We start from the raw sequence: 72089 nt of genomic DNA, 5'->3' as shown, positions 1-72089 counted from the left end.
AGTGGTACATTAGCAAGAAATGTTGACAGTGCGGTGGGAAAAATGCCATCTATTGCCTGTGTACATAATGTACACAGGCAATAGATGGCAACTGAACTATGTGTGTACTCTGCTGTTGTTGTCTTGTGATGTTGCTGTCAATTTAATGATGTCATGATTCAGCGGTCAATGTAAACCTCGAACCTCCATACCAGGGATAACCCAAACAAAGTGTTTGTTTGGATGAAATTCATTAATTAGAGTGATGAAAAAAGCATTCCTCTGAAAAAAGTCACTGTTTTCATTCATTTTTAGGGCCAAGCAGGCACCATGTATGATTACCGTATTTTTCTGATGATAAATCACAGTTTTTTTCATAGTTTGGCCGGGGGTGCGACTTATACTCTGGCGCGATTTATGTGTGAAATTATTAACACATTACCATTATATTATTTATCTAATTCACACAAGAGACTAGGTGTATATCAGCAATCGTCATACACACACGTCAATCAATAAAAATTTGGCGGAGGTGGGTCATGGCAGAAGTGCATTGTGGAAAAAAAAGATGCTACCTGCTACTACTTCCATACCTATGAAAATTGATCATTTCACCGTTGGCGCTAACTTAGAAAAACTGAGAAGGGCTCTAAGGCAGTCCTGCGCAACGTGTGGGAGCAGTGGATGGAGAGCACAGCTTCCCGGCAACCGGTAGAATGTGCCATGCAACTTTTCTGGATGTCATTAGATGGATCGACACAGCATGAGCTTCAGTGACAACCGAAAACCATCCTGTCCGGATTCAGAAAGGCTGGAATAATTGGAACTGCAACTAACGATGACTCTGACGTAAGCAACGTACCGATAGACGAGGAAGCGGCGCATTGTCTACCTTTGGAGTTGGCAGAGTTGTTTAGAAACAACACAGAAGAAGAAGATTTTATCTGATTTAGTGATTAGGAGTGACAGATTGTTTGGTAAACGTATAACATGTTCTATATGTTATGGTTATTTGAATGACTCTTACCGTAATATGTTAAGTTAACGTATTCAGTTGGTTATTTATGCGTCATATAACGTACACTTATTCAGCCTACTGTTCACTAGTCTTTATTTATTTAAAATTGCCTTACATATGTCTATTCTTGGTGTTGGATTTTATCAAATACATTTCCCCAAAAAATGTGACTTATACTCGAGTGCGACTTATATATGTTTTTTTCCCTTCTTTATTATGCATTTTTGGCTAGTGGGACCTATACTGCGGAGCGATTTATAACCGAAAAATATGGTAGTCTTTTTTGTTTTTGTTTTTTGCAAAGAAACGTTTACAGTTATGTGACTTTGCTGCAAAATTGTTACAAAATTATCAAAATTATATTTTTGTAATAAATATGCATTTTCAAATTAGAACTATATTTTGGGTGTAGGAAACTATTTAATTGCAACCCACATCGACAGGATGACTGTTGCATGAAAAGCTCCACCAAAAATATTGATTTACTCAAATCAAGGAAAATGAAATACTGCTTTTGTCCATGAACTCTTCAAATATTTCATCCATGTCCCTACCGTTTAATCCAAAATTTTCTGGATTTAGGCGGAACTTAAAAATCCCTAAAAACGGATACCAATAGGTAAGACATGTTTGTTTTGCTTAATTTAGATTAAGAGTACAGTACGTGAAAATTTATTAATGTGGGCCAGCCAGAGTAGCTTGTGCCAGGTGTGCGTTCGTAAACTTCACTCCATGACAACTTCAAAGAGTGTGTTGGACTTTTAGCTTAGTGGCTGGCATTCATACCTATCAATCAGCCGCTTTGCTGTTAGCAGTGGCATTATTAGTCCATGAGCCAAAACCCAAAAATTGGCCTCCCGCAGTCAAACAAGAGGGCAATTTCTTGTTTGTTTTTCTGAGTTGGTAGATATCTCTGGTGAACAGTTTGACATGATAACCGTTGCAAACAAGTAGCTTGGTGGTGCTTTTTACGTGTTGAACAGTTGGGCCGGCAGAGTGGAAACTTCCAAAACTGTGTACAGTTCTTGTTCAGTATTTTGTTGTTTATTGAAGACTAAGGGTGCCTAAAGGGTGCCTTTTCTCTTTTATCAAGACCCTATTGTAATAATTATAATACACTCACCTCAGGAATATGTGAATAAAAATGTGATAAAATGAAAACATTCACATGAAAAACATTTTTAGAATGTTTTACTTTTCATGCAACAACAGCAACAAACAATAACAACAAATTATGTTTAACACAATTAAAATGAACAAAAGAGTTGCTTGTTCTGTATATTAAGTGTTACAGGTTGAGACAAACATCAGACCTCCATTTCAGTCCTCATGGAGTATCAGAACCAGTCAGGTCTGCATCTGGCATCATGTTGTGATCATCCTCTTCGGGTTGATTGTCACATGTCTGCAACTTGCAGAGGGTTGTACCTTTCAATCCATCTTCATGCACTGACATTCCGGGGGTTTGCGTCTACGGCTGCAGTTGAAGGACAGCAGTTGCGGCACTGCCTTAGGGGCTGGAGATTCCATTTTACAGTGAGCTGACCTTTGTCATTTCTGGCCCAGCCATGTTCAAGTGGGCTTGGGACATGCGGATGTTGCTGGAGACTGGCTCTCCAGATGCAAGCCTGTTAGTTGACACGCATGCAGTGGCAGTCCTCACATGGTGGAAGTTGTCTCAATTCAAGCTCTCTATGTTCCATGCAGAAAAGCTGGGGGGTTTATTGGGTTATTGTCCTCTGTATTTTTGAAGTCTGTCTATGCCACCAGCTTCATGAATAGGTCCATGGATATTTCCCAGGACTGTCCCAACTCAATAAACACTTTTTGAAAAATCCTTGATCTCAAGATAAGCTTCAAGGCTCTGTGTATGTGTGCATGCCAATCAGAGCATTAAAAACAACGTCTACCAGGCCCTGGTGTAGCTGTATGATGATAAAGCACCTAACCCGGACTCCACATCTGCGGTCCCCTCCAAGGCTTCTCATTGTATCCCAGTGGGTTAAGTTTTTTCATGGCCTGATGTGGGATCTGAGCCGAGCATGTTGTTGTGGCTTGTGCAGCTCTTTGAGACACTTGTGATTAAGGGCTATATAAATAAAATCTGATTGATTGAGTGTCCTCAATTGCGACTACAGTAGCACTGTAGCCTTATTCTACAGCATGAGTTGCATACCAAATGATTATTGTGTCTGCCTCTTCTTGCTTTTATTGCAGATACCAAACCTCTGCCCACTGATCCTTGGTGATGTGCAAGCAGTATTATTCACTGGTGACTTAAACTGCTTGTCTTTCAGTTTTTCTCTCGGCTTAGGTATTTTCATGGTAGCCACCAGAAGGCTTGCCTTTTTGGCCGAGTAGGTGGGAAACTTTCTCCATTTCTGGATTTGGTGACCTGGTGCAACTTTTTGGAACTGTATTCCTGTGGGGCACTCCCTGTTTGCTCTCTCTGCATTTTTGATTGAATCCTCCCGATACACATCGAAAACTGAGTCAATTGTCTGGCTTCTGGCTCCTTCATGTAGGATTTAAGTCAGGGCTAAGTCTGCAAAGTTAGAGAAGGTCTGGTCAATACCCTCAAAGGGGAACATTATCACCAAACCTATGCAAGCATCAATATATACCTTGATGTTGCAGAAAAAAGACCATCTATTTTTTTAACCGATTTCCGAACTCTAAATGGGTGTATTTTGGCAAATTAAACGCCTTTTTGTTTATCGGTCTTTTAGCGATGACGTCACGTGACGTCACCGAGGTAACACACCCGCCATTTTCATTTTCACATTACAAACATCAGGCCTCAGCTCTGTTATTTTCCGTTTTTTTGACTATTTTTTGGAACTTTGGAGACATCACGCCTCGTCGGTGTGTTGTCGGAGGGTGTAACAACACTAACAGGGAGGGATTCAAGTTGCACCACCAGCAAGAAATTTGCCACCAGACCCCCATTGAATTTGCCAGAGTGTCTGCACATTTTACCGGCGATGCTAAGACAGACATGGCACAGAGATGTATGGATAACCTGCAGATGCATTTGCAATGATTAAGTAGACGAAATCACAAAGGTGAGTTTTGTTGATGTTGTTGACTTATGTGCTAATCAGACATATTTGGTCACGGCATGACTGCCAGCTAATCGATGCTAACATGCTAAGCTAATTGATGCTAACATGCTATTTACGCTAGCTGTATGTACATTCGAAACTAGATACCCACATTTAATGCGAAACAAACACTTACCAATCGACGGATTTAAGTTGCTCCAGTGTCACAAGATGCGAAAGTCCTGATCGTTTGGTCTGCACATTTTACCGGCGATGCTAATAAGGCAGCCATGCTATGGGCCACTTCATTAGGTACACCCATGCTATGGCCGAATAGTGTCAATAGCTATTCGCTCAATAGCTTCAATTTCTTTTTTAATTTCGTTTTCGCTATCTGCCGCCATACTCCGACCATCTGTTTCAATACATGCGTAATCTTTTGAATCGCTTAAGCCACTAAAATCCGAGTCTGAATCCGAGCTAATGTCGCTATATCTTGCTGTGGTAACCGCCATGTTGTTTGTATTGGCAGCCCTGTATGACGTTACAGGGAAATGGACAGTCGCATCGCAAATAGTGAAAATCAAGAACTTTAAAGCTTTTTTTAAGGATATTCCGGGAGGTGTAAAATTTTGAAAAAAACTTGGAAAAATAAAACAAGCCACTGGGAACTGATTTTTATTATTTTTAACCCTTTTGAAATTGTGATAATGTTCCCCTTTAATCTTCATAACCAGGCTCATCCTATAACTGATGGTAGCAGATGGCTTGGGGTGGTTTCTGCTGGTATAACCTGCTTCTCCAGCTCTCCAGCGCTCTGTCTCAGTATATACATTTCTTCTCAAGAACCCTTGAGCTGGTTAGTGTAACTCGTGCTGCTCTGGCTGAAGTCCCTTGAGCTTGTATCTTTGGTACCTGCGCATCCAACAGTTTCTTCATGGTGCAAGATACTCTTGCATTTTCTGTGATAATAAACCTGAGGCCAACCCCTTTCTGGTATTCTTCTTGGTACGTCCATGAGGCCTACGTGATTTCTAAACTCTCTGCAGCCTTGACCAATGGTTTCCAGGAGTCCAGATCACTGGGTGACACCGCTTGGAGGTGTCATTAGTACAGTGGATAACACATTCCGTAGAATTTTTGGTCAAATTCTCGCTGGTTTGAGCAATCATATCTCAAGCAGTGATTTCAGTAGGTACAGTTAATTATCTGCAAAATTATTAGGCAAATCATACAAATAAATCCGAAAATAATTTTTTTGCAGATTACTAGAGTTTATTAATGTTTGCCAACATCGATTTAATCATGTTCTTAATCCGTCTGTTTGCCCAATGAGTTGATTTGAAACAATAACAAATGTTTATTTTTTTTATTTTGCTGTCATTATAATAGTTACGTCTGTTACAATATTTTGTTAGGTCAGCAGCAGCGCTGTAATTTCAATGTCATCTTTAGTCATTACATCTTAGCCTTCTTAACCTTGGATGTGTATACAAAACATTTAAAAATTGTACCTATATAAATTTGATCCACAAAAGACCTCTGCTTTCATAGGAGTATTAAAGCCGATATTCCTACTTGCTCGCTCATACACCCAGAGAAATTGGCGCCAAGTCGTGGTGTTAACAAATATTATTTGCAGAGCCTTTCTGGAACTGCAAAGTTGACATAAATCATTAGTAGTGGCACAAAAATGATGAACTGGGCAACATCAGCCCTTTGAGACACTAGTGATTTAGGGCTATATAAGTAAACATTGATTGATTGATTGATCAGTGAATGGCCACTATTGGTGTATAGCAGGGGTCCCCAAACTACGGCCCTCGGGCCAACGTCCAAAATGCGGCCCGTGGGGAGTCCCAAGTTAAAAAATGAAATAAATAAAATAAAAAATTATATATATATATATATATATATATATATATATATATATATATATATATATATATATATATATATATATATATATATATTAAAACATTTAAATATATATATTTTTTAAATCTGTCCTTTCTAATCCACTATCTACCGCTTGTTACTCTCAGTGTCTCCTAGCCACTCAGGCAAACCACATTGTGTAAAAATGCATTTTCCTATCGATAACGTGACATCATCGCGATTAGAATATATACAAATATATACAAAGCCCGGACCCCGACCACATTTTTTTAACTCAATGCGGCCCCCGACTCAAAAATTTTGGGGACCCCTGGTGTATAGCATTAGTATGGGCAAAATAGTGAATGCATGATAAATATTGTTAGACTATTATTCTGAAAAAGTTATCATACCAATTAATAATCGGGCCATATATAGGAATGATACAACAGCAACAATAATTTTCCCACCCTTTTGATTGCGATTGGTGGTCTTGCTCATGGAATATATGGGAAGATCGATACACAACACATGTAATGATGCCGTGACCAGGATGAGAGTGGCTGGCTGCCGTTACAGTTACCCATTGTTGCAGCTCTGCGTTGTGTATCGATTTTCCCTAACTGCCACCACTCTGAAAGGGGCACAAACCTACGTTGCCCGGTTGAGAGGGTAGCTGCTAGCCACTATGGCATAAGCCTGAGCTGCTAACCTAGCAGTCAGCACAGTCTTTGAAGTTGTCAGGGAGTGAAGTTTACGAACGCACACCTGGCGCAGCCACCCTGGCTTAACCTGAATCTCGCCAGATCCTTGTAGTTCGCTGAGCTCCACACAAGGATCTGGGACTTCTCAATAGTACTTGTATTTCAGAAGGCGGGGCCTTGTAAAAAAATCATAGTATGTGATTGGATAAAGCACTTCTCCGTTATCTTAAATGACGTGCTAGTTCAACCACTCACATCGAAATCAACCCGTGACGCTGATGAGAGCGACGCTGGGAAATCCAAAACAGACCAACCGACATATTGGATAACGACAGAGCGAAAAACACTTGTCCCATTTCTTTCACCGCCAGTGGAGCGATTTGGTGAATCAAGCTCTTGCCAAACCCGGTCGGAAGAAGAGGCAAAATTGTTGTGTACTGAGAAGGGAAGGAGGTGACAACCCAGGCAGAACTGCAGTTTACGAGGTTTATTTAAACCTTTGATGAGTACGTTGGGTGTGTAAGCTACTCTGAGTGAATGGATGTCGACGATGTGTGGAATTAATTGTGCAAGAGTTACCAGGGGTTGTTGTCTGTGAGTGTTGGATGTATCCTTTGTCAAATCAAGGGGGCAAGGCAAAGACGCAGTCCATATACATGCAAAGGGTTGAAGGTAGGAGCGAGGCAGCGTAGTCCATGTCCGAGCAGGGGTCGAGGATCGAGGAAGGCAGTCAGAGATCCGGATGGATGTCAAAAGGCAAAACACGATTATGGATGACGGAAAAGACAATGCGGCAGACACGAGGGACATGAACGACGGAGACAAGGAGAAAGCACAGAGAAGGCGAGCAAAGCACAAGGGAGGAAATGCCAGACGTGATGCTTACGGGGAAGATGAGCGACGTTCTGGCAATGGTTCCTCGGGTCCGCTGGTCTTTATGCCGCTCCCTCCCATGAGGTGCAGGTGCGTTGATTTGTGATTGTCTGCAGGTTTTGTGTGGGCGTGTTGCGCTCAGCGCGAGCAGGGGCATGTCTGAGTAGGCTGTCAGCGAAGGTGCCAGCAACACCAGCTGCAGAGGAAAAGCGGGTTCGAGCCCAGTGTTGGGTTGATTACTGAAAACCAGTAACTATTTAAAGATACTAGTTACTTTATTTCAAAAGTAACTCAGTTATTAACTCAGTTACTTACACCAAAAAGTAAAGCGTTACTGTGAAAAGTAATTATTTAGTTACTTTTTTTTTTTTTTTTTAAGGCTTACATTAATGCCCTTTTAGCCTTCATTTCAGTACTGTTATTGCACTGGAAAATAATTGAATCTGTTGATCAACTTGACATGCATTTGCATCACTGAACTCTGCTAAGCAATGTGGTCTACATACAACACACAAAGACAAAGGTATGTTTAAAAGGGCCAATTTCTTTCAGGCCAGAACAAATTGACAAAACTATTTTAAATTGCTGCAACATAACATACATAAGTAAGAAACCGCATAACATCAACATGTGACAACATACCTGTAAACCTGGCTTCACCCAAGGAAGGAAAACATGGAATGATTAAATGTCATGTCGCTATATACAGCACACATACTGCTTTACACACGCCTAACCAGGCCTTTTTTTTCTCTCTTAAGGAATTGTGAAATAAAATCATGTCTTCAGTAAAGCCCAGAACACATGGCGCATTTCCCCAGTTTTAGTTTAGAGGAAAAGAAAGATTGGCCTGGCCCACTAGGATCCCTGTTTATGTCTGTGAACGTTATGGTATATACATTTATAGTGATGTGATAGTCAAACACTCTAGAAGTCTACAATGAAAAAATATATAAGAGAATTGACAGAGTGTGTGTACCTTTGGTGCTGAATGATGAGCAGAGGCAGAGTTTGGAGTGTCTTCTTTAGCTCGCTTTCCATGTTTATGTCCTCACTGTTCACTGTGTCCAGGAACTTGGAAAATGTTTTCCGTGCCATTTGCCGTTTGACGCCCGCTATCATCAATCAATCAATCAATCAATCAATCAATCAATCAATCAATCAATCAATCAATCAATCAATCAATCAATCAATGTTTATTTATATAGCCCTAAATCACAAGTGTCTCAAAGGGCTGCACAAACCACAATGACATCCTCAGTAGAGCCCACATAAGGGCAAGGAAAAACTCACCTCAGTGGGACGTTGGTGACAGTGACAATGATGACTATAAGAAACCTTGGAGAGGACCGCACATGTGGTCCCGACTTTGGACAGCCAGTACTTCATCCATGGCCACCAGACCGGACCCCTTCCACAAGGGAGAGGGGGACAGAGGAGGAAAAGAAAAGAAATGGCAGATCAACTGGTCTAAAAAGGAGTCAATTTAAAGGCTAGAGTATACAAATGAGTTTTAAGATGAGACTTAAATGCTTCTACTAAAGTGGCATCTCAACTGTTACGGGGAGGGCATTCCAGAGTACTGGAGCCCGAATGGAAAACGCTCTATAGCCCGCAGACTTTTTTTTGGGCTCTGGGAATCACTAATAAGCCGGAGTCCTTTGAACGCAGATTTCTTGCCGGGACATATGGTACAATACAATCGGCAAGATAGCCTGGAGCTAGACCGTGTAGTATTTTATACGTAAGTAGTAAAACCTTAAAGTCACATCTTAAGTGCACAGGAAGCCAGTGCAGGTGAGCCAGTACAGGCGTAATATGATCAAACTTTCTTGTTCTTGTCAAAAGTCTAGCAGCCGCATTTTGTACCAACTGTAATCTTTTAATGCTAGACATGGGGAGACCCGAAAATAATACGTTACAGTAATCGAGACGAGATGTAACAAACGCATGGATAATGATCTCAGCGTCGTTAGTGGACAAAATGGAGCGAATTTTAGCGATATTACAGAAATGAAAGAAGGCCGTTTTAGTAACGCTTTTAATGTATGACTCAAATGAGAGAGTTGGGTCAAAGATAATATCCAGATTCTTTACCGAGTCGCCTTGTTTAATTGTTTGGTTGTCAAATGTTAAAGTTGTATTATTAAATAGAGGTTGGTATCTAGCAGGACCGATAATCATCATTTCCGTTTTTTTGGCGTTGATTTGCAAAAAGTTAGCAGACATCCATTGTTTAATTTCATTAAGACACGCCTCCAGCTGACTACAATCCGGCGTGTTGGTCAGCTTTAGGGGCGTGTAGAGTTGGGTGTCATCTGCATAACAGTGAATGCTAACACCGTATTTGCGTATGATGTCACCTAGCGGCAGCATGTAGATGCTGAAGAGTGCAGGGTCAAGGACCGAACCCTGGGGAACTCCACACGTTACCTTAACATAGTCCGAGGTCACATTGTTATGGGAGACGCACTGCATCCTTGTCACGTGGGGGTCGCATTTTAATGCGGGATCGTTCCTCCAACGCAAACATAGACACTCTGGACAACAACTAAAAGGTAAGAATGATTTAATAACAAAACACTGGTACAAAAACAGACGAAAAGAAACACGTGGCGAAAACACAGAAGCTAATGCTAACACTAGCACAGGATCAGGTAACAAGAAATCTAGAATTACCAACGAAACAGTTGCATACCGCAAACAAGGGACCAAGACCGACTGACGGGACAAGGCAGGCTTAAATAAGGAAGTAATTAACAAAAACAGGTGAGCGTCTGGAACCCTCAGCAGGTGAAATTAATGTGTTGCCATGGTGACCAAACTGACTCACAAAAAAGGTACACAAACAACAAAGGGAGTCCAAACTAACAGAAAATAACTAAACTAAACATGATCCAGACTACGGATCATGACAGTACCCCCTCCTCAAGGACAGATACCAGATGTCCATAAACAAAAACAAGCAGGGTCAAGAGTCATGGGAGGGCGGAGGGAGGAATTGGCGGTGGGTCGCCAGGCCAAGTGTCCCCGAATCCACCGAGGCAAAGTCAAGTGGCGGCGGCGAGTGGAACGCCGCTGCAGCCGGCGAGGCGGGCGACCAGGGAGCGGCCACATCCGTGGCCGACAGGGAGGTGGATGCACTGGACGTGGAAGTTGGCACGTCGGCGCCGTCGTAACAGGCGTGGACGCAGCAGAAGACGAGGAGTCAGGCGTGGACGCAGCAGAAGACGTGTCAGGCGTGGACGCAGCAGAAGACGTGTCAGGCGTGGACGCAGCAGAAGACGTGTCAGGCGTGGACGCAGCAGAAGACGTGTCAGGCGTGGACGCAGCAGAAGACGTGTCAGGCGTGGACGCAGCAGAAGACGTGTCAGGCGTGGACGCAGCAGAAGACGTGTCAGGCGTGGACGCAGCAGAAGACGTGTCAGGCGTGGACGCAGCAGAAGACGTGTCAGGCGTGGACGCAGCAGAAGACGTGTCAGGCGTGGACGCAGCAGAAGACGTGTCAGGCGTGGACGCAGCAGAAGACGTGTCTTGGCTTGGTTCTTGGCATGGCGGTGCTTGGCGGCGTGGAGCTGGTACTGGTACTTGTCGTAGAGCTGGTACTTGGCGTGGTGCTGGTACTTGGCGTGGTGCTGGTACTGGTACTTGGCGTGGTGCTGGTACTGGTACTTGGCGTGGAGCTGGTACTGGTACTTGGCGTGGAGCTGGTACTGGTACTTGGCGTGGAGCTGGTACTGGTACTTGGCGTGGAGCTGGTGCTGGTACTGGTCGTGGAGCTGGTGCTGGTACTGGTCGTGGAGCTGGTGCTGGTACTGGTCGTGGAGCTGGTGCTGGTACTGGTCGTGGAGCTGGTGCTGGTGCTGGTACTGGTCGTGGAGCTGGTGCTGGTACTGGTCGTGGAGCTGGTGGAGGCGGCCTAGGAGGAGGTTGCGGCTTGGCTGGGCGCAGTTGTGCCACTCCCCCCGCACCGCCCCCCTGCCCCAGTCCCCCCCCAAGGGGCGGATACCAGACGCACTTCTTGCGGTCTGGAACCGTCTTTCGGGGTGGGTGGAGGGAGGTTAGGAGGTGGGTAGAATCCTCCCCTAAAAAATGTTCAGCAAGTGCATCTCCCTCTCCCACCTGAGATTGTGTGGGAGGACAAGAAGAAAACGTCCGTGTTGTGGGCGGGACTAGAGCCATGGGGGGCGGAGCTTGGCAATCAAAAGAAGACTGAGGAAATCTAAATTTCAAAAAAATGTCCTGGTAGTGTTTTATCTTTGAATTATAGTCTTTTGTAGGTGACTTACACCTGGAGACAGAAGGCACAACAAGAACATTATGGTCCGTGACTTCCTTAGATGACGCCGGCGGAATGACGTCATCGCCGCGCGCCGATTCAGTGACGTCATCAGAAGTGGGCGGAGTGACGTCATGAAGAGTGGATGGAGTGAAGTCGTAGCCGGAGTTCATTTTGTTAGCAGCCCAATCAGAAAATTGTTTGGCAAAATGAGTTACTGGATTACCAAACATCGGCGGCGAGGAAAACTTTGCTGCTTGTGGCGTCTTGCTGTCCGGAGGAGTCTGAGGGAGCGGCGCGTCCCGGTAGCGAAGTGGAGCCCTTTTGGACGGCTTCCGTCTTCGCTGACGCGTCCGGTACTGTGGTGGATCGATGTCTTCGGGCCATACGGAGGTGATCGGAATCAACTTGCCATTAGGACCCCACATCAGGTCCTGGCGCTCCAAGGGCGAGTGGCGTAGAGTCTCCGCTTCCATTGCTCTCCACGTACCTTGCTCCACATCTTCAGAGTCTATGGCGAAGGAACTGTAAGCTTGGTCCCTTCTGTCACGTGGGGGTCGCATTTTAATGCGGGATCGTTCCTCCAACGCAAACATAGACACTCTGGACAACAACTAAAAGGTAAGAATGATTTAATAACAAAACACTGGTACAAAAACAGACGAAAAGAAACACGTGGCGAAAACACAGAAGCTAATGCTAACACTAGCACAGGATCAGGTAACAAGAAATCTAGAATTACCAACGAAACAGTTGCATACCGCAAACAAGGGACCAAGACCGACTGACGGGACAAGGCAGGCTTAAATAAGGAAGTAATTAACAAAAACAGGTGTGCGTCTGGAACCCTCAGCAGGTGAAATTAATGTGTTGCCATGGTGACCAAACTGACTCACAAAAAAGGTACACAAACAACAAAGGGAGTCCAAACTAACAGAAAATAACTAAACTAAACATGATCCAGACTACGGATCATGACAATCCTGTCAGTAAGATAAGAGTTAAACCAAGACAGGGCTAAGTCTGACATACCAATTCGTGTTTTGATACGCTCTAATAAAATATTATGATCGACGGCATCGAAAGCAGCGCTAAGATCGATGAGCAGCAACATAGATGACGCATCAGAAGCCATCGTTAGCAATAGATCATTAGTCATTTTTGCGAGGGCTGTTTCCGTACAGTGATTTGCCCTGAAACTGGATTGAAAGGTTTCACATAGATTGTTAGACGCTAAGTGTTCATTTAGCTGTTCTGCAACAATTTTTTCGAGGATTTTCGAAATAAAGGGAAGGTAAGACACCGGTCGGTAGTTTACCATGAGGTCAGGATCGAGGTTATGTCTTTTAAAGAGAGGATGAATAACCGCTTTTTTTTTTTTCAATGCTAGCGGAACAGTGCCAGAGGAAAGTGATAAGTTTATAATATGTTGCACTGATGGTGACACGTTCGGGGCGCATCGTGTGCGCGTGTTGCGTCACCCTCGGGATGCACAAGGACCAGACAGGCAGGAGTAGCAGGTAAGACTTGATTTAATGTATAAAAATGATAAAAGAACACTGATACAAATGCAAAAGAAAGCGCGTGCAACGCACGGGGAGCAAGGTTAAACACTAGCACTCAATAAAAAGTCCACAGAAGTGCGTGTCGAGCGCACAGAAGCTAAGGAGGAACTTAGCAAGCCAGAACAGGACAAACTTAACCAAACGTGCGTGTTGCTTAGAGCAAGTGATGAACCCAGGCAGAACAAAGGGAGGAGGCAGCTTTAAATACAGAAACAATAATCAAAAACAAGTGTGCGTCAAACCGCCAGTGCAGGTGGACAAATCAAGTCACCATGGTGACAAAAACAAAGAAGGAAGTGCACCAACTAAGAATCGGAAGCGTCCATGAACCAACAAGATAAACACAAAAGACTCAAAACCAAATAATGTAATATCCGAGCGGCGGATCTTAACAGATGGACCTAATAATACAAAGAGCTCCTTGATAAGTTTCCCAGGAAGTGGGTCAAGTAAACATGTTGTTTGTTTTATTCCATTTACACATTGTAACAATTCTTCTAATGTTATTTCATCAAAACGAGAGAAACTATTTTGGAGGGCAGTATCAGCCGTATATACAGTCGTGTCTGTGTTAATGGAACCCAGTTGTCTTTAATCTCCTTTCTAATGAGTTCAATTTTCTTATTAAAGAAATTCATAAAGTCATCTGCCAAGTGGGTGGAGCTACTGGAAGGAGTCCCTTGTTTGGTTAGCGATGCTACTGTACTAAGCAAAAATTTAGGATAGTTTTTATTAAAGCCGATGAGATTTGAGTAATAATTAGCTTTAGCTAAGGTAAGCATGCGTTTATAAGTTATTAAACTATCACTCCATGCTTGATGGAAAACCTCAAGTGTAGTCGCCCGCCATTTGCTTTCCAGCTTTCTACATAATAATTTCTGAGCTCTAGTTTCTTCTGCAAACCATGGCGTATGCCTTTTTGGAGCCTTTTTTAACTTCAGCGGTGCTATACTATCAATGGTTTCGCGCAGGGCGTAGTTAAAGTTGTTAGTGAGGTTATCAATAGAGGCCACATACTTTGGGAATGGTGCCATTACCGAGGGCTGTAGGCCAGCAAGATTATTATTATTAGCTTGCCGAACATGAGTCTGAACTTCGAATTTTATAAGGTAATGATCGGACATTACTTTAGTACACGCGAGTATCATAACTTTGGAAACGGGGATACCCCTGACAAGCACAAGGTCTATTGTATTACCGTTGCAATGCGTGGGTTAATTTATTATTTGTGTAGGGTCACAGCTATCAATTATAGTCTGGAGCGCCACGCACGGTGGGTCGGATGGGGTATTCATATGGATATTAAAGACCCCCATTATAATTATATTATCTGCGTGCGTCACTAGATCAGCAACGAACTCTGAGAATTCATTGATAAAGTCCGAATAGGGCCCTGGGAGGCAATAGATAACAGCCAGGTTTTGAGGCAGAGGTGTGACAGACCTCATAGTAAGCACCTCAAACGATTTATACTGTATTTATTATTTAGGTTAGGACTAAGGTTAAAGTTTTCGTTGTATACTAGTGCAAACTCCCCACCCCTTTTAAGGGGACGGGCAATATGCGTATTCGTACAGTTAGGAGGAGATGCCTCATTTAGCGCAAAAAAGTAATCTCGTTTAAGCCAGGTTTCGCTGAGACCGATGACGTTAAGATTGTTGTCTCTAATGACCTCATTAACTAATAAGGTTTTGGGAGACAATTATCTTATGTTTAAAAAGCCCATATTATAGGTAGTGGGCTGTTTTAAGGAGTTTTTGATCAAATTATCCGTAGTAGCAATATTAATAATGTTGCGTTTATTATGCGTAGAGCACTTAAAATAATTACGACCATATCTATGAATTGATATGAAGGAAATTTTCAGATTGTTTGTTTGGTGCTGCGATAAAATGAACGCATCATAATTTTCCACCTCAGTAGAACGCATGTACAACTCTGACACAATCATAGCAGAAAAAACATTATGTGAGTTGTGTATTATTTTAAGAAAATTGTGTGCAGGGATTATCCAGCCTGGCGCTGGCTAGTTCTAATTTAACTGATTCCTCACCCAGACTAGCAGGCTCGCGTCTTCCATTTAAATCCAGCTTCAGGTAGTCCAGTTTGTTCTCCAGGGAGCAGATATTTGAAAGCGGGATGGAAGGAAGCGACGTTCTGTGGGGGATTAGCCGCTCGGCATCCCCGCTTGCGTGTCTTCCGTTGACAGTCCCCGCTGGTACTATACTCCGCTGCGTCAAAGGCCGCTGGATGTAGCCAGCGAAGTATTCCCATGCTAGCGAGGTGGTCCAACGTACACGCATCTTTCAGTCCAAAACGGCCCAATCTATCTTTATCCAGAATTGTCTGGCGGTCGTATGTGACCACGGAGTGTCCAAGCTGTAAGCCAGCCATGAAATTTTCAGAATTGTCCGGTATTTTTGCCGAATGTTCTCTTTCTACCATGAGCGTCTTTAAGCCGCAGCCCGTCAAGGCGCGCCATTATGCTAATTAGCTGCCTAAAAGCGGGTGACCCCACTGTAGAATAGCCTGCATGTCTTCTAGCACATACGCTGCAATGGCTCTATCAATGTTGTCCTGGCTAGCAGTCCCTCCGTTAAAATCTTTAGGTGAAGTGTGTCTTTCTTTACTAGCTTTGTTGAAGCATGTTGCTTTTGTAGCTGTTTCAGCAAATTTGAATTTCTGTTTTGGGCAGTAGATGGGATCTTTGATCCAAGACACAACTTACATTTAACTAAAATGTTCTTTTGTTTGTGCTCGACAAAAGAAAAGTAGTGAGAATATTTCCATGTTTAGAAACTCGGCTCCGGCTCCGCGATGATGTCTTGTTAGTAAACACAGACAGGCCCCCCGACGACCTTCCCCTCACCCACACCCACACCCATACACACACTGAGCACATCTCTTTTCTCCCTTGTGACACAAGAAGATTCAGAAGGACGACACTGCAACTCTCCAAAAAAACACACTCAGATCTTCTCAGTTTCTAGCAGATATTATATAAAAAATAACGTGAAATAACGCAGTAACGCATCATGAAGTAACGGTAACTAAGTTACTGAATATAATAACGTGTTAGACAACTCGTTACCACCGAAAATAACAGCGTTACAGTCACACATAACTGTGTAATGCGTCAGTCCCAACACTGTTCGAGCCCGAGTCATGACAAAAACATCCTTTCCACCAATAAATGCCTTCAAATAGTTCTCTGTTCATCTTTTAAATAATGAATATTCGATAAATTCGACAAAACAGTTGCTATAGCAGAATCAATTAATCAAACAGTCGCTTTGGCGTTATGTCACATCTATGAAATCCCGCCCGGCAATCCTGATTGGTTCATTACTTTTTGCTATCTTTTAGGAATTTGCATTTCCCTCAATCCCAGATCTTTGTGTGGAGCACAGCGAACTACGAGGATCTGGCGAGAGTCAGGTTAACCCTGGCTGGTCTCCATTACACTTAGTCGTTTTTTATGATGGTATATGTGTGTTGTTCATGTTTCTCACCATTGGTGCATAGATAGCTACCTAATAGCATTAAAAGTACTCATTGATTTGTGTAGTGGAAATGACTAAACATTTGTCAAAATAAAAATTAAACATAGAGACGTGCTGCGGGCCAGATAGAAGATGGTGTTGAGCTACATGCGTGCCGTAATGTGGACACCCATGCACCGTCGTAACAGTCGTATCCGGGCTTTCAAAAGCGAGACTTAAATACTGCTTCTTTCCTGTTTTATCATTCTTTTTATTAATTTAGTTCAAAGACCCTGCTTGGGACATAGCCACATTTGCTAAAGTGTAGGGATTCCATGTGCCTCTAAAATTGTGCATCAGAAACCAGTCTCTGAATGAGAGGGAGAAGACAAGCAGACACCTTGGTGACACATTTCTCACCTCACAGCGAAATGTTTAATGGTCCTAATGTCTAATTAGAGCACATGGCTCAAGTGTGTGCAGGAGCATATATCTGCATGCTGGGATCACTGTTGAAGCAGAGCAGAATGACCCAGAGAGCAGTTGGGAGACATTAGTTGAGCCCAGCGGAATAGAGAGTGAGCGTCGTAGAGGATAGAGCATCATGGAGGAACTGGCCCGAGAGAGCATCAGCCTGCTGGCTCGGTCCGCATCCCATTCTGATCCCCCACGGCTGGGATCTTTTGGTGCTGTGTTCATTATGCTGAAGTCTGCGCTCGGAGCTGGACTACTAAACTTCCCATGGGCCTTCCAGAAGGCAGGGGGAGTGACCACTGCTGTCAGTGTGGAGCTGGTGAGTGAATTTTTTAGTATTAAATGAGCATGTACTGTATTAATTATTGGGGCTGAAATATTCCCTTGTTCTTAACATGAGAATATCTTGAGGTTGGATCAATCTTTTTGCCTTAAAGGTTGTATGCACTGTATACACACTTAAGTGTGTCGTCTCCTGAGTGTGAAAGAGGCTCATTTTTTTCACAGGTGAGTTCTAATGAATCCACCACCTCAGGCCTTCAGTTGTCACCGCATTGCTTCCACTCACTTTCTCTGAATGTGGTTTCGAAGTAGACCAAGGGGCCCCACCCTAGAGGTTAAGGACAGGTTACACCAGGCTTTCACAAACCTTTTTTATGACTAACTACATTAAAAATGTTGTTCCCCCTAGCACCTAACTTTAATACAGTACATCCCTTATTAACATATAAAGGTAAAGAACATACAATTTCTTTAAACAATCGTTTTTTCTCTAACCCAATAAACTGATGCAGAAAGGCTGACCTACAGTAACATTACTATTACTATACTATACTGTAGAAAGTACTTATATGTTACACATATTTTATATGCCCCACTTTTTGGATGATTTAGTTTTTGCAACAAATTATGCCCTGGTTATCATTCTGTGAAATTAAGTGCCCACAAGGAATCCCACGCCTTAGTGACTCAGTCTTTATAGACTTCCACTTCATAATAATCTACCACAGGGCCAAAGAAAGTTGTGAGTGCCATCACTTTGATAAAGAAAGTGAGAGAAACTGTGGATTTAGAAAAAGAACTATGTCTTGGACGTGCAACAAGAGCCCTAAATAAAGGTGAATTTGATTTTATCATTCATTTATCAATTTCATTCATAAATAACAGAAACTAGTATACTGAAAAAATGCTTTTTTTCTTACCATAGTAAACTGCTTAGATTCTTGAATGGGATACCGCGAAATATTTGGTATTTTTATTTGGATTGCACTGATGGATGGCACTTAACTTTGTTGTTAACTACAATGTCAATGACAATAAAGGTATTCTATTCTGTTCTAATGTATTCTATATTTAACATTTTAATGTATTTCAAATATTTTTTTGTGTACAACTATTGTTGTTCTCTATAAAATGTGTTTTTTGTTCGTATTATTGGCCAATCTGGATGAAAACATTTTTTTTCTCATTGGGAAATATATATATATTTTTTTAGGATTCTGTTTTCATTAGACCTTTTGGAACTAATTACCAGTGGAAAATTACAGTAAAGCTGTATTCAAGTCAACTGACATTATCTTTTTTGAAAATGTATACTGTTTATAATATATATCTGAAAGATGAACATTACTGTTATATGTTCCCTTCAGTCACCGTAAAAAATAAACCTAATGAACAGTATATAGATCCGAAGATCACAATACTAGGTACAACTGCACACTTTCTAATCGATACGGAAAGAAGACAGCATTTATCTCACTGTGTATTGTGCGCATGACGCGATTACATGAAAATTATACTTTATCCTACTTTTTCTTGTGTTTCCTCAAACCAAGTTGTAAGGTAGCATTGGCGGTTAAGCAAATAATCCAACTAATACTTACTGGTTAATGTTAAAAAAATTGTCCTGTGTAAAATGTTGTGGACAAATAAACACAGAATTATTTATTCTATAGACATCAGAGCAGGCGGGATAGCATGAAATGAGAATGAATAACACTAAAGCCTCTGGGCATCGGTACATTAAAGCATAACAGAGAATTAGTAGATTGCACAGTATACAATTCCATACAATTGACTACTAAATGGTAACACCCGAATAAGTTTTTTAACTTGTTTAAGTCGGGGTCCTCGTTACTCAGTTCATGGTGTAGTGGTAACTCATCTGAATTCTGTTACAGCCATGCTGCAGTGAGGATTGAGTGCCCATTGTGTGACAGTGTGAATACCTTTTTATTTTTTATGTTTATGTTACTGGTCTTTGCTGAAATTATTACAACTGTATTTCCTCATCAACACTTTCTATTTTCCAATAATTAAATAAATGTAGACAATCAATATTGTGTTTGTTGTGTTTTTGGCATTTCCCTGTCTTCTCTTTGTTTTTTGTGTCAGTTATTTCCTTCTGTCAATTAGTCCCCAGCGAGGCACACCTACAAAAAATCGCTACCCGGTCGTATTTAAGTTCGTCACTGCCAGCTGTTCCCTGCCAGTTATTGTCTCCTGAACCTCCCATGTGCACATGCCTGATTCGCTTCACCCTGCCTGGTACGTTGTCTCTCATTATTATTATATCTCACCTCTTGTTTTTTGCTCTCTAGTCCCTCTGAAGTAAAGACGATTTTGCGTTGGATCCCTTTTGCCTTTGCCCAGTGCGTCCTGGCCATCCCCCGTGCCGACCACTAAGGGTCCTGCTTTTGTTTGATTTCCACGGTGTGCACGTCTGCCCCGTCGCCTTTAGTTAAACCCTTTATGGACTCATTAAAGATTGTTCTATTTTTGTAATTCAACCTCTCCTCCCATCTCTGCGTCCTCGGGTAAATTCCTTGATCAGAACCTAACAGAACAACCGGCCAAATCATGGAGAGAGACTGACCAGATAAAGGTGGCACTGCTACAACAGGCCAAAAGGCTTGGACAACAAGAGGAACATTTTAGCGCTCTTGGCGCATGTGTAAACACCATGGCGGAACGCCAAGACGCTCGTCTTGATGCTCTGGAAAGACAATTAGGAAGTGTACTTACCACTCTGCAGGCGATGACCCCTCCGACAGCCAACCCAGAGGTCCAGCGTAAACTTGCTCGCCCCACAGATGTTCCGTTGCCTGACAACACCCCTCCTGCAGCTTGTCCTCCTCTATCCAAGCCCGAGCAATTCTCAGGAGAGTCAGGTGACGGGCTTCCCTTCCTCACTCAGTGTGAGATCCATTTTGAACTTTTACCCACTTCCTTTTACTCTGAAAGAGCTTGTGGGGCTTTTGCTATGTCCCTCTTGAGTGGCCGAGCAGCGGCCTGGGCAACCGCAGAATGGGTACGCCAATCCTCGGCTTTTTCCAAGGCCATGAAGAGCATTTTTCTACGCGAGTTGCCAGGACGTGACGCAGTACGATCATTACTACGCCTACAGCAAGGACAGCGCAGCGTCACGGGCTTCGCCATTGAATTCGGTATGCTGGCTGCTGAAAGCGGATGGCCCACTTCCGCATTGGCAGACCTTTTCTCTTTCGGCTTGGCCGATCGCGTCCAGAAGCAGATGATTCCGCTCAAGACCCCCGATAGCCTGGATGAACTCGTTGCCTTGGCGGTGGAGATTGAAAATCGCCTCGTTGATTGGGAGAGCGAGAGATTCCGACGCCAAGGAATCCGCACTTCGACGTATAGTGGGAGTGGCCTTGGAGCTCACCAAGCACCATCTGGGCCGATACCCTTTGTCGATGCAGTGTTGATATCACGGGAGGACAAACCCATGCAGCTAGGGGGAAATAGCCTCACACAAGCTGAGAAGGATCGTCGCCTTCCACTCCAGCTTTGTTTATATTGCGGAGAAACGGAGCATCACGTCATGCACTGTCCTCATCGTCCCATCCGCCGTCGAACTCAAGTTTCCCCTCCTCGCCGCTCTCAAACGTCACCACCTCATTGCTTTCTAGCTCCACCTCCTCGCCGCACCCCTGCTTCTCGCCCTCCAGCAACCGATCCTGCTCCTCTACTACCACCTACAGATCAGACTTTATCTAGGCTCCAACTCTCGGGCGTTCTTACCTGGGACAAGGACCAACATTTGGATATTAGGGCTCTTATTGACTCTGGTTCAGATGACAATTTTATCGATGAGTCTGTTGTTAAACATTTTTCTATACCCGTTGCTAGATTGCTCAGACCTAGAGTAGTCCGATCCCTCGACGGAGGCCACCTGGCGAGCGTCACCCATCAGACTCAGCCGTTAGCGCTTAAATTATCTGGAAACCATTTTGAGTCAATCAATTTTTTTCGTCATCCCGTCTCGTTCGGCTCCCGTTGTGCTCGGGCTTACCTGGCTGGCTAAACATAACCCCATATTGACTGGGCCAGGACTACTATCATAAACCAGGTATTTTTTTCATACGCACTGTCTGCCGTCCGCATGCCCTCACCCAGGTCCCTCACGCGTCGTAACCCAGGAGGTCATTGATTTGTCGCTCGTGCCAGCTGCTTACCACAACCTTAAAGAGGTCTTTAGCAAGGACCGCGCGTTGTCTTTACCTCCACACCGTCCCTATGATTGTTGCATTAATCTGATCCCTGGTGCCACATTCCCTTCATAACGTCTTTATAACATTTCTGAACATGAAAGACGCACAAGAGGAATATATTACCACTTCACTCTCATCTGGCCCCTTTTGTCCCTCCCACTCTCCTTTAGCCGCCGTTTTTTTCTTTGTGGAGAAAAAGGATAAGACACTTCGTCACTGCATCGATTACCATGCACTCAATATTATTACTGTTAAAAATAAGTATCCACTCCCGCTGCCAACTCCACTTTCAACCCACTACATACCGCTAGACACTTCACCAAACTGGACCTCTGCAACGCATATCATATAGTCAGAATGAAGCAAGGAGATGAATGGAAAACCACATTTAACACTCCACTTGGTCACTTCGAATATCTGGTCATGCCTTTTGGCCTCACCAACACACCGACAGTTTTTCAAAGCCTCATTAACGATGTCTTGCGCGACATGCTCGACCGTTTTGTGGTCATCTACTTGGACAACAACCTTGTTTTCTCTCCCACTCCCGGACAACACGTCGAGCATATGCGTTTGGTTCTCCAGCGCCTTCTCGAGAATCGCCTTTACGTCAAAGCCGAGAAATGCGTGTTTCACGCAGAGTCTGTTCCATTCCTGGGTTTTATTGTGGAGAGGGGTCAACTCCGAGCGGATCCTGCTAAAATAAAGTCGGTGGTTGATTGGCCCACACCCACTTCTAGAAAACACCTCCAAAGGTTTCCTGGTTTTGCAAATTTTTATTGCAGTTTTATCAGTAATTTTAGTCAGGTAGCGGAATCGTTAACCAGATTCACTTCCACTAAGCTCCCCTTTTTGTGGACTTCTGAGACACAGACGTCATTTGATAAACTTAAGTTGCTGTTTACGTCTGCACCAGTTCTTGTCCATCCTAATGTTTCCTCTCAATTTTTTGTAGAGGTTGACGTGTCCAACTGCGGCGTGGGAGCTGTTCTCTCCCAGCGCTCCACCTCCGACCAGAGGCTGCACCCCTGTGCCTTCTTCTCACGTCGTCTTACTCCAGCGGAACGCAACTATGACATTGGCAATAGAGAGCTACTTGCCGTTGTCTTAGCGCTGCAAGAATGGAGGCACTGGCTGGAGCGCTCGGAGGCCCCATTTGTGGTGTTCACGGATCACAAGAATCTGGCCAACATTCGCACTGCCCAACGACTCAACCCAAGACAAGCTAGGTGGACGCTATTCCTTGCCCGATTCAACTTTACCATGACCTCCCGCCCTAGCTCCCAGAATGGTAAACCAGACGCCTTATCTAGGATGTACGCCTGCCCCGAGGAAGAGGTAAAGACCGAGACCATCATCCACCCATCACAATTGCGGGGGGCGCTACAGTGGGACATCAAGGGGCGCGTGACAGAAGGACTCAAGAACGTTCCTTCTCCCAAGAACTGTCCTAAGGGGCGCTTGTTCGTGATCCCAGAGCTCCGTCCGGAGGTCCTGAACTGGGCCCACAGCTCCAAAGTCGCCTGCCACCCAGGTATTACCCGTACGGCCTTCCTCCTATCCCAGCGTTTCTGGTGGCCAACTTTCAGAGCTGATGTTACGAAGTTCGTATCTGCCTGTTCCACCTGTGCTCGCAATAAAGCATCTCATCGGGCACCTGCGGGTCTTCTGCGGCCACTTCCCATCCCTTCCCGCCCGTGGTTCCATATGGCCTTGGATTTCGTCACAGGACTCCCACCATCTAGGGGTAACACCGTCATTGTAACTTTTGTGCACCGCTTCTCAAAGACGGCCCATTTCACCCCTCTTATCAAGTTGCCCTCGGCACTCCAGACTGCAGAATTGCTGGTTCACCACGTATTCCGGCTATATGGAATCCCGGTGGATGTGGTCTCGGACAGAGGTCCACAATTTTCTTCTGCAGTTTGGAAGGCCTTCTGTAAGTCGTTGGGAGCATCGCCGTGCCTCTCTTCTGGTTACCACCTGCAGACTAATGGACAGACTAAGCGCACCAATCAAGATCTGGAAGCTGCCTTCCGCTGCGTGTGCCACCAGCAGCCTGCCTCCTGGGCGCTTGGTCTACCTTGGATCGAATATCAATCATTCAATGTTTATTTATACAGCCCTAAATCACAAATGTCTCAAAGGACTGCACAAACGACTACGACATCCTCGGATGAACCCACATAAGGGCAAGGAAAACTCACACCCAGTGGGACGTCGGGGACAATGATGACTATGAGAACCTTGGAGAGGACCACAAATGTGGGCAACCCCACCCCCCCCCTCCCCATCTCCCCCGGGGGGAATGCTCACAATACACTCGTAAGCTCTGTTACAGGCATGTCTCCTTTTCACTCAGCCTACGGATACCAACCTCCCACTTTCCCCTCCCTGGAATCAGAAGTCCCCGTCCCATCTGTGACTGCTCACCTGCACCGCGCACGACAACCCTGGCAGAATACCCGGTCTACACTATCACTCACCTTAGAGTGTACCCAGCGTCTCGCTAACCACCTTTGCAGTACAGCACCAGATTACAGGCCCGGACAGAAAGTTTGGCTGTCATCACGCGATCTACCTCTCCAAGTGGTATCCAAGAAACTGCAACCACGCTTTATTGGACCTTACACCACTGAGCGAGACATCAACCCCTCAGTTCTTCGACTACACCTTCCGGACTCTCTCAAGATACACCCATCTTTCCACGTCTCCCTACTCAAGCCTATGTCCTCCAGTCCCTTGAGTCCTCCAGAGGTGCCTCATCCTCCTCCGAAACTTATCGATGCACACCAGGCATTTACAGTCAAGGCCATTCTCGATGTGAGGAGAAGGGGCAGGGTTCTCCAGTTTCTTGTCAACTGGGAGGGTTACAGCCCCCAGGACCGATCCTGGGTACCGCACTGTCTTATTCTGGACCCTTCACTTTTAACTGCATTTTATGACCGTTTTCCGGAGAAGCCAGGTAAGCCGCCAGGTGGCGTCCATTACGGGGGAGCGGGGTGTGTGTGTGTGTGTGTGTGTGTGTGTAGGGGGGGTACTGTTGTGTTTTTGTCATTTCCCTGTCTTCTCTTTGTTTATTGTGTCAGTTTTTTTCTTCTGTCAATTAGTCCCCAGCGAGGCACACCTGCAACAAATCGTTTTGCGTTGGATCCCTTTTGCCTTTGCCCAGTGCGTCCTGGCCATCCTCCCTGCCGACCACTGAGGGTCCTGCTTTTGTTTGTCTTTCCATGGTGTGCACGTCTGCTCCATCGCCTTTAGTTAAACCCTTTTTGGACTCATTAAAGATTGTTCTATTTTTGGAATTCAACCTCCCCTCCCCGTCTCTGCATCCTGGGGTCAATTCCTTGATCAGAACATAACAGTGTTATTTATATTGTACATTTGGAATCTTTCTTACCTTTTATTGTATTTGTATGTGCTGTACATGCGTTATCCTCCTTTAAAATATTTTTGTGATTACCTCCGTTTTGTCTGAAAGTCCAGTTTAGAGAAGTTTTTGATTTTGGATGTGTAATCCTCCATTTTTGGAGACTGATTAATAAATGAATAAATTATTATTATTTTTCAATTTATTCATTCTTTTTGTTTGTTTCATTTATACAGCAGAGCAATAGAAAATTGTTCTGGCATCTTAAAACATTGCTCTTGCATCTGAGAGTAACAACAAACAAACAAATGCAGGCTTCCTCGCTGATATTAAACGGTAGCAACGTGCCACTGCTTGCTCGCTATCGCCCCCACTTCTCGGTGTGGCAGGACAGTGTACTACAAGTGGCCCTCCAATACAGTGCCATCGGTTGTATTCTTGACCTGATTATTAAAAAAGATTCATGTCACACTTGCATCAAAAACAAACCACAAAATTATGCTGCAAAAATATCTCTGCATATAATAATTTGGCAACATTGTGACAAGCAGACGAGCGAGTAAGCCACGTCCTCAGTCTCCTCAGCTTCCACACAGAAAAAGATAAAGACAAGACCAAAAAGCCTCGTATTAGGTCTTTGTGCGAATGTTGTGATTTTTGCTGCAGTAAATGTAAAACAAATGATTTTAATCATAAAAAACCCAAAACCAGTGAAGTTGGCACATTGTGTAAATCTTGAATACAAACAAAATACATTGATTTGCAAATCCTTTTCAACCTATTTTCAAACTGCAAAGACAAGATATTTAACGTTCGAACTGGTAAACTTTGTTATTTTTTGCAACTATTAGCTCATTTTGAATTTGATGCCTGCAACATGTTTCAAAAAAGCTGGCACAAGTGTCAAAAATACTGAGAAAGTTGAAGAATGCTCATCAAACAACATGGAACATCCCACAGGTAGACAAGCTAATTGGGAACAGGTAGGTGCCATGATTGGGTATAAAAGCAGAGTCCTTGAAATGCTCAGTCTTTCACAAACAAGGATGGGTCACCACTTTGTGAACTAAAGCAAAATATAATTGTCAAACAGTCTAAAAACAACATTTCTCAACTAGCTATTGCAAGGAATTTAGGGATTTCCCCATCTACGGTCCGTAATATCATCAAAAGGTTCAGAGAATCTAGAGAAATCACTGCACACAAGTGGCAAGGATGAAAAACAACATTGAATGTCCGTGACCTTCAAACCCTCAGGCGGTACTTCATCAAAAACGACATCATGTGTAAAGGACATCACCACATGGGCTCAGGAACACTTCAGAAGACCACTGTCAGTAACTACAGTCCGTTGCTACATCTTTAAGTGCCAGTTAGGAGTCTACTATGCAAAGCCAAAGCCATTTATAAACAACACTCGGAAACGCCACCAGGTCCGAGCTCATCTTAGATGGACTGATGCCAAGTGAAAAAGTGTTCCGTTGTCTGACGAGTCCACATTTCAAATTGTTTTTGGAATCTGTGGACGTTGTATCCTCCGGACCAAAGAGGAAAATAACCATCCAGACTGTTATTGGTGCAAAGTTCAAAACCCAGCATCTGTGATGGTTGTGGAGTGTATTAGTGCCCAAAGCATGGGTAACACCATTAATGCTGAAAGGTACATACACGTTTTTCAGAGCAACATATGTTGCCATCCAATCAATGTCTTTTTAATGGACACCCCTGCTTATTTCAGCAAGACAATGCCAAGCCACATTCTGCACGTGTTACAACATTTTGGATTCGTAGTAAAAGAATGCGGGTACTAGATTGGTGTGCCTGTAGAAAAAGTAGAAAATCATTACATGTAATGCATTACAGTGTGCCAAGCAAATACCACTCCATATGTTTTTGAACCAGAAACCGCAATTAACCGTGCTAAAGTTGGAATACATTTCCTCGGTGTATCAGCATATTGAGAAGGAAATAGGCACTGACACTACCCATATCCACATAGGTTTTATTTGTCGAAAATATATTTTGCACTGTCAGTTGGATGACACATTGACATACAAGCCCCCGTTAGCATGCTTACTAAGCTTTACACTAGGAGCTGATTATCACACTATAAGCATTCGTTGCACGAGCATACTAACTTTGTTTGACAAGATCATAGACTGTATTGGACAGTATAATTTATATACGAAATGTCCATTTCCATTTATTACAAGTAATAAGAAAACGTAAATGCCTTACTTACCCATGAAAAAGGAAATTAGCAAGTTTGGCGTCAAATGAAAAAATCTTCTCCGCCTTCAATCCTCTCCATCTTGCAAAGGCATCCCTCACACAAATCCTCGTTTTTTTTCCTGGCTTTGTCATGAATAAGTTGAGATTGTAAAAACGCCTATTAGATTTACTAAGATCTGACATGTTTAGTAATTTTACCAGAGGCAGGAGCTCGACGAAGGTGGCGGTGCATAACTGGCAACCTGGATGCAACACACTCACAGACTTTCTAATTGGTCAAACGGTGGAGGGTGGTGCATCGAAATGAAAACAGTAACAATTTTTCAGGGCTGAAAATCTAAATTTTGAAATGAACATATCCTGGCTGAACTGCCGTTATCAGTTATGAATTTATTCGAAAATAATATGATTTATTAATCCCTTTTGAAATATCAGGGCCATTTAATGATGTCTTGACATGAAATTATTACATATGGCACCTTTAATGTTTTTATAACAATTTTTTCCTCTTACTTACCCTGACCACCAGTCTTTAAATATTACATTAACTATTAAGACTAGAGACTAATAATTTTAAAGTAAGCATACCTAAAAGTTTGATAAAGGATGTGGAATTGACTCCAGCATTTTTTTTCTGTCAAGCTAAACGTAATTGATTTTATGAATCACTGCCAAAGAAACAACAGCTTTAAGTCATAAGACGCCAGTTGGAATTTATAGAATTGTTTGCAATTCAGAAATACAAGAAACCTCTCCACTTCTTCTAAATCCTGCACATTATATTTACAGATGAATATTGACTGGTTTTGTGCATTACACTAGAGTCCAAAATACTCAAGATTAAAATAAACTTATGGACAATGTTAACTCAAGTACTTATGCACTTTGCTGTGATCTTAGAAATTGAGCTCAGGTCTTTCTCTTTTATCTTAGACATTTGGATATTTTTCTGCACCTTGAATTTAGAAACGAGTTTCTGTCACATTTTGGCAGTATATCCTCGATCTGTAGATGTAGAAAAACTGAACAGAACTTTGGAGATTAAAGGGGAACATTATCACAATTTCAAAAGGGTTAAAAACAATAAAAATCAGTTTCCAGTGGCTTGTTTTATTTTTCGAAGTTTTTTTCAAAATTTATCCCTGAAAAAAGCTTTAAAGTTCTTGATTTTCGCTATTTGCAATGCGACTGTCCATTTCCCTGTGACGTCATACAGGACTGCCAATACAAACAACATGGCGGTTACCACAGCAAGATATAGTGACATTAGCTCGGATTCAGACTCGGATTTCAGCGGCTTAAGCGATTCAACAGATTACGCATGTATTGAAACAGATGGTCGGTGTATGGAGGCAGATAGCGAAAACGAAATTGAAGAGGAAATTGAAGCTGTTGACGCTATTCGGCCATAGCGTGCCTGTACCTAATGAAGTGGCCCATAGCATGGCTGCCTTATTAGCATCGCCGGTAAAATGTGCAGACCAAACGATCAGGACTTTCGCATCTTGTGACACTGGATCAACTTAAAATCAGTCGATTGGTAAGTGTTTGTTTCGCATTAAATGTGGGTATCTAGTTACAAATGTACATACAGCTAGCGTAAATAGCATGTTAGCATCGATTAGCGTAGCATGTTAGCATCGATTAGCTGGCAGTCATGCCGTGACCAAATATGTCTGATTAGCACATAAGTCAACAACATCAACAAAACTCACCTTTGTGATTTCATTGACTTAATCGTTGCAAATGCATCTGCAGGTTATCCATATATCTCTGTGCCATGTCTGTGTTAGCATCGCCGGTAAAATGTGCAGACACTCTGGCAAATTCAATAGGAGTCTGTGGGCAGATTTCTTGCCGGTAGTGCAACTTGAATCCCTCCCTGTTAGTGTTGTTACACCCTCCGACAACACACCGACGAGGCATGATGTCTCCAAGGTTCCAAAAATTAGTCGAAAAAACTGAAAATAACAGAGCTGAGACCCGATGTTTGCAATGTGAAAATGAAAATGGCGGGTGTATTACATCGGTGACGTCACGTTCTGACGTCATCGCTAAAAGACCGATAAACAGAAAGGCGTTTAATTTGCCAAAATTCACCCATTTTGAGTGTGGAAATTGGTTAAAAAAATACATGGTCTTTTTTCTGCAACATCAAGGTATATATTGACGCTTGCATAAGTTTGGTGATAATGTTCCCCTTTAAGAACAATGGCCAGTCCGGGTGATTCTGTATAGGGGTTGCATTCATACTTGACTTTCTCGCCCATCTTCAGTATGCTTCACAATGGTGTTTTGCTTGTGCAGGTTTCTCTGGTGTTTCTCATCAGTGGGCTGGTCATCCTTGGCTATGCCTCATCCGTCAGCAGACAAAAAACCTACCAGGACGTGGTGAGGGAAGTGTGTGGAAGTGCGGTCGGTCAACTGTGCGAGGTCTGCTTCTGTTTCAACCTCTTCATGATATGTGTCGCCTTTCTGGTGGTGGTGCAGGACCAGCTGGAAAAATGTGAGTATTTATTATTATCGTAGCGCGGTCACTGACTTTATCTGATGTTCAATTCAAACAGTATGCTTTTATTTTATGACAAATTTACACAAAATCACATAAAACCCAGTAGAGATCTTCTTGGTAAATAAAGTACCGTCGTCCTTCGCCATATTGTGCTTCAAATATTGCGGCTTCGCAAAATCATGTATTTTTTGGGGGATATAAAAAAAAAAACGTAAGCGTATTGTACAACGTTTTGTCATACAAAGCATTTTCAAACATAAACATGTTTAAATAAACTAAAATTATTAATCTTATAGTAGTTTGGCCAGTAGAGTAGACCAAACCATTCAAATTTAGCACTGAGGTCACTGATAGGTTTAGTTTAAGACAGCATTATTTAATTGGATTAAAAAAAAAAAGCGTATAAAGGTGACTAAAGGGTGTTATACAGTATCATGTCTATAGGACTTGCATAATGTTGAAAAACGAATTCAGATACTTTTTATGTTGTAGCTATGAAAATATTTCATTAATAATTAATCATTTTTATCGTGGTCATGATAAACAGCGATAAACAAGGAATGACTCTGCAATTTAAATGTTGCCATGTTGGGCTTGGAGGAGTGACAGCACAGACACAAGGGGGCAGTGAAGAATTATGATTCATTCTATATATATATATATATATATATATATATATATATATATATGATAATGAAACAATTTTGATAAATACACTGGAGAATGGTGTATGACAAAATCCATGACTGTGTATGGTGAAAGACTATGTATAGGAATGAATTGCTGAGTTTTTACCAGAAGTGGTGAGTGATAGGCGAAAGATCAAGAGGAGAAGGCAGAGCTTGCAGTTCCGTGAGGCAAGCAGGATGTCGGGGGCTAAGCGTGGCGTCAATAGGTCCGTGTCCAAAGTGAGGGGGCAGTATCCGAGGCGCAGCCAGAAAACCAGACAGGAAAACAAGGAAGTCGAGACGAAGATGAGAGGCACAGCTAGCCACGCAGGAACGGGGATTTGCTGCAGGAACGACACGAAACGACAATGAAACACGGAGGGGAAAACAGAGAGAGAACAGGATTGTATCGATCATCAGATCGCTTACTGTGCGCCAACAGAAGATTACGTTTCTGCGCGGGATAGCAGGTTGTGCAGGCTTTTGAAGGCAGGTCTGATCATCAGCACCAGGTGTGCTGATTGCCGGAGATTAAATGCAGCTGCTTGCTGACGCTGGCCTGCCGCGCGCCTTGCACGCTCTAAGAGCTGCGCTCAGCACAGCACACCGATGAATGTGCACTAATGCACGCCCAGGCTGTGACATGCCAGGCATATAAATAAAACTTAAATTTCTCAACTATCCTTATTTTTTGTAAAAGTAGCTCTATTGGTGATAAAAACTGTTGACTCCTGATGTAAACCTAACCCAACTCTCGCCAGACCCTTGTAGTTCGCTGGGCTCCACACAAGGATCTGGTTTCGAAGGCAATACAAACTCTTTCAAGATAGCAAAGAGTAATTAACCAATCAGAATCGGCAGGCGGGATTGCATAAATGTGACGTAGCGCCGTGTGCTGACATTTATTCTGCTATTGCAACTGTTTTGTCGAATCTACCGAATATTAATTATTTAAAAGATTAACAGAGAACGGTTTTGAAGGAATTTATTGGTGTCAAGGATGTTTTGGCTCTTCTTCCGACCGGGTTTGGATTTCCCAGCGTCGCTCTCATCAGCGTCACGGGTTGATTTCGATGTGAGTGGTTGAAGTAGCACGTCATTCAAGATAACGGACAAGTGGTTTATCCAATCACATACAATGATTTTGTTTTTTACAAGGCCCCGCCTTCTGAACTACATCTCCTATTGAGAAGTCCCAGATCCTTGTGAAGAGTTCAGTGAACTACAAGGATCTGGCGAGAGTCAGGTTAATTTAAACCTTCTATGGATGCTGAATATTGTTTGATTTGTTTTGGTTTTAAAAGGCTAACTTTTGGGAAGATCACATTTTCAGTGTCATATCGTACTAAAAACCCGCGTCCTCTGCAGTGGACATTTATTTTTAGCTTATTTTTTTTAACAGGGTCACACATTTTAGGGAAAAATATCCCTGTTATGCAAATCACAATGGTTCTGCAGTAGGACATATCTGAATATTAAAACAATTAAAACAACACCTTTATATGTTTTGTCATCAATTCACCAAAAGGAGTTTGTCAAAATTAATCTCTTTTCACAATACAAAATCAGCTGTACTTTCATTTTCATTCCTGTTAGTATTAGGGAAAGCATAGATTTTTTTTTTTTGGTCGCCTTGTTCATCCAAAATCATTTTAATCCCTGAAACGTTTTTGGTCACATTTCAAACAACGCATTTGATTGGATTTACAAAAACATCCGAAACACACATTTTGATCAGAACATTCAGCAGAGCAGTACAGATGGGCTCAAGCACTTGGTGTGATCACCTGCTCTCAGTGCACACATATGAACACATTTTTTTTAAATCATTGCATGTAACGCACATCGCAGAGAATGAAAATATTTGTGACAAATCCTGATGACTGCTCTATTCTGTTTGTACTCACAATGGTGTCTTGTCAGTGTGTATATCTCTGTATGAGACGGTGACCGGGTCAGGTGAGGAGGAAATGCCCTATCACTGGTACACGGATCAGCGCTTTGCCCTCTTCATCATGTGCCTCGTCATCATCCTACCACTCTCAATCCCAAAAGAAATTGGCATCCAGAAATACACAAGGTAGATGACACTTTGTTTTCTCACATGCTGTTTTATTTTATCGATGAACTTGTTTTCTTTTCACCGCAGTGTGCTGGGGACCTTGGCTGCAACCTACCTGTGTGTGGCAGTAATTGTCAAATACTACATGATGGAGGACCACACTGCCATTATAACGCCAGAGCACAGTCAAGGGTCAGTTATCGTGTTTTTATGGATGGAGGAGACTAGACTCGGGTTTTGGGGAAAAGTGTGAGTGTGTGTATGCGTGCATGTGCATGTGTGTGTCTCCATGAAAAATTGGTTATATTATATATTTCAAAACATTTGTCTGATAACTGTGGTTTGCATATTCATCAGGAAAAAAAATCTACAGAAATGGCGCTGCTACAATTTCTTAATGGCAACCGATTTAGATCATAAGAAATGTACTTTCTGCATTTTTTTTCTTAATTTGTCTAAGGCATTTAGTTCTGTTAATCTTAAAGTTATTGTAACAAAATTGAATGAATAAGTATTTTAAAATATATGTCTTGATTGGATTATCCAGAGAATAGTGCTCGATACCGTGGTAGAGATGAAGTAGTCTTGTGATTTTTTCCCAAACCTACATATATTTATATATATACTTTTGACAACATATATATATATATATATATATATATATATATATATATATATATATATATATATATATATATATATATATATATATACATATATATATATATATATATATATATATATATATACATATATATATATATATATATATATACTTCCTGAAATATGCAATTTTGGATAATTGATACTTCAAACTTGACTTGGTGAATCCAGGCTGTAGATATACTCCTCCCCTCTTAACCGCGCGCCCCGCCCCAACTGCGCCCCCGCACCACCCCGACCACGCCCCCCACCTCCCGAAATCGGAGGTCTCAAGGTTGGCAAGTATGTGTGCAAATCACACAAGAATGTAACATTTAGTAACAATTGATATGAACTTATTATATGCAAAGTGAGCCTTTATTCTTCATAATTTTGATGATTTGAGCTTACAATAATCCTTGCAATAATAGTTTTTGAATAAATAAAGGCTTGTATGTAATGAGTTAATATAACAGATTAGTTTCACATTTGTTAATAGCTGACAAGAATGGACTTGTACACAATATTCTAATTTTATGAGTTTCACCTGTATGATATAATGACCGAGAAAAATCTGGTTGCAGGAAAACCGGCAACTTTTCTCCGACTACAATTGAACATTCACTTACCAAAAATATAAACTTTTGACAACAAACCTAGACGCCGCTTGGTGACATTTGTCTAGCAACAGTTGTAAACTGGAGAGAGTACTGCCTGTCTCAGGAACCAGTCAGAATCTGTCTCCCGGCATTTTCATCAAAATGAGAAGGCATTCATTTCAATTTAACAAATAGCGCTAAAATGATAGGAGGTGTTAGTTAGCACCTGTTGTGCTGGCGTTACTGCTGCTGGGATGAGATAGGAGCGGTTGAAAATATGACTCTTGCTTATAATTATTGCATGCTGTGTGTTCAAATGTTTCAGCACATTGCTCGTATGGCCTCCTCTTGATGAACTAGCAGCCTTATAATTATTACAAGGAACAGTGTTGCAATATTTTCTTGTAAAAGGTAGTCAGCTCTAGAGCATTTGTTGTGCCATTTTGAGATCCGACGTCACCACGCAACATAATTTCCACCCGGAAAGATCAATCAGGGAACCAAATGGCAAGCGATTCCAAATAATTGATACACTGGCAACCGGTTCTGATCAAGAAACGGTTTTCAATTCCCACCCCTAGGTACATTCATAATACAACATTTAATATTTACATATTTTGATCATTTTAGGAATACACGGTGCAATAAAAAAAAAATAACGCATCACGACGTTTACTTTTTGTTTTTCAACATCATTGATTGCTGCTCACTGCATTCCTAATGAGAGCCAACAAACATAATAAAACATCACTTCCTGTGCAATGTCTGCTGTCATTAAGATGCCAACTGCTAGGATGTTCTTATATTCCCGTTTTGATGAAAGATGCTTTGTAATCCTCGCGATTATAAGGGGGGTGGAACCAAGCGTCCTTTTTTGTCTTTCTTGCCATTACATATGTGCCCTGCGATTGACTGATGACCAACTGTAGCCCTAATGAGGACAAGTGCTACATAAAATGGATGAATGGATAACTGTTTTCAAAGTGTTTCAAATGTAATCTTGCACTTGAATTCATGTTCATATCTTTTCAGTGTAGGCTCGTGGGCGTCTATGTTCAGTGTTGTGCCAACCATCTGCTTTGGTTTCCAGGTAGGACAGTCTTGTCATTTTGTTGTCTAAAAAAACACAATTTACATGTGTAATAGGCTTATTTCCAAAGTCAGCATTATGTGGAAAATATAATGTAAAATGCTTTAAGGACAGGCAGCATGGTGGGACAGTGGTCAGTGCTTAGTGCTTGTGCCTCACATACCGGGTTTCCGTGTGGAGTTTGCATGTTCTTCCTGTGACTGCGTGGGTTCTCTCCGGGTACTCCGGCTTCCTCCCACCTCCAAAGACATGCACCTGGGGATAGGTTGATTGGCAACACTAAATTGGCCCTAGTGTGTGAATGTGAGTGTGAATGTTGTCTGTCTATCTGTGTTGGCCCTGCGATGAGGTGACGACTTGTTCAAGGTGAGTGCAGCTGGGATAGGCTCCAGCATCCCCGCGGCCCCCGAAAGGGACAAACGCGAGAAAATGGATGGATGGATGGACTTTAAGGACCAATATCGTCCAGGTGACAGAAATTTCCCGAACAAGTTTATAAAGATTAATCTATTGCAGTCATTTCCCATAATATGAATTAAAAACTGGAAATGGTTAGATAACTAACTGTACATTACTATCCGCACATTCTTGGTGTGACGTCATCATTTGTTTTCGTCGCCCTGCTCCATAATTACTTCAAAATGGTTAACATTATGAGCAAAAAAGAAATATAAAATAGTTGTCATTTCCAGTCTTCCTTCCTCTTCACTAGACACATCAATGTATGTTTCTCCATGCTCTTTCAGCATTTCTATCTTTAATAAAATATCAGTAGAAGAGGACAGAAAATAAAATAATGGTGGTTTGCCTTCTTTTTCTCCCAATTTTGAGTGCTGGGTTTGCCTTTTTTTGATTGCGTGTTACCGCAGGTTCTAACTCTGACCTTTTTACCTCGAAGGTGCTCCTGATTTTCCAGATTGCATTTGGGTTTCATTTGCATTTTTTTCGTCTAAACTCCGACCAAAACCCATCTTGTTCGAAGTCAGAATCATTAAAATGATGGCTGCAAATGACACTCCCGCTTGGTCCGTCCCATTTTGTGCGAGTCAATTTGACAGGAGAGGTCCATCCCTTCCTCGTATTCCTATGAACGCCATGGCTCAATTGGTAGAGCGACCGTGCCTGCAACCTCAGGGTTACTGATTCCGCCGGTATAGTCACGTCCGCTGTGCCCTTGAGCAAGACACTTAACCCTTGTTCCTGATTGGTCATAGTTAGGGCCTTGCATAGCAGCTCCCGCAATCAGTGTGTGAATGTGTGTGTGAACGTGGAAATCGTGTCAAAGCGCTTTGAGTACCTTAAAGGTAGAAAACCCTATACAAGTATAACCTATTTACTATTTAGATGTGTTAGGGAGCCCTGCAATGAGTTGGCGACTTGTCCAGGGTGTACACCGCCTTCCGCACGATTGTAGCTGAGATAGGCACCAGCGCCCCCTGCAACCCCAAGGGGGAATAAGCGGTAGGAAAATGGATGGATGGATGTGTTTCGGATGACCCCCTCTTTTGTTGTATTGCTACAACCTGCGGCAATGCATCTGGATATTTGATCATTCTTTCAAATTCTGATGAAAAATATCATGATTTGGGGTAAAGATGCAACCAAAACGCATACTATGCAATATCAAATTGTCTCCTGTCTTCTGTAGCACACAGCTCACATTTTGGAGCTAAACGTGGCTGTTCCAAAATGTGCTGAAACACATTAAAAAACAAGCTAAAAACAATAGTTTGTCTATTTAGGGGGCAATTTACCTGTAGACATCATTTTTAGGTGCAGAACTACGAAATGAGTGCCAATTTTGTCTGCACTAGAGAGGCATAAAAAAAAAAAACATATACAAACCCCGTTTCCATATGAGTTGGGAAATTGTGTTAGATGTAAATATAAACGGAATACAATGATTTGCAAATCATTTTCAACCCATATTCAGTTGAATATGCTACAAAGACAACATATTTGATGTTCAAACTGATAAAAAACTTTTTTTTTTGCAAATAATCATTAACTTTAGAATTTGATGCCAGCAACACGTGACAAAGAAGTTGGGAAAGGTGGCAATAAATACTGATAAAGTTGAGGAATGCTCATCAAACACTTATTTGGAACATCCCACAGGTGTGCAGGCTAATTGGGAACAGGTGGGTGCCATGATTGGGTATAAAAGCAGCTTCCATGAAATGCTAAGTAATTCACAAACAAGGATGGGGTGAGGGTCACCAATTTGTAAGCAAATTGTCGAACAGTTTTAGAACAACATTTCTCAACGAGCTATTGCAAGGAATTTAGGGATTTTACCATCTACAGTCCGTAAAATCATCAAAAGGTTCAGAGAATCTGGAGAAAATACTGCACGTAAGCAATGATATTACAGACCTTTGATCCCTTAGGCGGTACAGCACCAAAAACCGACATCAGTGTGTAAAGGATATCACCAAATGGGCTCAGTAATACTTCATAAAACCACGGTCAGTAACTACAGTTGGTCGCTTCATCTGAAAGTGAAAGTTAAAACTCTACTATGCAAAGCGAAAGCCATTCATCAACAACACCCAGGAACACCGCCGGCTTCGCTGGGCCCAAGCTCATCTAAAATGGACTGATGCAAAGTGTAAAAGTTTTCTGTGGTCTGACGAGTCCACATTTCAAATTATATTTGGAAACTGTGGACGTGGTGTCCTCGGGAACAAAGAGGAAAATAACCATCCGGATTGTTATAGGCGCAAAGTTCAAAAGCCAGCATCTGTGATGATATGGGGGTGCATTAGTGCCCAAGGCATGGGTAACTTACACATCTGTGAAGGCACCAATAATGCTGAATGGTCCATACAGGTTTTGGAGCAACATATGTTGTCATCCAAGCAACGTTATCATGGACGCTCCTGCTTATTTCAGCAAGACAATGCCAAGCCACATTTTACATTTCGTAGTAAAAGAGTGTGGGTACTTTCCTGGCCCGCCTGCAGTCAAAACATGTCTCCCATGGAAAATGTGTGGCGCATTATGAAGCGTAATATACGACAGCGGAGACCCCGGACTGTTGAACGACTAAAGCTCTACATAAAACAAGAATGGGAAAGAATTCCACTTTCAAAGCTTCCACAATTAGTTTCCTCAGTTCCCAAACGTTTATTGAGTGTTGTTAAAATAAAATGTGATGTAACACAGTGGGGAACATGCCCTTTCCCAACTACTTTGGCACATTTTGGGGCCAAGAAATTCTAAGTTAATTATTATTTGCACAAAAAAAAAATAAAGTTTATGAGTTTGAACATCAAATATCTTGTCTTTGTAGTGCATTCAATTGAATATGGGTTGAAAAGGATTTGCAAACCATTGTATTCTGTTTATATTTACATCTAACACAATTTCCCATCTTATATGGAAACAGGGTTTGTATACAAATATATTTATATAAATATATATATCATAATGTGGAAATATAAAAAAAACATTTATCAATCAATCATGAGTAAGGCTTGACCTCTTGTTCTTTTGGAATCAATTCAAAGCTTACAACTTTTTGGCAACAGTTTTGGGAAAGGGCATTCCATCTTCCCAGTGCCCGATGAAAGGTCAATAACGGTACGCTGTAAGTATGGGCATGAGTTTAGTGTGGCAGAAGCCTACATCACAGTAGTACTGGGGGTGCACAAAAATTACAACACAGATTGTGAGCCCCAATACATTTTCATGTGTGCTTGTGTTCAGTGTCATGAAGCCTGCATCGCCATCTACAGCAGCATGGAGAATCAGAAGATCTCGCACTGGGTGGTCATCTCTGTCATCTCCATGCTCTTCTGTCTGCTCATCTACACTCTCACTGGTGAGCTGACCTCCTAAAACATCAAGCAGTATGAAGTCTACTGAAAGATGCATAACCTGCGTCAACTCTTTCCACCATCAGGTGTGTACGGCTTTATGACATTTGGTAGAGCGGTTGCCTCGGATATCTTGATGTCGTATCCAGGGAACGATGTGGTCATGATCATTTCCAGACTACTTTTTGGAATATCAATCATCACCATCTATCCTATTATTCTTCTTTTAGGGAGGTATGTGACACCAGATGTGGTCGTCTGCACATGGCAGCAAAATTGTATATACAGAGTACCTCAACTTCGGAAGGAATATTGTATGAAAACAATACAATAAAATGTACTACTAACTACTACATTAGGAAGTAATATAAAAACAATGTGCACACTATGTCGGCTTCTAAAGTTCTTCCTTCGAGCTGATTCTTTGTTAAACACACCACCAGTAGCTGCTCCCTATTTTTGTGGATAAATGGTCATAATTCAGATATTATTTTGACATTCTTCCCTGGCAATAGACTCATTCTGCTTTAGAATGGGGCAGACTAGCACTGGTAAGCTCAATTTCGCCTACACCTTCTGCCTTTTTTTGAAGATTTATTTTTTTAATTCAATGAATATCATTCACTTCTTCTCAGCACACTTCTTGGCACTCACTGTTTTCCTTCCCATGGTTGGAAAACAAAGTTATGTTGATCTCTAGCTATGAACTAATGCTAGCAAGTAAGACCAGATGATTTGGTCGCATCTTACAGCATTCACTGTGACAATGGTTTTGATTGATTGATCGATTCTTTTATTAGTAGATTGCACACTAAATGGTAACACCCGAATAAGTTTTTCAACTTGTTTAAGTCGGGGTCCACGTTAATCACTTCATGGTAACTAATGGCGGGGATGCTTGTCACTCAAATTTTTGTTTGCATTTTAAAGCATAACAATTAGTTGAGAAAAAGTTCTTATCTCAAAACACTCTTAAGTTGAGGTGCCACTTTATTAGTCTTGCAATGTGTACTAATGTGTCCCATATAGGTCTGTCATCCTCAATCTGATGGTACGGTTCCAAAGGCGTCGGCATGGAATTGTGACAAACACCTTTGAGAGTCGCTGCAGGGTGCTTCTCACTGTGATTTGGATCACCATCACTCTTCTTATCGCCATGTTTGTCCCTGACATGGGTGAGGTCATCAGCGTGATCGGAGGAATCAGCGCCTTCTTCATCTTTATTTTTCCTGGTATGACATCAGTGTTTTTTTTTAACAAAACAATAAAATCTATAATGAATGCACTCTTCACATTTTAGCATTTATAGTCGGCAATAATTGCTGTGAGGTGACTTATTTTCAAACAATATATCTATATACAAGCTATACTCTGACTACTCTAGAGCAGTTATTCTCAAACTGTGGTATCACTACCTCTATCTAGTGCGGGGGTCAGCAAACCGCGGCTCTCGAGCCGAATGTGGCTCTTTAGCACCGCCCTATTGGCTCCAAAAAGATGGGGTAAAAATATATTTGTTGTTTTAATAATGTTTCTGAAGGAGGACAATCATAACACACACCTTTCTACTTGTTAGAAAGCCCACTGTTTAATAGGTTTGTGTTTATGCTTCACTGATGAAAAGTATTTGGCCAGCGCCGTTTTGTCCTAATTGTGGCGATCCCTGAACTGACCGTAGTTGGTTTACGTGTACAACTTTCTCCGTCACTGCCACAGAAAGACTTGTTTAATGCCACTCCTTCTTTTATCTCATTTTGTCCACCAAACGTTTTATGCTGTGCGTGAATGCACAAAGGTGAGCCTTGTTGATGATACTAACTTGCGTGTAGCGCTAATAATCCATACTAACATGCTATTTGGGCTAGCTGTGCTTACCTATTGCATCATTATGCCTCATTTGTAGGTATATTTGAGTTCATTTAATTTTTGTTTACTCATGTCCTCTGTGTATTTAATTCATATTTGCATGTCTCATTACATATTATCTCTATGTAATATTGGCAGCATTTCTGATTATGCGCCATGTTGTTCCAGACCACAGCAAAGGTTACCCAGCTTGCAAAGATTGTAATAAATCCATTAGAAGAAGACAGCCTGCCCTTTCCTTTAACTTGGGCACACACAATCTATACCTTTGGCAGTTTTTAAGCCAGTAATTTCCAGGAGTTATTTCACCCTCCGAGACACAAACTTAATGTGTTGCCTTCATTATGGCACTTACATAAAGCGTATACATTTTTGCGGCTCCAGAAAAATGAATGTTCATGTATTTTTCGTCCAAGATGGCTCTTTCAACATGTTGGGTTGCCGACCCCTGATCTAGTGGTACGCCATAGAATCACTCAATTAAATATTGTAATGGCGTGACTCTTGCCGTTATCAAAGGTTTATTGGCCATACCAGGTCATTACAATCTTACTAGTGGACTGTCAAAATAAACAATCAAGACACTGACGGATTTTGTTTGATTAATTATTTAAGTAGTGTTTATATTTTCCTGTATTCACACATAGAGTTTCTGTTCAAACTGTGTGTAATGTTACAGTGGCCAAAATATTAAATATACTTGTTAAATAAAAATGTCTGCCTTATTTAAATTAATACTTAGGCTTACTACGCTACTCTATTTTAATTTTGATCATTATGTTGGTACTTGGAGAGCAAAGTGTTTTCTGAGGTGGTACTTAGTGAAAAACATTTGAGAACCACTGCTCTAGAGTATATCCAAGCATCATTTCTCCAGTTGATATTATAGAATGGTTGCTGAAATATGAGTGGTGTTTTCACCCATTAGAAATACTGTATATACCGTATTTCCTTGAATTGCCGCAGGCCATATCGTATGCGCCTGCCTTGAATTACTGCCGGGTCAAACTCGCTTCGCAAAATAATTAGCGCATGCTTAGTATTACCGCCTGGTCAAACTCGTGACGTCACGAGTGACACTTCCACTGTCATCATTTTCAAAATGGAGGAGGCTGATTTCAATACCGGTAATTTGAAATTGCATAAAGGGAAGAAGATTAAGAGCTATTCAGTGGGATTTACTGTTCAAGCTTACATTACACTCACATTTTTACTGCATACCTTTAGTTAGTGCCGGAGTGAGAAGAGGTTTTAAAATAATTAGCGCGTGCTTACTTTTACCGCATGCCTTTGGTAAGCGCAGGAGTGAGAAGAGGTTTTAAATTAATTAGCGCCCCGGCGGCAATTCAAGGAAATACGGTAAGTTTTGTACATACAAAAGGACAATCAAGTCGAAATGTTCAAGGCATTTACAAGCTTTTATTTTACAAATGTACAAAAAGGCCTTAGAATAATTGCATCTAATTTTGAGAAATAATAAGGAAGTGGTGTCTGTCAATTGTAACACAGGTCTTTGCTTGGTGTTCATCATGCAAAATGAACCAGTGAATCCAAGAGTCAGGTGAGTGTGCTCATACTTTTGCAAACATTTGTAAAGTCATATTAACGGCAAAAAGTTCTATGAGTGGAAAGTAACTCACAATATTGATGCAATAAAATCCAACTATATTACATTTTACAGGATTGTTTTAACCATTTGGGGAATTATAACGATTGTTGTCGGGACCTTCATCTTCGGACAGAGTACAACTATTGCTGTCATGGAGCAACTACAGAAATTCTGAACATATTTATCACCACCATCATCATCATGGTGCTCCAATCTTAGTCCAGAGCACTGGATGGCGCTGTTTTGCTTTGCACAACTGAACATTGATTTTTTTTTTTAGGTTATAGGCTTTCATGACTTATTGGTTCTATTCGTGGGATCATTGTGTGATGTGTAATTTGAATAAACATTTTTATTCGTATTTAATTAAAGATAAATAACATATCAACTATTGTTGTATTTCTATTTAATGTGGCTATACAATACATTTAATGTAAACGAAGGTTTTCATCTTGGGGCTGCCAGGGGGCAGTATTGCATCTTTTATTGATCTACATCATACATACTGCATGAAAGGCAACAATCAAACCTTTTTTATGGCAACATGATCATTTTATTTTTTTCACATGTGATCAGAATGTCATCTTCTCTTGACTGATAACACTTTATGATAAGATAACTGCAAATATATTGTAAGTATTTTCTCTCCATCATATTTTTTTACTGTCACTGGCCCAAGACTGCATCAAATATTGTATGCTAAATGTCTCTGCCATGCTCAGAAGAAGAGAAAAAAAAAATCATTATTGTCAAGTCTGCTGGGAGGCAACTGTATTCAAGATCAAGGCTAAGAAATACAAAAGGCATCTCTGGCTGAACACAAATACAGTAGAGTAATTACTATAATTAAACTATATACCATCCATCCTTTGTAGTTCTCATGCACTAGAGACTTAAATGCTGCTTGTGTTGAGCCCTTGGGAGATGATGCTTTATTTCAACCTGCTGGCTGCATGACTTAATCCACTGAATGCGTAAAAAATCCTTAGTGACTTCCTTAGCTGCTTTTACGTGAACTGGCCCAAGTTTTTCTAAGAAAAGTTCTAACTTACAAGGATCAGCATGACTCATTTTTAATCCTTTTGGAAAAGTTAAGTGAGATGTTCCGTCCTCCAAAAAACTGGTGGAAGAGGGAGTTTTGTGCGCACAGGTCAAAGCTACCTCTGACTTTGGTGTAGCAAATTTCAGTCGATTTTTGCTCAGCATTTAACACAATAAGGCAAATCAGACTCAGATCTACGCTTCACAACCTTGGTCTGAACACCTTCCTCTGCAACTGGATTTTGGACTTTTTAACAAATCGCACACAGTATGTGAAAATTGGTGAGCATATTTCTGCCACGCTCATCATCAACACCGGTGCCCCACAAGGTTGTGTGCTAAGCCCTGTGCTCTTCACCCTCTTCACACATGACTGCATAGCCTCTTCAACATCCAACCTCACTGTCAAATATGCCGACGACACTACGGTGCTTGGGCTCATCAGCAACAATGATGAGACAGCATACAGGGCAGAGGTCCAACAACTGGCTTCATGGTGTGCTCAAAACAACTTGGTTCTCAACACTAACAAAACCAAAGAACTAATTGTAGACTTCCGCAGGAAATGGCAGAAAGAACACCCTGTCACGATCCGCCTCCCGGATCTGACATACCGGTAGTTTTAGTTCTTCAGTCCTTTTGTGTGTTTTGATTATTTTTGGACTCTTCTGATCCCTTTGTTTGAGCACTTCCTTGTCTGTTCAGTTATCATGGTTCCTCATTTGTTCCACCTGCCATGCCTTTTACGCACACCTGTGGTAATTGTTTGTTTCTGTATTTCAATCTGCCTCCTCCCTTTGTTCGGTCTTGGTTCGTGGTTTGCTACAGGTAACTTTCACGTTTGGTTTCTCTAAGTCCTTGTTTGTTTGCTAAGTTACGTTTTAGCTTTCGTGCCCTCGCCACGCGCTACTTTGGACACTTTAAACTCGATGCTAGTTTAGCATTAGCTTCTTGTAAGCTCCAGCACGCCTTTACTTTGCTTTTGTACCAGTGTTATTTTACCTTTTTGTAGATTAAACCAGCTCCTACCTCCAATCCTGCTTGTCTGGTCCCACTGCATCTTGGGGTGACACCTTCGCGCATCACAATGCGTTCCAAACATGACACACCCTCCACTTCTAATGAATAACAATTTTGTAAAAAGGGTCAAACAATTAAAATTTTTAGGGGTGACCATCACAGAAGATCTATGCTGGGAGATTAACATTGCTTCTACAGTCGGAAAGGCCCAACAACGTATTTTCTTTCTAAGGAAACTAAAATGCGCAAACACTCCGCAGAAATCAATGGTAAACTTTTACATCTGTGCCATCAGCAGCGTCCTCACCTACGGCTTTTTAGTGTGGTTTGCTAGCGGCACTAAAGCAAACCAACAGGCCCTCCAATGAGTGGTTAAAACGGCGGGGAAAATTACAAGTACTATACTCCCAGAGATGAGTGCCATGTACACAGCTCACTGCTTAAAGCGAGTATGCAACATCCTAAAGGGCAGATAACATCCAGCACATGGCCTCTTCAACCTGTTACCCTCTGGAAGGAGGTATACGTAGATCGATTCACGCCAGGACCACCAGAATGACTCACAGTCTGCATCCCCAGGCTGTGAGACTGCTAAATGAAAAGCATCACCCTTTACTTCCCCCGACCATCTTATTACCTCACTCTTCACCACCTCAATAATTGTGCTCTGGACATTGCATTGCTGCAGCATCAACGCAACACTCATCAGACATATGACTGTTCCCAACCCCCACGTCCCTCGATACGCGTTATCATAGACAAATGCTAAACTGTATACTATGGTCAACCTGCACACCAATGCAGTTTCTATGCCGCTGGACAAAGCTCAAACGAAATCTCGTTGACATGTATGACTTAAGGGTTATTTATGACCATGACAATAAAGGAATTGATTGATTGATTGATTGATTGATTGAGCAGTCATCTTGACAACCACTTGATATGCTATAAATAGGTTGTACATTGTGTTGCTATGTATGACATTGACAACAACATTACAGATGAGTCTTTGTTGTTGGTTTACTTCGTAGACCAGTAGGGTATTGTACATCATTATTTTTAAGTTAATGATGCAACAGTAAGAAGGGGATTCATATGGTCCCATTTTTGGGTGGATCTCATGTGAGAGGAAGGGGTGTGGTGGTGGGGGGGGGGGGGGGGGGTGGGGGGGGGGTAATCATTTTGCCATGAAGTCTGCTGAAAATGATGTAAAGCGCCACTCTGCTCATAAATTGACGCTGTGGTCAAAGTTGAATTGCCACAAAACCCATTTTTGGATACTCAACACTCTACAGCCATCTGGCGATTAAAGTGCGGCCCCTAGTTTGTCACGTTTCATGGGCCAGGTGTTACGGATCACACTCCTGCCGGCTCTCCTAGCCCCAGCTACCGTCTTCACCAAGCTTGACCTCCATAATACCTACCATTTCATCCGGTTAAATGAGGGAGACGAGTAGAAGACAGCTTTCAACACTCACTTGGGCCATTTTGCTATTCGGCTTGACCAACGCCCCAGCTGTGTTCCAGGCGTTGGTCAACGACGTTCTGCGAGGCATGCTTGAGAAGTTTGTTGTTGTGTACCTTGACAACATTCTTGTGTTCCCTCACAATCTTCAGGAACATCAGCATCACATTTGCCTGGTCCTACAGCGTCTCCTTGAAAACCGTCTGTTCGTCAAGGCCGAGAAATGCGAGTTTCACTCAGCACCTTTCGGCTTTCTTGGCCACATTATTGAGAGGGGAAACATCAGACCCCATCAAAGTGGAGGTAGATGTGGAGTGGCCACAGCCCACCACCCATATGGAACTCAGAAGATTTATGGGTTTTTCTGGATTCCACCGTCGTTTCATCAAGAACTTCAGCAAGGTAGCTGCACCTCTCCATGCATTAACTTCCTTTCAAAGCCTCAAGAAGAGCTTTAGCTCTGCTCCTGTGCTGGTCCACCCTGACCCAGACAGCGCTTTCATGGTGGAGGTGGATGCCTCCTACTCTAGTATTGGGGAAGTGCTGTCCCAATGCTCAAAATATGACAAGGTATTGCACCCATGTGCATTCTTTTACAGACTACTCTGCCTGGCCAAGCGGAATTACCATACAGGGAACAGGAAGGTGCTGACCGTCCACGCTGTTATGGTGGAATGGAGGCATTGGCTGGAGGGGGCCAAACACCCATTCCTGGCCCTGACCGACCACCCCAACGTCATCCACACTCGCTCAGCCAGAAGACTAAATGATTGACAAGCACGCTGGGCACAGACATGGCTCGTGCAATGTCAATGCGGACGCCTTCTCTCATCTCTTCTCGGGGGAGCCTACCACTAAGCCTACAGTGGCGACTATCCTACCTCCTGTCCGTGTCATTGGGATGGTAAGGCGGGAGATCGAAGGCCTAGTCAAGACGGCCCTGCGCTCCGACCCTGGTCCCAACGGGGGACCCCTAACAAACTATTTGTTCCCCAACCACTGAGACCCAAGGTACTGGACTTGGCACACTCAGGTTTACTCACCTGTCATCCCGGAATCCATAGATCCCTCTCATTTTTTCAACGTTGGTTCTGGTGGCCCTCCATCATACTTGCCAACCCTCCCGGATTTTCCGGGAGACTCCCGAAATTCAGCGCCTCTCCCGATAACCTCCCGGAAGAAATTTTCTCCCGAAAATCTCCCGAAATTCAGCCGAAGCTGGAGGCCACCCCATCTCCAGCTCCATGCGGACATGAGTGGAATCAGCCTTTTTTCAGTTCCGCTTTCCTGTTGTATAAACAGCTTGCCTGCCCAATCACGTTACAACATCTACGGATTTTAAGAAAAAACTGCACACACAAGGTGACGAAGCAGAAGAACGAGGAAGTTACAGCCATGGTGAAGCCGTCTGTAATAGAATGATTCTATGTTGTCTGTTGCCATCTCCTGGTGAATGTTGGCTATAGCGTTTTGGGGTTGCTTTTTGATTGGCCAACGATTGACGTGGTGTTGTGCACCTGACGGCAAGTGACTCTCGCCAGTACGCAAAGGGCAGAACAAAGGTTACCCAAATAGTGAAAGGTAAGTGTTGTTATTTTTTTAGCAACCAGCAAGCACAGTACAGTTAGTAGAACAACTGTGTTTTTACTGTGTATATGATAGGTGCCGTCTGAAATTCAACTATTTATTTTATTTATATAAATAATAAAATATATATATCTAAAATTCACTGAAAGTCAAGTATTTCATACATATATATATTTATGTATATATATATATATATGAAATACTTGAGTTGGTGAATTATACTCCTCCCCTCTTAACCGCGCCCCTGCCCAAACCACGCCCCGAAACACGCCCCCCCCACCCCATCCCCCACCTCCCGAAATCAGAGGTCTCAAGGTTGGCAAGCATGAGGCGGATACCCGCGAGTTTGTCGCTGCTTGCAACATTTGAGCCCACAACAAGGCTGCCACAGTCCTCCGTCAGGCATCCTATGTCCTCTCCCCATTCCTAGTCAACCATGGTACCACATCGCTCTGGACTTCATCAATGGATTTCCCACCTCACAAAATAACACCACTATTCTCACTCTGATAGATAGATTTTCCAAGGCTGCCCACTGTGTACCCCTGCCCAAGCTTCCCAAAAACATCAAGGCAAAATAAAATATAATGGCTTACTTTCTCTTTTTTTTTCTTTTTCTGTGCTCCGTGGCTGAGCGTTTCTCCCTTGCTACGAACATAAAGCAGACATACACTGCCTTGTTTAAGATGTGAATATTATTGAGCTCCATAATGTAGCCACTGGTATGTCTGCTCTAAGCCAAATAGGAAACACAAAGAAACCACCAAATGCATCCACAGAGGCGAAAAAGCTCCATTACGTGCGCTACTAGTGTGTGTAATCCAAGTTAGAAAAGCCAAGATTTGTTGACACCACCCTGGCAAAGGGTGGCGAAAACTTGTACAAAAAATAATGTATGGAATATTTTATGGAATATGTCCTCCTTCCCTCATGGGTTTTATGCAAAAAAAATTTAAATTCTGTGCAAAATTGACATGCTTTGGGATATAAATGCAACCTAAACACATATTATGCAGTGCAATAGGGTTGTCTTAAAATAGTTGAAGATTCGAAGATTCAATTCGAAGGAGTTCGATTCAACTACCAACCTCACAGTCTTAATTGTCTAATATTGAACCCCCTTCCAACCTCTGTGGGAGGAAGGCGCCATAAGTAGCTACCGAGCTGTACAGTAGGTATGTTGGGACACCTCCCATCCAATCAGGTGGAGCTTGAGAGGTGCTGCAAACACTAATGGACAAAGAGCAGTGGGCAAAACTGCCCAAAGATAGGTGTGCCAAGCTTGAAACTTTGTATTCAAAAAGACTAGAGGCTGTAATTTATGCCAAATATGCATCAAAAAGTATTGAACAAAGGCTATGAATACTTATGAACATTCATCCATCCAACCATCTATCCATTTCTACCGCATGTCCCTTTTGGAGTCGCGGGGGTTGCTGGAGCCTATCTCTGTTATGTTTTCTAAGGGGATGTGACGGCAGGCCGACACCAGGGTGCGGTAATGTTCATAAATCTATTATATATATAGTCAATGTATATATAATAATAACAAACAATACTACTAAACTATGAAATGGAGTGTTACAAAATACAAGAGTGTATGCGTGTGACTATGTGTGTAGATTAGCTGAAGTGTGGGTTACCAAAGTATTGACGAGAGCGAAGGAATGAGGAAGTCCATGGGGCAGGCAGGATCATGGGCGAGAGAGAGGCGTCAGAGTCCAGTGGCGAGCGAGGAATGAGGAAGGAAGTCGAAATCCACGGAAACGGAAGGAAAACAGGTTCACCATATGAGAAACTAAGTTCCCGCGAGCATCCCTGGGTCCAACTGGTCTTTTAAGCAGCTCGCCCTCATCAATTCCAGGTGTGTGGAAAGGAAATCGCCTGCAGGCTTGTAGCTGCGTGGGCGTGCTGCTCTCAGCGTGAGCAGGGTAGTGTCCGAGCGCGCTGTCAGCTGAAGGAGCGCATGTGGGCGTGGCATGAGGTGCCATGACAGTACCCCCCACCCCCCCACTGGACAGCTTCCAGATGTCCTAAAAGTCAACCCCCCCAAAAAACAAGAACAAAAGTCAAGGGAGGGCGGAGGGGCGAACTGGTGGTGGGTCGCCGGCCCAAGTGTCCCCGAATCCACCGGGGACGTGTTTGGTGGCGGCGGCGAGTAGACCGCCACTGCGGGCGGCGAGGTGGACGACCAAGGAATGGTCGACTTCTTGACCGTCGGGAAGGTGGACGCAAGGGGTTCATGGTGCGTACCGCTGGAAACGAAAATGAAGGCGGTGCCGTGGTACGGCCCGCCGGACATGACGAGGAGGGTACATTGTTGTCTGAGGCGAAAGGAACAGGAAGACGTCGTCGTGGAAGCAGCGGACATCGGCGGCATGTAAGCGGCGGACATTATCAGCGGCATGGAAGCGGCGGACGTCATCGGTGGCGTGGAAGTGGCGGACGTCATCGGCGGCGAGGAAGCGGCAGACGTCATTGAAGCCGGAGACGAGGAAGGCAGCTGAGGAGCTGGAGTCCGAGGGGCAGGCCGAGGGGCAGAGGTCGAGGCCAGCCTTGAAGCTGGCGGAAACGCAGGGGTCAGCCTGGAAGCTGGTGCAAGCTTGGAGGCTAGCTCGGGGACAGGTGCTAGCTCGGAGACTAGCTCGGGGACAGGTGCTAGCTCGGAGGCTAACTCAGGGACAGGTGCTAGCTCGGAGGCTAGCTTGGGGACATGTGCTAGATCGGAGGCAGGTGTTAGCTCGGAGGCTAGCTCGGGGACAAGTGCTAGCTCGGAGGCTAGCTCGGGGACAAATGCTACCTTGGAGGCTAGCTCAGGGACAAGTGCTAGCTCGGGTGCTAGCTCGGGGGCTAGCTGAGGGGCTGGTGCTAGCCGAGGGGCTGGTGCTGGCTCGGGGGCTAGCCAGGGAGCTGGTGGCTGCGGCTGGGAAAAACGGGAGACAGGTGGAATTTGTCTGGCAGGTGGTAGCCTGTCTGGGTGCAGCTGCGCCACCACACCAGCCACCAGTACTATCACCCCCCTCCGAAAGTGGATGCCAGACGCTTCCTGCTGACTGAGGAACAGTCCCTAAGGGTGAGAGGTGGGTGGCCAGGCGGCGGGTAAATTCCTCCATCCCTACAGCACTGCTAAACAGTCCCTTGAAGGAGTGTTGAAGGCTAGAAAAATTGTCCATGGCGGAGGAAAAAGAAAAAGACATCCTGAGAGGGGCAAAAAAAGGAGGAACGGAAAAAAAAATCACTGTGGGCGGAGCTAAAGTCACTGGGGGATGAGCTATAAAAAAGAACTGTGCCGTCAGGTCCTACTATTTAATTTGGCTGGAACTTACTGTTATGTTTTCTAAGGGGATGTGACGGCAGACTGACACCAGGGGGCGGTAATGTACATTAATTTATTATATATATGTAGTCAATGTATATATAATAATAACAAACAATACTACTGAACTATATATTGGCGTGTGACAAAATCCAAGAATGTGTGCGTGTGACCATGTGTGTAGATTAGCTGAAGTGTGGGTTACCAAAGTGTTGACGAGAGCGAAGGAACAAGGAAGTCCATGGGGCAGGCAGGATCAGAGGCGGTCCGGCTTCCTCAGGACAACGTCACGCCACCGTCAGCGGATCACACCACAGACCAGGATTTTTTTTTCTGAATTATTTTACTTTTGATCACCCACCCCCAACCAAAGACCCCATAACCACGATCAATCACTATCAGAACATGTTTATGAAAATCAAATCTTGTCAAACCAAGCCATGTCCTAGTTTTCATGCCCTTCCCCCCAAGACTCAAGCCCCTCCTCCATCACAAAATGCGTCCTTTTTCTGCCCACACAACCCCAGGTGGGGGATGAAGAACTAATTATTGGACAGTTTAGAGGGTAGGATTCTGCCCCTTTCCTGACCTCCCTCTACCCACCCCAAAACACGATTCCAGGTCGAAGGGAGCGCGTCTGGAATCCGCTTCTTTTGGGGGGAGGCTAGGGCAGGGAACGGTACCGGTGGGGTGGCTCAGCGGCGTCACGCCAAGCCGCAACCCCCGGCCCGACCACCACCACCAGTCTTTTGTCATGCCCAGCCACAGACTCTAGCACGACCGCCACGACTGGTCTTTAGGCCGGCTAAGCCGCAACCTCCGGCCCGGTCACCACCACTGGTCTTTCGGCCTGCTAAGCGGCAACCTCCAGTCCGGCCACCACCACCGGTCTTTCGGCCTGCCAAGCCGCAACCCCCAGCTAGGCCACCTCTACCTGCACAACGGTTAGCTGCACCACGGCTAGCACCTGTCGCTGCTCCAAGGCTAGCATCATGACCTGCACCACGGCTAGCACCAAGTCCAAGGCTAGCACCAAGTCCAAAGCTAGCAGCAAGTCCACGGCTAGCACCAAGTCTAAGTCCACGGCTAGCACCAAGTCCAAGGCTAGCACCAAGTCCAAGGCTAGCGCCAAGTCCAAGGCTAGCACCAAGTCCATGGCTAGCACCAAGTCCAAGTCCACGGCTAGCACCAAGTCCAAGCCCACAGCTAGCACCAAGTCCAAGGCTAGCACCAAGTCCAAGGCTAACACCAATTCCATGGCTAACACCAAGTCCAAGGCTAGCACCAAGTCCAAGTCCAAGGCTAACACCAAGTCCAAGTCCACGGCTAGCACCAAGTCCAAGTCCACGGCTAGCACCGCGTCCACGGCTATCACCAAGTCCACGGCTAGCGCCAGTACTTGCGCCACGCTGGGCTCCAGCTCCAGTGCCTGCACCATGCCGAGCTCCAGTGCCTGCTCCACACCGGGCCCCAGTGCCTGCACCACGCCGGGCCCCAGTGCCTGCTCCACAACAGGTACCATTACTTGCTCCACGCCAAGCTCCAGTGCCTGCACCACACCAAGCTCCAGTGCCTGCACCACGCCACGCTCCAGTGCCGCCAGTAGCTGCTCCAGTGCCGCCATTAGCTGCACCACGCTGCCAAGCTCCAGTGCCGCCGGTAGCTGCACCATGCCGCCAATGGCTTTAATTGAAATTACAGAAGAAATTACCAAAGCAATAGATAGTTAAAAAATGTGCGGCAGCAGTGTTTATGGATCTAACTAATGTATTTGACACAATTAATCACAATATTTTAATCAAAAAACTAGAACGATATGGCATCAGAGGTTTAGTCTTAAACTGGATAAGAAGTTATCTAACGAACAGGAAACAGTACGTGAAGCTAGGCGAACACACTTCTACAACGCTAAATATATCCTGTGGTGTACCTCAGGGATCAATACTAGGACCTAAATTATTCAATCTCTATATAAATGACATTCGTAAAGTTCCAAGAGATTTAAAGTTAGTATTATTTGCAGATTTGTTCAGGAGAGAACACACAGAAGATAATACAAATAATAACAGAAGAAATGAACAAATTAAAAAGATGGTTTGACAAAAACAGACTATAATTGAATCCAAAATAATGCTATTTGGTAACAGTAAAAGAGAAGGTCAAACACAAATACAAAAGACGGAATAGAAATTGAAAAAGTAAATTAAACCAAATTTCTAGGTATAATGATTTATGATAAATTGAACTGGAAACCTCATATAAAAAATATACAAAATAAAGTAGCAAGAAACACGTCAATAATGAATCAAGCCAAATATGTTCTAGACCAAAAATCCCTGTATATTCTCTACTGCTCACTAGTGTTACCATATCTGAGTTACTGTGTAGAAATATGGGGAAATAATTACAAAAGAACACTTCATTCACTAACAGTGTTACAAAAAAGATCAGTTGGAATAATACATAATGTTGGATGTAGAGAACATACAAACCCTTTATTTATTGAATCAAAGATACTGAAATTCCACGACATAGTGGATTTGCAAACAGCTAAAATTATACACAAGGCAAACTATAACCAGCTACCCAAGAATATACAACAATTCTTCTCAACAAAAGAGGAGAAATATAATCTTAAAGAACAATGTAATTTAAAACATTTGTACGCACGTACAACACTTAAGACCTTCAGTATATTTGTTTGTGGGATTAAATTATGGAATGGATTAAGCAAGGCAATCAAACAATGTACTAATATGATCCACTTCAAGAAACTCTTCAAACCTAAAGTGTTTACAAAGTACAAAGAAGAACAATCATGATAAACATTCTGAATTTATTCATCCATCCATTCTTTCATTCTCAAATAACCTTACTTATATCATCGTATGGAATATAACTTACTTCACCAATTATTTATTTATTAATTTTTATTGTTATACAGTACTTATGGAGTATATTGTGGATACATTGAGAACAGGAAGTGAACAAACGTTTTAGCAACTGTTATGTTAAAGAAAAGGGGTAGGATTTAATAAGCTTTGCTTCTTCCTACTCCTTTTCGAACATGTTGAAAAGAGAAACTGAAAATTGTGATGTATCATGTAGTATGCTTGCTTGTTCGAAATAAACTCAAACTCAAACTCAACTCAACTCAACTCCCCAGTCTTGTGTAGGTGTGACGTCGACAAGCTGACGCAGGCTCGTCCACATTTTGGAGTTTCTTCTCAAAATGTGCTGAAACTAGCCTGAAATCACTACTGTGACCATTTTGGCTGGAACTTTACATTTAGACATACATTTTTGTTACGGAACTATGAAAGAAGTGCCAATGTTGTCAGCATAAGAGGTCCCTTTTAATGTAGCCCATGGAATGCTCCGACTTGTATAAATTCCTAAAACCTCTATGATCGATTTCAGGTGTTATGATGCTGATATACAGGTCTTAGTGTGAGTGAGTGAAAAGCAGGTGATGCAGACCAAAAACAAAAACACAGAACAAACATACACCAAACTCGCCGTGCTTTCACTTTGACAAGATCATAAACATAAAACAGTGCAGCCTTGGTTGAAGTCTGCATGCTATTGAGTAACAACCTACTCCTATGTGATCGTCAAAGCATGGCTTTAACAACAGATCTAATGAAGGACTAAGACTCTTTGCACATTACTGGGTATCATTGAGAAGCATGTGTGTAAAGGATAAATGAACAATAATCTACGAGATTCAACCTTTAAAGTCTAATCAAACACAGAAATACTTCAATCAAAGAGGACAGACAGACAGGTCATTAGCATCTCGCAGCAACCACTAAAGCCATCCTTCATTCTCTACATTAGATTATGTTTTCATTTTCTTTTGCAGCATTCATTACAGGGCCGTCCCCTGTAGCTACTGCGTTATCAAGAAATTACTCGTAATGTTCGCCTCTTGCGGTGCTAATTTGTGGCGCCATGTCTCTTAAATGTTTAATTGTTCCTGATAAGAATGTCAGAAAAAGGGACGTGGTTGTAATGGATGTGGCTGCAGTTCCATTACTATGCATGTGTAGAAGGTGATATGTAAGGGATTTGTTAACCTTCCTGCATAAGTTGTATGCATGACATAATGTACATGTATCTCCATGACCTTTGTTTCTCAGCATCAAGGGTATAAGATCCTCATGGATGTAGATAGGATGCGTCCATCATTCTGAAGCTGGCATTTATTGAAGTGCTGAGAGAAGGTCTTTGACCTGTGGTGTCAACCTTGCATGGTAATGACCTTAGCAGCAGTGAGTGCAGATGAAGGAGAAACATCTCCCACCTTCTATGGGCAATGCATGATCAACTGCTTTATTGTCTTAACATTTTGTTTTTATTGGAATTGTACGATTGCCTGTGTGATTGTGCAATTTATATGGAGGGGTTGCTACCTTACGTATGAAGTAATAATCAACCACAGGCAGTATAGTTGCTGGCTATTCTCATATTTGCAGAGCACACTTAATTTTTTTTATGGACACACATGACCTTTAAAACCTCAATCTCCTTAGTATCAGTTGCGATACACAAGTACACACACTACGCAATAAAAAATATATACTCAGTATTCAGGTTACACATGTTTGTATTGTCGTGTCAATGCCACACAGCAGGGATATAGTCATCTAAATTGTTTTGGGGGCCAGATTCCTAGAAAGCTAAGGACAGACTTCTGACAAAAATTGTCCTCTACAGTAGTCATTTGACTTTGGTATTTTTATTCTGTTAGCGTTACAGGAGCACTCTGCTGTTTTAAGGAACTTGTGCGAAAAAGGTATTTAAAGATCATGTCTATGACAGTATTCTATAGTGTTTTTCAGAAATTGAATATCCCAAATTATGAAAAGGAGAGGACCGAAAATGAAACCTTAAGGAACTATACTAGTAAAACTAAAGAAGTGACTACAGACTGCATCTGAAGTTAACAAACTACAGCAACACCTTAGTAACATACTGTAAATCACATTAGGAAAAAAACGGAACTGCCAAAAAGGAGAAGACTTAAAGGGGTGTGTTGGAGAATGCCTTTGTAATGTAAAAATCAAGTTTGGACCGAAGTATACTATGTTAGAAAGGTTCAAATGTCAATGGAAGGATCTGCCAATGTGCTTACAGTGTTCCAAGTCCTCTATACAACAGGAGCACTGTCGTGTTTTTAGGAGTACTTGCAAAAATGTTTGTCTCCCAAGTTTTGTTGTCATTTTCGGGCCGGATTTTGCACACAAGCCCCCAGTTGAGTAGCCCTACCCTATGTACGGTACCTCTTTTTTTAAACCTTGAGAGCAACATTTTACTACACTAAGTATACTTTTTTACAAGGCTTCACAGAATAATGCATGTACAAAGTGGCTTGTTTTAAATTAGAAAAACTATCTATAGACTCCCACCTGGATAAAACTTGCATTAGCACAATACTGTCGCAGCACAATATATGAAAACCACCATCATATCAAGTAATTAACAACAAATTCCTCCACTTTTTTATTTGTACAATACAGATAGGGGACTTCAAGTGTACTCCATAATGCACACATTAATATTACAAGAGGTACCACTGGCATAGCTGCAAATGGAAACGCAAAATGTTTACAGCCACCATTTTTGGAAATCCGAGTTGCACCTGTAAATCCCAGAGGTCCATTATTTATGAATAAGTCTCCCTATGTGGGTGTCCTGCTTTTGCTTTAAGCCCGCAAGTCCTTCATCTCTTACCAAAACCTAATACCCTCACATACAGTACACTCCGCTGTGTGTATCCATAATATAAGAAATAGCCCTGAAGCAGAGGAAATGAACATCTATAATGCTCATTCTCTGCTAGACTATATCGCAAAAGTCGGTTTGCATCAGCTAACATGCCGGGAAGCTCTAATTATGTAACATGCTCACACAGCTCAGCTCAGTAAGCTCACAGTCTGTAAAGTTGCTCGCACAAGCCCAACAAGTATAAAGAGAGCATAGTTCTATCAGAAAAAAATTACATTTGAACTATTGCACAACATATTGCACTATTTGTCAGGCATATTGTAAACAATGTGATTTGTCAAGTGACTTGACGCCTTAATGCAGTCAAGATTTATGTTAATGAATCTACGAATTAGTGAAGCTCTGATGACAAATGTCTGGGAACGTATTAAGAAGGCCATTGGGGACATATTAAGAAGGCTATAAACAAGCAGATGTGATAATTCATTCGGTGATTGTGGGTAAAACTGTTCTTACAGCGCTACTTCCAGGTTGCTTGAGTCCTACAACTCAGAAAAATCGAAGATTTATGTAATAACCGCTCCACTAAGTACCTACAATTTACATTTAGCATCGACATGTTTGCTCTTTGCGACTGTTCTACAACTATTATATATTTCACTTTGATTGATTCTGATTCTGATTTAAAGATGGGGCTCGTAATCTTTTTGACTTCGCAGCCCAACTTTTCCACAACAGAAGGGCCACTCAAATAATAACACTGAAGTAGTAATCTTACTCTTAATTATATTCAATAATTATATCTAGCCTACTTACACTCTTCCAGTATGATTCATGTCAAATGATGTGAAACAATGTGTTAATCACAAAGATTATTATCAAGGCTTCGGTCAGACTGATTACCAAAATAAATATTAATAAACGATAGTGTAAAAGAATAAGACTCATAAAACCGATAAACGGTGGTAAAATAAATACATTCTAACTATCCATCCATCCATCCATTTTTCTACCGCTTATTCCCTTTTGGGGTCGCAGGGGGCGCTGGCGCCTATCTCAGCTACAATCAGGCGGAAGGCACCTCATCGCAGGGCCAACACAGATAGACAGACAACATTCACACTCACATTCACACACTAGGGCCAATTTTTTGTGTTTGCCAATCAACCTATCCCCAGGTGCATGTCTTTGGAAGTGGGAGGAAGCCGGAGTACCCGGAGGGAACCCACACATTCACAGGGAGAACATGCAAACTCCACACAGAAAGATCCTTAGACTGGGATTGAACCCAGGATGCAGGACCTTTGTACTGTGAGGCAGACGCACTAACCCCTCTTCCACCGTCAAGCCACACACACACATTCTAACTAAATTAATAATATTAAATAATAATAATAATAATAATAATTGTTTTTAAATAAACTGTCAATAAAATTAAACTGCAAATGAAAATAAAGTGTTAACACTTTGGTCATATATTTTGTGCTCAAAGGGGAACTGCACTGTTTTGGAATTGTGCCCATCATTCACAATCCTTATGTAAGACAAGATCACATATGTTTTTTTTTCTTTAATGCATTTTAATTGTACATAAATGCGATTAAAAGTCTACTAACAATGGAGCCGATGGGAGTCACTCTGTTCTGTCTATAAAGCCCTTATAAACACCAAAACAATAAGGTTTTATATACATGATGTGAGTGTATATGTAATGTCTATATATGAATGTACGTATGTATGAATGTACCTGTTACTAAACAGGTACATTCATAATAATTAGTATTATTTATGTATTTGCTCATTTTAAGCGTATGCGGCAAATTAATTTCAAAAACGCATCACAACGTTCGCTTTTTTCCTCAACAACATCACTGATTTCAACTCACTGCAATTTTCATGAGAGACAACAAACATAACAAAACACTTCTACGGAAGTTCTCATTCATCCAGGTAATTGTAATCTTAGAGCATTCCATCGATCACAACTGGACTGACTGGATTGTCAAAGACGACGTTTCGGCTCTCATCCGAGTAGGCTTCATCAGTTCATGCTCATAGATTTAGAATGGTCAGATACAGTCTAAGACGTTTGGACTGTGATGTCCACATTCGAGAAAACATGTCGGATTTTACCAAAAACCCACACATACAGATCAATACCTACTTTTTGACTCACACCTCCCACTGGAACACAAACTGGGCACTATCAGAACCCTATAACACAGAGCTAATATTGTTCCTAATTGCAGGAAAACCAACGAAGAGCTCTCAAACAAGGCGCCAGTGAGGAACATTTTTTGCCAAAAATTGTTTCGTTTGTGTATTGAAACTACGACTTGGTCAACAAAAAACGAATTCCAGTATGCAAAGCATGCGGTTCGAAGATTACAGACGGAGACGCAACAACTTCCAACTTCGTTCGACATTTGAAGTTGCACAAAAGAATGATAAGTTTTGAATGTTAGCTAACGTTTATTGGCTGAGTAACGTCACTTTTATTTGCTGTGTAGTTAAATCAGTGAGGCTGTAAACTCACTGCTATAGTTAGAACATTAGACATCTTATAAGTAGACGCAGCATTGACCGCTACTGCCTACTGGCGCTGACGTGACGCGGGGCCGCCATCTTGGAGTGGTGGTCCGCTCCACTCAGTGCAATTCATTTGTCAGGAGCAATGAACTGTCAGCGCATTTAATTCATTTTACCTCACTGAATACCACTCATATTCACGCGCTTTTTTGTCATATGTGTAACTATGATAATGGACACATGTTGTGGCGTGTTTTATTATTCATAGTTTGTCTAACAGTAATACAATATTCTTATGCTATAAATGGCCAGACGTCCAAAATCAAAACTGGGAATAATAATCCCAGAGAAGGGGGAAAAAACGGTCAGCTATTTTTAAGTTGAAGAAACAATATGATTAGGTTATATATACATGTGTATATCCTACATAAACAATGTATGAATATACTATATATCTATATATCTTATGGACCTATTGACTGTATCTCTGTTGCTGCAACAGCAGAGAGTTTATTCTGTCTTGACACTTTGTATTGATATTTTGTATTACATTCTTCCCTTAAATGATCATGTTAACAATGATTGTTTTATATGTATTTTTCATGTATGTTGCTTTGAATAAAAGTGTCTGCCAAATACTTCAACATATATAAACACCTGAAAGTCTTTATATCAGCTAAAACCACCAATCTGTTTCACTGGATTCAGAATAAAATCAAATTCCGTCTTACCCAGCAATGTTAGTATTTGAATATTGTTACTTGAAGACTTATTCCTGGTTACAGTTATACTGTTAAGAGAGTATTGTCTTATATTTTGCCTATAATGAGAATGCATTATAATCAGTGGTGGCTGGTGAATTTTGTTTTAGGTGGGGCGGAAAGTTTGTAAACCAAACCCTTGGAGGGGCGTCATTCTTCCCCAGAAAATTTCTTTGTGATTTTCACATACAAATATTGAAGATCTTTGCTCCTTCTCAACTCTGTGGTAATATTATTTTCACAAAATACAACAAATAGTATGTTAATGTCAAATCTTACTTGTGAAAAGTAATTCCCCGATTCCTATTTTCAACAGGTCCGCTCATTTCAATCAATCAATCAATGTTTACTTATATAGCCCTAAATCACTAGTGTCTCAAAGGGCTGCACAAACCACTACGACATCCTCGGTAGGCCCACATAAGGGCAAGGAAAACTCACACCCAGTGGGACGTCGGTGACAATGATGACTATGAGAACCTTGGAGAGGAGGAAAGCAATGGATGTCGAGCGGGTCCAACATGATACTGTGAAAGTTCAATCCACAATGGATCCAACACAGTCGCGAGAGTCCAGTCCAAAGCGGATCCAACACAGCAGCGAGAGTCCCGTTCACAGCGGAGCCAGCAGGAAACCATCCCAAGCGGAGGCGGATCAGCAGCGCAGAGATGTCCCCAGCCGATACACAGGCAAGCAGTACATGGCCACCGGATCGGACCGGACCCCCTCCACAAGGGAAAGTGGGACATAGAAGAAAAAGAAAAGAAACGGCAGATTAACTGGTCTAAAAAGGGAGTCTATTTAAAGGCTAGAGTATACAAATGAGTTTTAAGGTGAGACTTAAATGCTTCTACTGAGGTGGCATCTCGAACTGTTACCGGGAGGGCATTCCAGAGTACTGGAGCCCGAACGGAAAACGCTCTATAGCCCGCAGACTTTTTTTGGGCTTTGGGAATCACTAATAACACGGAGTCCTTTGAACGCAGATTTCTTGCCGGGACATATGGTACAATACAATCGGCAAGATAGGATGGAGCTAGACCGTGTAGTATTTTATACGTAAGTAGTAAAACCTTAAAGTCACATCTTAAGTGCACAGGATGCCAGTGCAGGTGAGCCAGTACAGGCGTAATATGATCAAACTTTCTTGTTCTTGTCAAAAGTCTAGCAGCAGCATTTTGTACCAACTGTAATCTTTTAATGCTAGACATGGGGAGACCCGAAAATAATACGTTACAGTAGTCGAGGCGAGACGTAACAAACGCATGGATAATGATCTCAGCGTCTTTAGCGGACAGAATGGAGCGAATTTTAGCGATATTAGTGAGATGAAAGAAGGCCGTTTTAGTAACGCTTTTAATGTGTGCCTCAAAGGAGAGAGTTGGGTCGAAGATAATACCCGGATTCTTTACCGTGTCGCCTTGTTTAATTGTTTGGTTGTCAAATGTTAGAGTTGTATTATTAAATAGAGTTCGGTGTCTAGCAGGACCGATAATCAGCATTTCCATTTTTTTGGCGTTGAGTTGCAAAAAGTTAGCGGCCATCCATTGTTTAATTTCATTAAGACACGCCTCCAGCTGACTACAATCCGACGTGTTGGTCAGCTTTAGGGGCATGTAGAGTTGGGTGTCATCAGCATAACAGTGAAAGCTAACACCGTATTTGCGTGTGATGTCACGTAGCGGCAGCACGTAGATGCTGAAGAGTGCAGGGCCAAGGACCGAACCCTGGGGAACTCCACACGTTACCTCAACGTAGTCCGAGGTCACATTGTTATGGAAGACACACTGCATCCTATCAGTAAGATAAGAGTTAAACCAAGACAGGGCTAAGTCTGACATACCAATACGTGTTTTGATACGTTCTAATAAAATATTATGATCGACGGTATCGAAAGCAGCGCTAAGATCGAGGAGCAGCAACATAGATGACGCATCAGAATCCATCGTTAGCAATAGATCATTAGTCATTTTTGCGAGGGCTGTCTCCGTGGAGTGATTTGCCCTGAAACCGGATTGAAAGGTTTCACATAGATTGTTAGACGCTAAGTGTTCATTTAACTGCTCCGCAACAATTTTTTCGAGGATTTTTTAAATAAAGGGAAGGTGAGACACCGGTCGGTAGTTTACCATGAGGTCAGGATCGAGGTTAGGTCTTTTAAGAAGAGGATGAATAACCGCTTTTTTGAATGCTAGGGGAACAGTGCCCGAGGAAAGTGATAAGTTTATAATATTTAGCATTGATGGACTTAATAATACAAAGAGCTCCTTGATCAGTTTCCCAGGAAGTGGGTCAAGTAAACATGTTGTTTGTTTTATTCCATTTGAGCAGGAAACGCTGAACACCAACCCAGAATCTTTGTTTTCTACCTCTCAACTGTCAGTTTAGGCTGCTCGTCGGCTCCCCATCATCACTTCAAGATGGCGGCCAAATTGCTCGCGTCACAGTAGTCAATGCTGCATGCGTCTACTTATAAGATGTCTATGGTTATAACATCATTGCAAACACGACAATCTCTTGCATCCACTTCAGTTTGCTACCTTATTCATACTTTTTGTCAAGTGATATTTTTTTATCAGGGTTGCATAAGGTACCTACACATAATGTTATGTTAGTCAATGTATCGCACACAGTAACGTAACATTAGACGGTGGTCAGCAGCACCGCGTATTTTAGCCACCTACAAAAAGACAAACATAGTCAAGTAAAGGTCCGTTAAAATGTATACTATATTAAGAATATGTGTACATATTCCATTGGGCCGTGATATCTAAAAAGTACGACTCTTTTCATTGTTATGTTCATGTATTTGTTATGTTTTTCATGTGTATTCACACACACAGTATGAGATAAGATCAATGAAATAAGGTAAGAACAGGATAGAAACTGCTGTGGAACTAGTTACAATGCAATATGCCATGGAAATACAATGTTTACACTTTTGTGCAAATAAGTACAGTTGCAGTTGTTTTTTCAAATGTGTTTATTCTGTAAAAGAATGAGTTAAATGTTAATGTAAAAATTATTATAAATGATTTACTATAAAATATTTGACACCAAACTCATGCATGACCAAATCTGTCTACACATGAATAAAACTGATATTAGGTAATGTTGCTTATCCCATTTTCTGAACTCTTTACAAGCTATTACAAAAACAAAAACAAAACTCTATTTCAATAATAATAGTGCAGAATAATTCATTATAAGATAATACTATACATCAATAATATGCTTTTAGGACTGTAGCAAAATTATCATGAAAATATATTCATTTAATAGTTGTTAAAATTTAGCTGCAAAAGAGCAACATTTTATATATTTTTTTCCATTTTAGGGAACAACTTGGAAAAAAACCCAATGAGTATATAAACAAAATAAGGCACTTCCAATACGATGTTTGACAATAGGTTGTGCAATGTACATACCAATATGAAATGAAATATATTACATTTGGACAATCACCCATCCATCCGTACAAACAAAACCTGTTTAAGAGTGAACAGTAAAACATAACAAGATACAAATAACATTTAAAAAAACTGGACTTATCTAAAATAAATTGTATTCATATATATATATATATATATATATATATATATATATATATATATATATATACGGGTTAGTGCGTCTGCCTCACAATACGAAGGTCCTGAGTAGTCCTGGGTCAATCCCAGGCTCGGGATCTTTCTGTGTGGAGTTTGCATGTCCTCCCCGTGAATGCTGGGGTTCCCTCCGGGTATTCCGGCTTCCTCCCACTTCCAAAGACATGCACCTGGGGATAGGTTAATTGGCAACACTAAATTGGCCCTAGTGTGTGAATGTGAGTGTGAATGTTGTCTGTCTATCTGTGTTGGCCCTGCGATGAGGTGGCGACTTGTCCAGGGTGTACCCCGATTGTAGCTGAGATAGGCACCAGCGCCCCCCCGCAACCCCAAAGGGAATAAGCAGCAGAAAATGGATGGATGGATGGATGGATGGATGGATGGAAATATAGATACAGTAAAACAAAACAAGATACAGATAACATTTTAAAAAACTGGACTTATCTAAAATAAATTGTATTCATACGAATGTATACATGCTATGATTATCTTCACAGTTGACATTTTATAAGATTCAACCAATGTTTTAAATTTTTTAATCTACCCATGGGAGAGTCTGGGTTTGTTATTTTGCAAAACAGCTGAATTGTGTTTAGAAAATGGACACGCCCACCACGCACTGGCCGGCGCATGCTCATTGGAAACTCAAATGGTCACGTGGTGACGCGTCTTCCGGTTTTGTACCGCAGAAGGGTCCGGTAAGTTTACATCTGCGAATTCACGATTGTTTGCATATTTACGTAGTTTTTACCAGTCAAAAACGTTGCTCTAAAGACATTGATACAATTGACTGTATAGAAAAATGAAATATGATATGTTTAGCTGTTTTTTTTATACGCTATGTTTATTGTTTATCCGATACGAAACATTGTCCGTCGAATTGCCTTTTTTTTTATTGTGGCTGCAGGTGTTGAATTAAGATAAGTTTGCGTTCACGGCGCCTCTATACAATAAGTAAATAACCACCGGATACTCTAGTCCAAGCTAACATTTGTTCATATGAACACGTTTAACCATAGCCTTTTGACTGCTTACACTAGTGTTAAACATGTAATTTTTTTTCCTTTTAAAATACAACTGCCTAATGTTTAGATATCAATCATGACTTGGAAACTATTCATAGTGCTGCCTGAATATTTTACACGTTACGCTTTTTTCATATTATCATCCATATTGGGTTGCTTCAGAGCCAAACTATATGCACTTGAGTCATAAAACTCAAGTGCACTTTAGCAAAGAAAAAAAAAACTCCTTTTAATGTGAAAAGAGCAGGAATTTCAGTTTGCATTTTTGCTCAAGGGTGCCACATTACAATGAACTTCCTTAGTCATTTTACACCAGTCATGCATGTTGTGGAAAATTATTACATTCATTTGTGTATTTCCTTGTAAATCAGAATCAGACATACTTTTTTAATCCCTGAGGGGAAATTAAAAATGAATGTGTTTCTCAGCGTATTTTTATTCTAACAAATGTGTTGTTCTCACACAGTGGGTGAGAAGGATGAACTCTGGCACAAAGAAGAAAGTCTGCAAGCAGCAACGGCAGCAGCGTCAAGTGAATGACATGGTCGCTTGTGATGCTGATACACTTACTGAGATCAAAGGTCTATTCAGTAAATTTAGAACCTATCTCAAACCGTCCAATGGCGAGTGGTGCATCCCAAATACTAGCGTGACCCTTAACTATGCTGCAAAAGTTCCTAATTGCCGCCTTCAAGCCCTGAAGGTGTCACTTAATGATGTAAAGAACCAACTTAGTGATAAGAAAATCCAAGTCTGGCATGAGCACACCAACTCTACTAACCGGGCCGGTAAGGTCATTGCCACTGTGCGATCCACTGCCAATGCGGAAATCTGCACTCAGGCATGGTGCAAGTTCTATGAGATCATCGGAACCTTCCGTCTTCTTCCTGAGATGGCGCTCCTCTCTGGGGAGCTAAACACTGTTCACCTGTGTGAAGCGCCCGGGGCTTTCATTAGCGCTCTGAACCACTACATCAAGACCAGCGAGTCCACACGCTACTGTGACTGGAGCTGGGCCGCCAACACGCTCAACCCCTACCACGAGGCCAATGCGGGGGGGACAACCATCACAGATGATCGGTTGATTGCCAACACTCTGCCATGGTGGTTCTTTGGCTCGGATAACACGGGCGACATCATGGTCCAGAAGCATCTTCTGGAGTTGCAGGCATTTGTAGCAAACATGCGTAGAGTTGATTTGGTGACAGCAGATGGTAGTATTAACTGTCAGGAGAACCCCGATGAGCAAGAGGCGCTGGTGGCCCCACTGCATTACTGTGAGGTCACGGCCGCTTTGCTGCTCCTGAGCCCTGGTGGCTCCTTTGTGGTCAAAATGTTCACTCTGTTTGAGCATTCTTCAATCTGCATGCTCTACCTGCTCAACTGCTGTTTCCGCTCTGTCAGCGTCTTCAAACCTGCTACTAGTAAAGCGGGGAACTCAGAAGTTTACGTTGTGTGCCTTGACTATGACAGCAAAGAAGCTGTGAGACCCCTGCTCTCCAAACTCATTCGGGATTACGGACCACATCTGGCGGGACGAGATGCACTTTTCCCAGAATCTTCAATTCCACCGTCATTCCTTACACAGCATGAGGAGATGTGCACGTACTTTCACTCTCTGCAGGTGGAGACCATCACAGAAAACTTGAGGTTGTTTGAAGGAATGAGCACAGAGCAGAGGGAGAGGCTCAACTACATCAGGGATTGTACAGCTCAGGAATACTTGCGGCGATTCCAGGTACAGTCAGAATATTAGGGGTGTTCGGATCAGAGTTGTATGCTGCCAATTCCGATCATTCATGAGTGAAATCGGTCAACACCAATATCGATAAAAATCTCATGTATTAACTAATTTTTAAAATTCATTTATAGTGAGTTCTATTGACAGAATAACAAATTCAAAACATTAGTTTAAACTAGGTCCTCATTCTCTTCCTCTGTGTGTAATATGTTCAACCTTGTCCTCAAGTAATCATGACACTTAAATGGGAACTGCACTTTTTGTTGTAATTGTGGCTATCATTCACAATCCATATGTAAGACAAGCGTACATGTTTTGCGTTTTTTATGTATTCTAACTAGTAAATAAATGCGATCAAAAGTCCGCTTCCAATTGAGACTATGGGAGTCGCTCTATTCGGTCTCTTAAGTGCTTTAAAAAACATCACTACACCTCCATCAATGTTTTATATACACACTGTGAGTATATATGCCATGTAATCTCGGGCACATTTATGATAAGAGGCGCATTGCAGTGTTTCCCACAGGTGTTTGTGATGGTGTGGTCGGGCGGCAATGTACATACCAATATGAAATAAATGTTGATTCATTTATTTATTTATTTTTTAATTTTTATTTGTGGCGGCCGTAATTCTTTCGTGGCAGGCCGCCACAAATAAATGAATGTGTGGGAAACCCATCCATCCATCCATCCATCTTCTACCGCTTATTCCCTTTTGGGGTCGCGGGGGGTGCTGGCGCCTATCTCAGCTACAATTGGGCGGAAGGCGGGGTACACCCTGGACAAGTCACAACCTCATCGCAGGGCCAACACAGATAGACACCCTGCATTTATAATAACATGTAATACTTACGTATTTAGCTAAATTTAAGCATACAGTAACGCTGTATTTGAAAAAATCACAAGTCTTACGACATTTGCTTTTTCTTCGACAACATCACTGATTACTACGAACTGCAGATTTCATAAGAAGAAACAAACATAATAAAACATCACTTACTGTACATTGTCTGACGTCACTAGGATACTGACAAATAAGATGTTAATATATTCCCGTTTAGATGAAGAATGACTCACAATACTTGCAAAGAAAAAGGTGGTATTTCCAAGCGTCTTTTCAGGTCTTTCTCGCCATTTCCAAGTCTAAAATGGATGCCAAAATTGACAAACTTGATAGATGTAGTTTAGGCAAATAATTGCGGCTAAATAACTCAAACAATGCTGGATAAAAATACCTTTCGCACTGAAAGTTATGTTTACAGGAAATCCTTCACTATAGGTGTAGTTGTATTTTTCACTGTGGTTATCTCCTTTGTAATTAAACCCATTTGTTTTTGTTACAAATAAATATACTCTAATATGTTTTAAAAATTAGAACAAATTAAGTGACGGACTCCATGTCAAACTTGAACATGTAAAGCAGTTTATAAGCAATAATCGTTTGACTCGTCGACTAATCGAAAAAAGTTATCTCTGACAAGTCAACTAAAACTTTTCTTATCTATTTGTGCCTGTTTTTGTGTTATTTGGGGTCTGCATAAGTCCCAAAAATGTGAAAATAAGCCATGGACGAATAGATATTTATAAAACAATCTTGTATTCATTCATCCTTCCTCCAAATGAACTGTTTGGATTTTGCCTTATTAGTAACATTTTTCCCAGTTGTGACATCAGCGGATAGCCCCATATATGGTAGGAATATAATCAAAGATCTTTGCTCGAGTGCACTGCTCGTACATGCATATGCATGCTCCACTTTTGCCATTTCTAATACAAAGTAGCGTATAGCTCTAACTTATATCTGTCAGTAGAATACATATGGAAGCGATAAAATACATCTACTTCCACATGGCTGACGGGTAGAAGACGCAGTTTAAGTAGAGGGGCGTAAATCAGACCGCCCCCAAAACGGTGCATCCTGAAAAGACGTTCAAAGTAGAAAGTAGCTTAAAGATGGTCTGTAAAACATAACCTATGCAACATTTTTACCACAAATTTACCATTACATAGTGTGTAGACCACAAGGAAGTGTTTTAAATGGAGAAAAAATAATATTACCCCTTTAAAATAATCGATATTTGCAACAATTAATTATATTAGAAAAAAAGCAAAGGTTTATATTTTTTTGCTTCAATTATTGAATTGATTTAGTTGAATAATTATGAGTGTAACTAATAAAAAATAATCGAATCCAGAGTCCCTGCAACTTAAAATAGGCTTACATAGTTTCTGCACTACTGGGTGCCTTGATCTGTGTGGCGCCAAACAGCTTTGCGTTTTTTTTGTATTTAAAAAATTTCATTTATGCGCACATGTTAAAAGTGCATTTATTTTATTCAAATAATGAATATATAATCAACAAACCAATCTATAAATAACTAAAGTAATTGATAGCTTCAGCCCCACACTAGTATTTGTGTCAGGGTTTGCTCTAGAGGTTCACTGCCACTGTAACATTTGAGTGATAAGGTGTCTTTGTGCTTAGGTGACTTTCCTCCCTCGAAGTCGGTGGATCTCCCGTAACGCCATCAGACCAGCCTGCTGCCGTGTTTCTGCAGACAGCCTTCTGGGACAGAAGAAGCAAACAGGCTCCTTCAATGAGCGGAGGGAATTGCAGACCCTGAGCTGGAGGGAGCGTGTAGAGAGGGGTTGCCATGCCAGCTGGATGCAGCAACACGCCGGTGACACTGATGGGCCGCCCTGCATGCTGCAAGGACCACTGGTCAGCTCTCACGTGGATACCTGGTACGTTATTGAGGGTGCAGCACTGCCCGCTGTCAAAAACTCTGCATTCTGTGCTACAGTCTTGTTGAATCACTTGAATGAAACACTGGTGGCCTCAGCTGGGAACGTAGCAGTGGACTTGAATCATCTGCCTCCCTGTAAATCATGCCACACGGTTAATGCATCTTCCATCTTGTCGGACGTGGCAGGTCTTTGTATTGACAATGAAAGGAACAAAAAGAAAAGGCACTGTCTGGTGTTTGGCAGCCGCTCAGTTTGGGAAGCTTGTGGCATCTGTAATGGGGATTTGGTCATAATGTTTCCATCGGAGTGTTCGAATCCTCAAGGAAGTTACAGCGCACTGCATGACGCCGCGCCCCAGTACCAGCATCAGCTTGTTAGCTGCATTGTATTGTCACTGCAGAGGCTGACGTCTGGGGACGCATTGCTGCTGCCTGTGTCGTCTGCACTCAGCCGTGTCTCGGCCGCGCTGGTGCTCTGCTTGCACACCTGTTTTCGCTTAGTGACATTCAGGTCCCCGCCCCCATCCGACCTGGTCGGAGCGGTCCTTATCTGCGTGGGCTTTTGCCCCCAAGCTGCAAGCCATATACTCCCAGCACTGACTGATGTCCAGAACCGTATTAGTGGGCTGCTAAAAGGAGAGGATACAGATGAAAGACAGTCGGAGGGTGACACTCAGGTGCTGCAATTTGTGCCCATGGAGGAAATGTTCACTGGAGGAGTGACCGACTTCTTGTGGACTATGAACTCTGAAATCATTCGACATAGGTTGCATTTGCTCATGCAGGCAAAGGACGGACTTTAAAATGCCATGTTTTTTAATTTTTTTTATCACAAAACAATTTTTGGGGAGACTAATTAAATACTACTTTTGCAGATTTAGACTTAGTCCAAAATCGACCTACAGTGAAACCTCTAGGCCAGAAACAATCCATTGTAAAAGTTAAAGAGGGGCGACATGGCCTAAAAACTAAATCTCAATATATATCGCAGCCTCCTGTGATAACCATTTACATCACAGTATATTATTTGGTATGTACATGGTAATAGAACCAATTGTAAAATGGGTTATAAAGGCTCCTAATTTGGCTTGACGTATGAGGTAACTTTTTGTGTCATTTCCAGTTGTATCAGTTTCTTAAAGCTATTATTATTCTACCTGTTAATTTAACGCTGATATATGGTTACTTCCTGTCGTAACATGGTTCTACCGACACTTCTATTAAATTGTAATTAGCACTCTATTCTGTTTAGTTTTAGGAGGTACTACCAATTTGTAGTAGTTACAGGGGCAGTATTGGCATTACATTATTATTGGCTAAAACTGATAATTACAATATTCAAGATCATTAAATGATTACATTTTTGATCATAACTATAATCAGACGAAAACACAGGATGGTGGCATGACAATATAATTTAAATATTTAAATTGTTTCCATCTTTTGCCTCTGATTTAAGTAATTAGTTTTTTTGGGGTTTTAAAGTCCTCCTGTGTAAAGGGACTTATTTTCTGAGTTTGCGAAAAATAACAATAATGACAAAACATTTTGTGATGATAAAAGATATCCATCTATTCACTGTAGTACCGACCGTATACTGACACTGGGTATCGTTACTGCTGGTATTTATTTATATTGATTCGCCCACCTTTGCTTACGTTCAAGAGTTCCAGTTTAGCGTTTAGCCTGGCCTATTTAATCCTCATACGCTGTGTATGTTAGCATGTTCAGCTATTTCTTGTCCTCCAGTGATAATAGTACATGGAAGAAACATAGTTTAATTGCTGCCATGGAGGCAAAGATTATCTACTTAAAAACAACTTTGCACTGGAAGGGAGTTATCCGCCACCGCCACAGTGCTTTGAGGAAGCGATAATATAATCTTAAACTGTAAAAGCAATATTTAAAGTTACATTTTAAAATTCTTTACAATAAAAGAATGTGAAAATCGGCTGACACCATGTATGTTAGTATATTGTACAGAAATAAACCTAACTATATAATTTGGCACACTTGAGTTTAAATTGAAATTCAGTATTCTTTCTATGAATGTGCGTAATATCTTCATCTCCTCAAGGTGTCACCTAAAATAATTTGCCGAAGCTACTCCTAATTTGTGAATGTGAAATCAAAAGCAAAACAATGCTGAGTTTATGAGTCATACTTTGCCTCAATGTGTTTGATTGAAGTCCAAACTGTTTGTGCTCATGTGCAATTGACTTTAGAGGTTCTACTGTGTTACTCTGTATTTTTAAACAGACTTTTCATTATATCTTTTTTTACCTTAAGTTGTCAAAAACAATATGTGGGCTACTACTAATGATCAAAATGAACAATTTGGGTTACAAATATGAAAGATTCAATAGCAATATTGTTGCAATTGTGTTTGGATAAAGTAAAATAAAAACCTTATACATTGTGAATATTATTCTACGTTTATTAGTATGAGTATTTGTTGTTTTCCATCAGTTCCTTGTTTTGTTCAAAAACTGCTTTGAGTGTTGTTTCTAAAATACATGTCAAAAAAGAGCTTAAACAAAAGACTCTATTGACTCGAATATAATACCCCTTTTTTAAATGTATTTTGGGAAGCACATTTAAAACAAGGGTTTGTTTTCCAATAAAAAAGATAGCACATTTTGTACCTGCTTGCTTAATTGATCACCATTATCCTGGAGTTAGCATTACAACTCTTGTTATGTGCGTGTGTGATAACAAAAGTTTCTTTCATCAGAACTCATGCGAAAATATATTCACTGAAGGGTTTTAGGGAAGATTTAAATAAACAAAAGTCCCTAATGCTGAATGCAGTGCTTACGGTCATCACAGATGGTTAGTTAGCTACTGCGCCCTACCCTGGAGAGCTGCTTGTCTCCAGCAATGTGTTATTTTGTCCCAGGATGTGCTGGAGCTTTTGGCTGTAGAATTGCTTGGATGATGGGTTTACTCAATGCATTCCTGTTTTATGAACTTCCATCAAGAAACAAGAGTTTATGTTGCGGGGTTGGTTTGCCTTCATGCGCTCCCTGCGACATTCTCCAAGATCACAGAATTATAATTTTTCAGCAGAATGCTCTTGGGATCTTTACTCTTTCAATATTATATTTCGAGTTAAAAAGTAGATCTTAGTGCAAAAATACAAAAAAATAAAAGTCATCAATCATCACTAATCTGACACCTAAACCATGCACCCAAACAAATCACTCAGATTAATACAAATGGTTTAGGAGATTAGGTTTAT

The 72089-nt window shown here is 41.9% G+C and overlaps 2 protein-coding genes across 2 annotated transcripts; both read left to right on the top strand.

The window, feature by feature from the left end:
- The first annotated feature begins 17361 nt into the window (after positions 1-17361).
- slc38a8b (solute carrier family 38 member 8b) lies at positions 17362-42732 on the top strand. Its single transcript, XM_061922507.1, has 10 exons — positions 17362-17615; positions 29717-29915; positions 32513-32669; positions 32739-32843; positions 34925-34982; positions 38694-38808; positions 38890-39037; positions 39833-40035; positions 42179-42230; positions 42351-42732. The coding sequence occupies exons 1-10, from the start codon at positions 17427-17429 to the stop codon at positions 42451-42453; spliced, it is 1329 nt and encodes a 442-aa protein (XP_061778491.1). The 5' UTR covers positions 17362-17426; the 3' UTR covers positions 42454-42732.
- Positions 42733-63973: 21241 nt separating this feature from the next.
- cmtr2 (cap methyltransferase 2) lies at positions 63974-71492 on the top strand. The gene is made up of 3 exons (XM_061881435.1): positions 63974-64033; positions 64827-66098; positions 68587-71492. The coding sequence occupies exons 2-3, from the start codon at positions 64839-64841 to the stop codon at positions 69649-69651; spliced, it is 2325 nt and encodes a 774-aa protein (XP_061737419.1). The 5' UTR covers positions 63974-64033; positions 64827-64838; the 3' UTR covers positions 69652-71492.
- The last annotated feature ends 597 nt before the right edge of the window (positions 71493-72089 follow it).

Source organism: Nerophis ophidion, linkage group LG02 (assembly GCF_033978795.1).
Source record: "Nerophis ophidion isolate RoL-2023_Sa linkage group LG02, RoL_Noph_v1.0, whole genome shotgun sequence".
Lineage (NCBI taxonomy): Eukaryota > Metazoa > Chordata > Actinopteri > Syngnathiformes > Syngnathidae > Nerophis > Nerophis ophidion.
This window is presented reverse-complemented; position numbering and strand designations above follow the sequence as displayed.

Excerpts from the sequence above, each read along its gene's own strand:
- slc38a8b (XM_061922507.1), top strand. The coding sequence starts at position 17,427 with ATGGAGGAACTGGCCCGAGAGAGCATCAGCCTGCTGGCTCGGTCCGCA. Across the intron at positions 29,916-32,512 it reads GCAGGACCAGCTGGAAAAAT|TGTGTATATCTCTGTATGAG; the intron begins GTGAGTATTTAT and ends GTGTCTTGTCAG. Across the intron at positions 40,036-42,178 it reads CTTCATCTTTATTTTTCCTG|GTCTTTGCTTGGTGTTCATC; the intron begins GTATGACATCAG and ends ATTGTAACACAG.
- cmtr2 (XM_061881435.1), top strand. The coding sequence starts at position 64,839 with ATGAACTCTGGCACAAAGAAGAAAGTCTGCAAGCAGCAACGGCAGCAG. Across the intron at positions 66,099-68,586 it reads AATACTTGCGGCGATTCCAG|GTGACTTTCCTCCCTCGAAG; the intron begins GTACAGTCAGAA and ends CTTTGTGCTTAG.